At 45.2% G+C, this 72,089-nt stretch overlaps 1 protein-coding gene across 1 annotated transcript; it reads left to right on the forward strand.

The window, feature by feature from the left end:
- The first annotated feature begins 43,470 nt into the window (after window positions 1-43,470).
- On the forward strand, window positions 43,471-55,459 carry LOC136621278 (speedy protein 1-A-like). The gene is made up of 8 exons (XM_066596661.1): window positions 43,471-43,674; window positions 51,231-51,362; window positions 51,990-52,052; window positions 52,731-52,879; window positions 54,085-54,143; window positions 54,581-54,663; window positions 54,773-54,941; window positions 55,028-55,459. Exons 1-8 carry the CDS (start codon window positions 43,580-43,582, stop codon window positions 55,223-55,225), a joined length of 948 nt encoding a protein of 315 aa, XP_066452758.1. The 5' UTR covers window positions 43,471-43,579; the 3' UTR covers window positions 55,226-55,459.
- The last annotated feature ends 16,630 nt before the right edge of the window (window positions 55,460-72,089 follow it).

The following is a 72,089-nucleotide window of genomic DNA, read 5'->3' on the forward strand; positions in this document are numbered from 1 at the left end:
GTGTAGTGGTTTTCTTGGATGACATTCTGTTTTTTTTCCCCAGACATTTCTACCCACTGAAAACAGGTCTGTACCGTTCTCCAGCGTCTGAGAGAGAATTGACTGTCCACCAAACTAGAAAAGTGCCTCTTCGAGCGAGACTCACTCCCTTTCCTTGGGTAAATTGTCTCCAAGCAGGATTTAAAAATGGACCCTGAGAAGGTTTCTGCGGTTTTAAATTGGCCTCATCCTTCCAGACTCAGAGCTACGAAGTGATTCCTGGGATTTGCTAATTTGTATCAACATTTCATACCACACTTTTCCTCCCTGACGGTGCCCATATCTGCTCTAACGAGAAAGTGAGCAGATGCCAATCACTGGTCTCTGGAGGCAGAATCTGCTTTTCAGGCTCTTAAGGAGGCATTTTTGTCTGTCTAGCATCGACCAGAGGAGGGGAGACAGTTTTTTCTTGATTTCGATGCATCCTTATCTGGGACCAGTGCGGTCCTACTGCAAAAAAGCCGCATCAGGGAAGAAAAGAATATGCGTGTTTTCCTCGAAATCCTTTTCCCCTGTTGAATGGAATTACTCCATCGGGGATTGGGAGTTGTTGGCCATTAAAATGGCTCTGGAATTCGGGCGATATCTATTGGAAGGAGCTGTCTATCCTGTCATAATTTATACAGACCATAAAAACCTGACTCATTTGCAGATCGCTCAGTGGCTTAACCCTCAGCAGGCTCGATGGTCCTTCTTTTTTATACGCTTCGATTTTCTGTTGTACCTCCGACCCATGGCTCAGAATGTCAAGGCAGATGCACTATCTAGAGCCTTCGATGTTGAGGACGTAGAGGAAGCTCCATAGTTCATCATCAATCCTGCTAGGTTGATAACTGTGGCACCTGTCCAGATAGGAAGTGTGCACCTGGGAAAACCTAAGTACCTTCCAACAACTGCACCATCATATGGGTAGTGGTGGACCGTTTCTCCAGAATGGCGCATTTCGAGCCTCAACCTGGGTTGCCTTCCGCAGGGCAGCTGGCTGAAAAGTTTATTGAGCACATTTTCCACCTTCATGGATTACCTAAACATATTGTTTCAGACCGAGGACTTCAATTTACATCCAGGTTCTGGAGGTCCCTCTGCAAATTGCTGGGCATAGACTTGGACTTTTCCTTGTCCTATCACCCACAATCCAACGGCCAGGTGGAGCACGTGAATCAAGTTCTATCGGGGTACCTTCTTCAATACATTAGTACCCATCAGGATGATTGGGTCAGTCTTCTGCCAGGGGCAGAGTTTTCCTATAATCAGAATATCAGTGACTTCATTAAGGCCTCTCTATTTTTTATTGTCTATGGACAGCAACCCGGGATTCACTTGCCTCTCTCTATTACCTCTGATATTCCCACAGCTGCATCCTCGGTGGAGAACTTTTCCAGGATATGTCAGGAGTCTAAGGTGAATCTTGGAAGATCGGTGGTGGCCATGAAAAGGTTTGCTGATCACAAGCGAAGGCCGCCTCGCAACTTTACACTAGGAAATAAAGTCTAGCTGTCCTCAAGGAATATCAGGTTGAAGGTACCGTTTTACAAATTTGCTCCATGTTTTTTGGGCCCATTTGAGGTGATTGAAAGAATCAATTCCCATTGTTACAGGTTGAGACTCCCTTCCGCCCTATGGATCCCTAACTCATTCCACGTTTCCTTGTTCAAGCCTCTGGTACTTAATAGGTTCTCCAAAAGACCCAGAGCGGTGTCATCCCAGATCCACGCAGAGAACACTTTCGAGGTCAAAGCTATTCTTGATGCCAAGAAAGTCAGGAGAAAGATCCACTAAATACATAACGGGAATGTCTTCACAACATTGTCACACTTCTTTGGATGCCCTGTATCACCAATAGAACATCTATTGGACCATCTGGGACGCCAACTTCCACAGCCTATAAGTTTGTACGATATAGAGGATCAGTTACAACAAATGTGGAGTGATATGCAGCAGGATGTATCTAGAATCTGCGCAGAGTCATTGATAGGCTGAACAGCTTGCTGTTCAATGGCCAACAAGTGCAAGTGTCTAAATTTTTAGAAAATGAGGTTAATTTATATCCAGAAACAGCGCCGCCCTATACATAGTCTGGGTCCATTCAAGTCAATGGAGCTGAGCTGCAATGTCTTCCTCAGCCTATTAGCAAGAATGGCGCTGTTTTTGAAAGCATGCTTCTTAGTCTTCTATCGTCTCTCTAAGAGAATTTTTACCTTGCTTCATGTTTACATTAATAGTGCAGCCATACGGTTACTATCATTAAAGGAGGCCATTTTTATTATGGATGAATAGTAAAAACACTCAGTGTTGAACACACTGGACTGAATTTACATGATCTGACTGAGAATATGCAGACTTGTTTTATAATTTTTTGGATAATGAGTATTAATATTTTTGCTTTACTTTGTGCCACTTTTACATTTTTTCATTGACTTTTCTAAACATTTTTACAGATACATTGTGCATTTCCCCAAATGGTTCACAATACTAAACGTACTGATGGTAAGTGATCGAAGAAGACACAGGTAACTTAAAGAGCTTGTTTGGTTTTAAATATCAATTTCTAAACCAAAAAACAAGGCCATGTTGAGTTGGGGTGAAATTTTGTGGATTTGATGTGCACATTTCATGGAGAAAACCTTTCGTCACAGATTTCACCACATATTTTAGGATAAAAGCTCAGAACTAAACAATCCTTATATTCTACTTACTTCAATATAAATTTCTCTATTTATTTTCTCTTTTTCAACTAAGTGTCAGCAATATCACTTGATGCAACCTATGAGTGAAGACAATTTAACCCGCAGAGCACCTACAACAGTTCCTGCAGTGCTTAATCGCACAGAAGTGACTGACCTGAAGCTGCAGGATATCACCCAGGACACTGCTGCCATGATGAAGTCTAGTCCGATGCCATCGGAGACTGAAAGTAATCATGATGTCAAGCCCCAGGATCTCGTAGAAGATACGGGAACCTAAAGCAGGTCCAATAGTGCCAAAATTACCCACAACTGATGATAGGAAGCAGGAGGATACCTACTAAGGTCCTTCGTCTAGGCCGATTTCTCATGTGTACAAGACGGAACTGATGACAAGCCACAGGAAGATGCCAATATGCTAACGTTAATTGTGTTTCGAGCTAAAAAATAGCAGCAGACTATTCTGCTTCTGTCAGGGCTAATAAGTACTCAACTGCAGGATACCACCAAGGACTTCTGCCCAGAAACATCTTACCAAGGAAAGCCAAGCAGCTCCTATTTTATCAAGGAGAAGTAATCCCAACAATGGGATGACCAGACTACCTCAAATGGCTATAGGAGCCATAAGTTGGCAGTCCAAAGAAGGCTGTCACATGAAATATCTGCCTTCCCAGACAGTGACAAGTAAGAAGAACACCACAGTTACTACAAGTGAGCTCATTGCATTGCAAAACTTGTTCTAGAAAAACATCATAAAGTTTAGTCTTGCAAAATAGAGACCAGATCACCAATTCATACAAAGAACATAGAACCTCCAAAAAGATTTTGTACAAGATTAGGCACTCAAGACACTCAAGTACTGTGTACCTATTGATCAATCCATCTGTCTGTCATTTATTTATGTGTCTCATATTTATCTATAAATCAATCTTCTTATCTATCTATCTATCTATCTATCTTAAATCCCTCTATCTCTTTATATCTTCATAATAACATATGTTGTCATCAGCATAGCATTTGTTTGAACACATCTTCAAAGTCACAAGAATCACAAGGGAAGGTCTTTGCAGAGGTGATCAGCAGACACAGACGGCTTCATAGCTCTACATCTAAAGAACGTCATTCACCTCCTCGTTAGGTTTTAAAAATGTATCAATTAATACACAGAAGGACGAGTGTTTAGTAAGAAACAGAAGGTAAGTGAGCTCTTCAGTGAGGTTCCCTTTGATCCAAAATTCATAATCCGGTCATCACACGACTCCCTGCTTATTCTGCTGCCTACTCAGTTATATACTGTGGCAGATATACAGTAGAAGAGAGGGGGACCCATTACAAAATGGGTAATGGGTAGAGTTGAGCGAGCACCAAAATGCTCGAGTGCTCGTTACTCGAGTCGAACTTTCAGTGATGCTCGAGAGTTCGTTTCGAGTAACGAACCCCATTGAAGTCAATGGGCGACTCGAGCATTTTTGTATATGACTGGTGCTTTGCTAAGGTTTTCATTTGTGAAAATCTTAGCAAATCACCAAAGTCATGTAAAAAACACAGAAATGGATAGGGCAGGCGAGGAGCAACATGCTGGGCTGCATTTCGGGCTCCGAGGTCTCACTATTAAGCCACAATAGTGGCAAGAGTGAGACCCCCCCCCCTCCCCGCACTGTCAGCATAAAGATCATTCTCCTCTGCCACAGCTGTAACAACTGGCAGAGAAGAACGATGTTAGCCCATTGAATTCAATGGAGCCGGCAATACAGCCGGCTCCATTGAAAGCAATGGGCTGCCGGCGAGCGCGGGATGAATTTTCAGGGAGGGCCTAAATATATAAGCCCTTACCTGAAAATCATCCTAAAATGTGTAAAAAAAAAAAAAAATTATACTGACCTTTCCGCTGCAGCCGGAGTTCAGCCGCGTCTGGCCGGCAGTTCTCCTGAACTGCTGTGAGTAGTATTCAGCAGCCGGGGATTTAAAATCCCCGCCTGCTGAATGAGCTGTCTCTGATTGGTCACAGCCTCACCAATCAGAGGCAGCTCTCACTCACACCCATTCATGAATTCATGAATGGGTGAGTGAGTGCTGCCTCTGATTGGCTCAACGCAGGGACCAATCAGGGGCAGCTCTCAGCTGTCATCCCTGCGCTGAGCCAATCAGATGGACCCGCCTAGGTCCATCTGATGTGAAGATGGAGTAGTGTAATTTGTCACTCCATAAAATGTTTTTCCATTGCTCATTTGTTCAATGACGATGCTCCTAGCACCATTGTAGATGGTCGATGCATTGCACGTCGTGATAGATGGCTTGTGTGCAGCCGCATAACCCGTATATCCAATAACATGCAGCTCCCGTAACAAACTATGGCTGACATCTCCAAGGGTCTCTATCATATGTAACACAGTTTGAGACATGTGACATGCTAATAAGACATCCATTCTACTAGTAAGAGTGTCCAAATACTTTGGATGGGATAGAATATAAGTCACTGCAGTACAATGAACTGTACGTCTTGTAAAACATGCAACATATTCTGCTCTGCTTCCCATCTATGACACAAAACTGAGTTATCTTTACTACAGGAATACATTTGTTTTCTTCAAGTGGGCTGGAATTAATCTGAATCACTCAATAAAGTTGTAAGCAGCATGGTAACCACTCTGAGAATGACCTCCGAGGAAAAGTCAATTATAGACCATGGAGCTTGTATGGTGAAGACCCAACCAAGAGTTAATTTTTTTCACGATCTGGACAATTTCCTCCCTACATGTAGGACAGTCTTCTAGTTTATACTTTGTATCTCAGCTTTTTTGTCCAAAAAGAAAATGATTCCTCGGTCACTTCTAGCAGCAGCTTGATAAAATCATGACCTTTCCCAGCCAGAAACTGTCATTTGTATACTCATCACTGAAGAGTTCAGAAAGATGTTCAGCCCAGAGTGTCTCTTATGATAAGACCACAAGTTAAGACTGTTTAACTTATCCTTGTGCTGACTCAATGCACTGCTTTTTTAGACTCTTGCTAGATATAGTATGCCCGCGAGGACTGTTTTTCCTTCTAAAATCTGATAATACTTAATGCCAATAAGGTTCCACATAATATTACATTTCTCCTTGCACCTTCATAGTAATCTCCTATTATAAAGGCTTCCCGTTTGATGATCTATTGATCTCATTGATATTACAGGCACTCAAATTGGTGAAAAGAGTGCCTAAGCCAAATTGTGATGCCCAGAGGCATAACTTCAAGATTTTGTGCACCAATGCAAAATTTGTAACAAGGTTCTCACTTATCACATGCCATTTATAATAAACTGCTGTCTTCTTACAGTTTGTGGTAGGTGGTCCTCTGGTGCTGCTTCAGCTACAGGGCCACGGTGCAACTTTTACTCCTGCATTACCTATAGCTACACCCCTAGTGGCTCCTACTATTAATGTATATGATGTGCAACCTTTGTAAAACTGGGGAAAACATATATGTTATAGAATCTAACCCCCAAAAATATGTTCTTATAATGTTTATAACATCCACTTGCACATCTATAATGTTTTAGATTTAAATGTGCTTAACCATTGTCTTAATGGTGATGGCTTAGGTAGAATACAGCTTAGAAACGGTTAAACAGCCCAGTATTCTAGTTGTGTGCATACCACAGCCAATCAGTATCAGGTTAGTGGAAGGAGAAAAGTCTTTATAAGTACATGCACTAATCTAGAAAGTTTTGACAGATAGTTGATAGTTTAGGATTCAGTTTTACTCACTGCAACCCCTGCTTTAACTCCTAGCCAAAGTGAAGTGGATTTTTGGAGGCCCACTATTGAGTGGTTAATTGGTGTTAATATCCTGCACCTAGACTGTATCCCGCTAACAGGGGTCAAGGGTGGGGGATCCACATTACCTGCATGACAGCTTCAGACTCTAGGGCCAAGATCAAAAATTTCAGTGTTGCATTATGATGCAGCAAAGTAGTGTGTAAAATATTAAAGCCACCACCATCAGGACTTGACAGTGATTGATTGAAAAGAATTGGGTCTTCTTCATCTTTAAGCTTTCAGAACAAGTAAACCTAAGTTCTAGCTGCTTCCTCCCCTGTTTCTCTGGACTTATTTTGGGGATACGCAGTACACATCACCATCTACACATCAGGGAGCAGAGACCAGCCCTATTGCACCTCACCATCACACTTATCCATTTTAATTGCAGGCAGCTCACTGGATTGTGGATGTGATAAAAGTGTTAGGCATACCATCCCTTGCAGTCAACCTGATCCACCATTGATTGCAACCAGCACATAGATATAGGCAAGATTGATTGCATAAAGCTTCCTATTGCTGGAGCTGATAGCTATATGGCTTATTTCTGGGGTACTGGGTCTATTTTGCCCCCGTAGTTGAGTAATAGAATAACTTAGCCAACATTATCCAACTATCGGCTTAATTACAAACTAGAAGTCATAGTAGCATTTATGGGATGGGGGCCTCTGTCAACAGGTACTGGAGTATTCTGGGACTTTTATATTGATGACCTTTCCTTTGGATAAGTCTTCAATAGCAAACTCTTCTGGGTCTAACTCCTTGTACTCCTGGCAACCAGCTGTTTGCAGGCACCACAGTGCACCAAAACTAGTACAGCTCTGTACATTGTATAAGGGCCATGAATGATACTGCAAGCTCAGTCCTATTGAAGAGAATGGGATCATCAATATAAAAGTCTAGGGTTATCCCTTTAAAGAAGTTGTTTGAGATTTTTACTGTTGACAACATTCTAAGTATAGTTCATCAATAGTTGATTGGCTGGGATTCGCCATTCAGGATTCCCACCGCTGAGCTGATCACTGGATCTGATGTCAGTGTGGCGTAGAGGGGTGGTGCTTGGGGTTGCACAGCAACAACGGAAAAATCAGGATTGATGATATTGTTAATGATGATGACAGGTGGGACTTATGACAAATATGGATTTACTGTTATTTTAGGGCTGATTATTAAAGTGCTGTTGCTGTACCTTATGTTATTGTAATTTTTTGATTGGTAACAGACAGCACGTGACGGGTGTAGCAGGAACTGGAAGGGGCTGGACTCAAGGAGTGTAGCAGAAGCTACAAGAGCAAGCAGACATGCTTGAGGGTAGGAGAATGAGTGGGCATTGTACCAGTGTTTCTGTCTCAGACGTGAGTTCAGGGATTCTTACATGGGGAATCTCGATAGAGTGCCTTTGATAGAGGAGGAATTTAGGTCATATTGAGACTAATAGATGAACATGTGCTCCGGTACTGCCACATGCTCTCTGCTTGCCGTATCTGCTGCCCTGAATATATTAGCCACATCCTGGACAGAGGAGAGTCTCCTTTCAGTGTTGCTAGTCACTGGAGTTGGCAAAAGAATAAATACCTTACCCCCCACCCCCCCACCCCTCTGAAGAGTCCCTATTGCCTGTTATACTGAAGTGTCCCCACTCCCCCTTGGGTAACCCTCTGCGTTGGGAGCCGCTACCCTCATGTGGGCCCTCCCAATGTTGGAGACAGATAGCGTTGTCCGTATTGTAGCAGCCTGCCTTGGTACTGAAGACAGTCTATGGTACCAACCCAGGTACAATTCTTTTAAGGTGCAGTTGGTGGTTTCCATGGATGATATAGCGAAAGGATAAAAGGAGCAGTGGAAATTTGAATACATAGCCTTAGTAGACCATTTACAGTAGTAATAACACCATGGTCAGTCTGGAGACCAAATGCATTGTGTTAGGTGCACTGTTCAGACACATTCGTCTGCTTTTGTGTCTGGCAAACGGGTGTCGTCCCATTCTATCTGTTCCCTGAGCTTATATTCACTCTCTTCCAGCACTCCTAGGGTTAATAGCTTCAGGCTTCCTGTTCAGCTGACACATCTTTTCCAATCACCGCCCTATATAGCTGCCCTGGGCCTTTCAGACCTTGCTGCAATGTTGTTGAGGGTTTGTTCCCATCACTTCATGTTCAGCCGCTGCTTCAGCAGTATCCTTGCTACCTTGCGTTCTGCTTGTGATCTGTGTTCTTCGTTCGTGTACTCTGTGGTCTGTTATTCCCGTTGTCCGCTTCTCTGTTTATCCTTGTCAGCTTGTTCCTCCTTTGTTTCTGTACTCCCCGGTGTTGCTCTATCTATGTCCTATAGGCGGTCTGGCCCGTCAGGGTAAGTCAGCGCCTAGAGGAAGACAATGGGGTCGTCCTTATTGGGATGAGTGCTCCGCTTAAAGGCAGGGGTCTCCCTCTCCTGGTTATAAGTTCAGGGCAAGATACCTTCCCTAGTTTCCATCCATATACAGGGCTGTTCATCTGGTATCTTACCTCCCATGCTGGGGTTGGCTGTCAGCTGTGCTGGATCCGATCTTCACCTACCCGGTAGGTTGACACAGTGGTTCCCCATCCACAGCCCTTATACGTTGTAAGCTTTTCAAGTCCTCAATGTACTTGCTGCTGAATATAGTCATGACGGATTGATGCCCCATTCTATAGGCTGCTACGGGGTCCCATAGCTACTTTTTACACCTGTGTCACCAACACTGTACTCTAGAGAAATCCATGTTTTTCTCAGTATAGAAATTAGTTAGTTAAATATATCTAGAAACATATGCAACAAAATCCTTTTATACATTTGGATACATTTATATGTTGTGTATACAATTTAATTTATTACTTTAATTACAAGGTGCAGCCAATTCTATGCCTGACCTGTGATGTGGAAAGCATAACTCATGAAATGAAAACAATCCAGTGATCTTTTCGGCACACATCCTACTCACAAAAATAAATATATCATTAAAGGCAATTCTCATGGAAGGTCCTTGTTTTATACTAATACAGTGTTTTTGCCATGTATTCAGACCTACACTTCAGTTTTTGCCGTGTTCTGAGGATATTTGTAAAGGTTACCACCATCTCTACCATTCCAAAAGCATGTATTAGGGTGAAGACTTGAGGATGTTGAACTATAGACTTACTAATCATCTACAAAGTGGTTGGTGTTATGTAGGGAAGAAGAAATAAAAAATTGTCCTGACTGACCTAGAGGAAAAAGCTTAAAACTTTGCAAAATATAAAAAAAAATAAAGTTATTAATACGTTAACACATTATGTGATGCTCTTAAAGCATATTACATTGGATATAAAAGCCCTCTTTACTGATAACATGCTCCCTGTCCTACTGATTGCAATTCCTGCTAGCCGCAATCAACCGCCCCCTGCAGTTGTACCGATTCAGCCACTATGCAGCTCAATTTGACTATTGTCTGTGTGCATCGCATCCCTCACTCTCCACCTCACCATACCGTGCTCATCTCCAGCCCCCTTACCTTCTGTATCATCCCATTACTTGTAGTATATAAGCTAGTTGGAGCAGGACCCTCACCACTTCTGTCTCCATCAACTGATTACTACATGTAACTGTGGTTTTATTTCTATTCCCCCTGTCTTGTAAGTGCTGCAGAATATGTTTGCGCTAAGGTGAAAGCCCTAACTGAGTCATTCACTGAATCACCACTAATTCTCTAACTAACCAGTGCCGTACAAACATGAAATTTGGCAGGAGCATTCTTTAGGTCCTAAATAGGAAAATTAAAGGGTTGACTACTCAATTATTCAATGCTAAGTGCAAAAGTAAGTGCACCCCTATGTCATGTACCTTCCCGGTGTCGTACAAGCGTGAAATTTGGCACAACAATCTAATTGACCTCTGTGTGTATATACTGAGGAGAATCTACCTCACCTCTATGTGTATATACTTAGGAGAATCCAACTGACCTCTGTGTGTATATACTGAGGAGAATCCAACTGACCTCTGTGTGTATATACTGAGGAGAATCTACCTCACCTCTAAGTGTATATACTGAGAAGACTCTACCTCACCTCTATGTGTATATACTGAGGAGAATCTACCTTACCTCTATGTGTATATACTGAGGAGAATCTACCTCACATCTAGGTGTATATACTGTGGAGAATGTACCTCACCTCTATGTGTATATACCGAGGAGAATCTACCTCACCTCTAAGTGTATATACTGAGCAGAGTCTACCTCACCTCTAAGTGTATATACTGAGCAGAGTCTACCTCACCTCTATGTGTATATACTGAGGAGAATCTACCTCACCTGTATGTGTATATACTGAGGAGAATCTACCTCACCTCTATGTGTATGTACTGAGGAGAATCTACCTCACCTCTATGTGTATATACTGAGGAGAATCTACCTCACCTCTATGTGTATATACTGAGAAGACTCTACCTCACCTCTATGTGTATATACTGAGGAGGGTATAACTTACCTCTATGTGTATATACTGAAGAGAATCTACCTTATCTCTGTGTGTATATACTGAGGAGAATCTACCTCACCTCTATGTGTATATACTGAGGAGGGTATAACTTATCTCTATGTGTATATACTGAGGAGAATATAACGGACCTCTATGTGCATATACTGAAAGGCTGTAAAGCACATAAGGAAGCACCCCGTAGAATTTAGAAATAGATTTTATTGGTAAGTGATTGTCTCCAAACTCATCTGGTAGTATGACAAGTCATCCCGACCTTGTATAAATGTGCGTGGTTGGATTGGTTGAGCTTAGAGTTACCAACCAGAATGTGTTGTTCTCCTGGACAACATATAAACAGTGAATATATGAATTATTTTGAATTGCATTACTGCTATATTCACTATACTAATACATTTGAGGGTCTTAGCGCACATTTTGATCAAATTGTAAAGGCCCATCTGTTAACAACAAGGGGACCTCTTCAGATAGGACTAAGGTTGCCACGTTTTTCACCAGAAAATTTTGGTCAAGGTAATAAGGGGGAGTGGTTTGGGGGTGTGGCCTTGCACTGCATGTGATTTTATGGGTAGTGTTTCCTTTACAAATGGAGTTGTCTGTTTTAGTTTTACTTCACTATCTCAGTCCAGACCACCATGACTAATCTCTGAGCACTCTCACTATCTTTCTGCTACAACTAATGCCTCTTTTAGTCATGGTAGAAGTGCCCCCTCTGTGATCCCATAAAGTAATACTGCCCCAACTGTAGCCCCACAAAAAACAATGCACTTTCTGTGGCCTCAAAGAAATAGGGCCTAGAGATGAGCGAACGTACTAGTCAGAGCTTGATACTCGTTCGAGTATTAGCGTGTTCGAGATGCTCGTTACTCGAGACGAGTACCACGCGATGTTCGAGTTACTTTCACTTTCATCTCTGAGACGTTAGCGCACTTTTCTGACCAATAGAAAGACAGGGAAGGCATTACAACTTCCCCCTGTGACGTTCAAACCCTATACCACCCCCTGCAGTGAGTGGCTGGCGAGATCAGGTGTCACCCGAGTATATAAATCGGCCCCTCCCGCGGCTCGCCACAGATGCATTCTGACAGAGATCAGGGAAAGTGCTGCTGGTGCTGGAGCTGCTATAGGGAGAGCGTTAGGAGTTATTTTAGGCTTCAAGAACCCCAACGGTCCTTCTTAGGGCCACATCTGACCGTGTGCAGTACTGTTGAGGCTGCTTTCAGCAGTGTTGCACAATTTTTTTTTCGTATATCGGGCGTGCAGAGCATTGTAGCCGCAGTCTGCAGTCATTGTACAGAGTATAGGGCCAGTACTGGTGAGGCAGGGAAAGAGATATTCAGGCTATATAGGCAGTGGGCTTTTTCCAAAAATTGGGGAAAAATACTATATTTGGGCTGCCTGTGACCGTCTTCAGTTTACTGCGTGTCTGCTGGGGGTAGTAGTCCTAATTAATACGCAGCTAAGCGTTACAGCAGGCTTGCGCTAAATTGTTTCCTGGATCTGCTGTCTCTGTTACATGATCGCCGTCATCCCGCCAGAGGGAAAGCGTATACATAATATTATACGCTGCCTGCAGTATCTATCTGCTGGGGGTAGTAGTCCTAATTAATACGCAGCTAAGCGTTACAGCAGGCTTGCGCAAAATTGTTTCCTGGATCTGCTGTCTCTGTTACATCAGCGCCGTCATCCCGCCAGAGGGAAAGAATATACATAATATTATACTCTGCCTACAGTATCTATCTGCTGGGGGTAGTAGTCCTAATTAGTACGCAGCTAAGCGTTAGAGCAGGCTTGCGCAAAATTGTTTCCTGGATCTGCTGTCTCTGTTACATCAGCACTATCATCCCGCCAGAGGGAAAGAGTATACATAATATTATACGCTGCCTACAGTATCTATCTGCTGGGGGTAGTAGTCCTAATTAATACGTAGCTAAGCGTTACAGCAGGCTTGCGCAAAATTGTTTCCTGGATCTGCTGTCTCTGTTACATGATCGCCGTCATCCCGCCAGAGGGAAAGAGTATACATAATATTATACGCTGCCTACAGTATCTATCTGCTGGGGGTAGTAGTCCTAATTAATACGCAGCTAAGCGTAACAGCAGGCTTGCGCAAAATTGTTTCCTGGATCTGCTGTCTCTGTTACATGATCGCCGTCATCCCGCCAGAGGGAAAGAGTATACATAATATTATACTCTGCCTACAGTATCTATCTGCTGGGGGTAGTAGTCCTAATTAATACGCAGCTAAGCGTTAGAGCAGGCTTGCGCAAAATTGTTTCCTGGATCTGCTGTCTCTGTTACATCAGCACTATCATCCCGCCAGAGGGAAAGAGTATACATAATATTATACGCTGCCTACAGTATCTATCTGCTGGGGGTAGTAGTCCTAATTAATACGCAGCTAAGCGTTACAGCAGGCTTGCGCAAAATTGTTTCCTGGATCTGCTGTCTCTGTTACATGATCGCCGTCATCCCGCCAGAGGGAAAGAGTATACATAATATTATACGCTACCTACAGTATCTATCTCCTGGGGGTAGTAGTCCTAATTAATACGCAGCTAAGCGTTACAGCAGGCTTGCGCAAAATTGTTTCCTGGATCTGCTGTCTCTGTTACATGATCGCCGTCATCCCGCCAGAGGGAAAGAGTATACATAATATTATACGCTGCCTACAGTATCTATCTGCTGGGGGTAGTAGTCCTAATTAATACGCAGCTAAGCGTTACAGCAGGCTTGCGCAAAATTGTTTCCTGGATCTTCTGTCTCTGTTAAATCAGCGCTGTCATCCCGCCAGAGGGAAAGAGTATACATAATATTATACGCTGCCTACAGTATCTATCTGCTGGGGGTAGTAGTCCTAATTAATACGCAGCTAGGCGTTACAGCAGGCTTGCGCAAAATCGTTTCCTGGATCTGCTGTCTCTGTTACTTCAGCGCTGTCATCCCGCCAGAGGGAAAGAGTATACATAATATTATACGCTGCCTACAGTATCTATCTGCTGGGGGTAGTAGTCCTAATTAATACGCAGCTAAGCGTTACAGCAGGCTTGCGCAAAATCGTTTCCTGGATCTGCTTTCTCTGTTAATTCAGCGCTGTCATCCCGCCAGAGGGAAACAGTATACATAATATTATACGCTGCCTACAGTATCTATCTGCTGGGGGTAGTAGTCCTAATTAATACGCAGCTAAGCGTTACAGCAGGCTTGCGCAAAATTGTTTCCTGGATCTTCTGTCTCTGTTAAATCAGCGCTGTCATCCCGCCAGAGGGAAAGAGTATACATAATATTATACGCTGCCTACAGTATCTATCTGCTGGGGGTAGTAGTCCTAATTAATACGCAGCTAAGCGTTACAGCAGGCTTGCGCAAAATCGTTTCCTGGATCTGCTGTCTCTGTTACTTCAGCACTGTCATCCCGCCAGAGGGAAAGAGTATACATAATATTATACGCTGCCTACAGTATCTATCTGCTGGGGGTAGTAGTCCTAATTAATACGCAGCTAAGCGTTACAGCAGGCTTGCGCTAAATTGTTTCCTGGATCTGCTGTCTCTGTTACATGATCGCCGTCATCCCGCCAGAGGGAAAGCGTATACATAATATTATACGCTGCCTGCAGTATCTATCTGCTGGGGGTAGTAGTCCTAATTAATACGCAGCTAAGCGTTACAGCAGGCTTGCGCAAAATTGTTTCCTGGATCTGCTGTCTCTGTTACATCAGCGCCGTCATCCCGCCAGAGGGAAAGAATATACATAATATTATACTCTGCCTACAGTATCTATCTGCTGGGGGTAGTAGTCCTAATTAATACGCAGCTAAGCGTTAGAGCAGGCTTGCGCAAAATTGTTTCCTGGATCTGCTGTCTCTGTTACATCAGCACTATCATCCCGCCAGGGGGAAAGAGTATACATAATATTATACGCTGCCTACAGTATCTATCTGCTGGGGGTAGTAGTCCTAATTAATACGCAGCTAAGCGTTACAGCAGGCTTGCGCAAAATTGTTTCCTGGATCTGCTGTCTCTGTTAATTCAGCGCCTGTCATCCCGCCAGAGGGAAAGAGTATACATAATATTATACGCTGCCTACAGTATCTATCTGCTGGGGGTAGTAGTCCTAATTAATACGCAGCTAAGCGTTACAGCAGGCTTGCGCAAAATTGTTTCCTGGATTTTCTGTCTCTGTTACATCAGCGCTGTTATCCCGCCAGAGGGAAAGAGTATACATAATATTATACGCTGCCTACAGTATCTATCTGCTGGGGGTAGTAGTCCTAATTAATACGCAGCTAAGCGTTACAGCAGGCTTGCGCAAAATCGTTTCCTGGATCTGCTGTCTCTGTTACTTCAGCGCTGTCATCCCGCCAGAGGGAAAGAGTATACATAATATTATACGCTGCCTACAGTATCTATCTGCTGGGGGTAGTAGTCCTAATTAATACGCAGCTAAGCGTTACAGCAGGCTTGCGCAAAATTCTTTCCTGGATCTTCTGTCTCTGTTAAATCAGCGCTGTCATCCCGCCAGAGGGAAAGAGTATACATAATATTATACGCTGCCTACAGTATCTATCTGCTGGGGGTAGTAGTCCTAATTAATACGCAGCTAAGCGTTACAGCAGGCTTGCGCAAAATCGTTTCCTGGATCTGCTCTCTCTGTTACTTCAGCGCTGTCATCCCGCCAGAGGGAAAGAGTATACATAATATTATATGCTGCCTACAGTATCTATCTGCTGGGGGTAGTAGTCCTAATTAATACGCAGCTAAGCGTTACAGCAGGCTTGCGCAAAATCGTTTCCTGGATCTGCTGTCTCTGTTAATTCAGCGCTGTCATCCCGCCAGAGGGAAACAGTATACATAATATTATACGCTGCCTACAGTATCTATCTGCTGGGGGTAGTAGTCCTAATTAATACGCAGCTAAGCGTTACAGCAGGCTTGCGCAAAATTGTTTCCTGGATCTGCTGTCTCTGTTACATGATTGCCGTCATCCCGCCAGAGGGAAAGAGTATACATAATATTATACGCTGCCTACAGTATCTATCTGCTGGGGGTAGTAGTCCTAATTAATACGCAGCTAAGCGTTACAGCAGGCTTGCGCAAAATCGTTTCCTGGATCTGCTGTCTCTGTTACTTCAGCGCTGTCATCCCGCCAGAGGGAAAGAGTATACATAATATTATACGCTGCCTACAGTATCTATCTGCTGGGGGTAGTAGTCCTAATTAATACGCAGCTAAGCGTTACAGCAGGCTTGCGCTAAATTGTTTCCTGGATCTGCTGTCTCTGTTAATTCAGCGCTGTCATCCCGCCAGAGGGAAACAGTATACATAATATTATACGCTGCCTACAGTATCTATCTGCTGGGGGTAGTAGTCCTAATTAATACGCAGCTAAGCGTTACAGCAGGCTTGCGCAAAATTGTTTCCTGGATCTGCTGTCTCTGTTACATGATTGCCGTCATCCCGCCAGAGGGAAAGAGTATACATAATATTATACACTGCCTACAGTATCTGTCTGCTGTATCAGCTCAGCATTTAAAAAAAAATAGAAGCAAAATACTTAAGGCCTACTACTGACCTTTGGCTACTTGACTGCTTCTGCGCTGTTAATTCCACTAGCTCAGTCATACGCACCTACGTCTCACTACAGGCGTGCGCAAAATTGTTTCCTGGCTCTGCTGTGCGTTCCGTAAGGGAAGTCAGTCTCCAACCACAGGCCAATAAGCGGCACATTTAATTACAGCGTTCTGTTTCTGCACTACTGGTAATACAGCATGCTGAGGGGTAGGGGTAGGCCTAGAGGACGTGGACGCGGGCGAGGACGCGGAGGCCCAAGTCAGGGTGTGGGCACAGGCCGAGCTCCTGATCCAGGTGTATCGCAGCCGACTGCTGCGGGATTAGGAGAGAGGCACGTTTCTGGCGTCCCCACATTCATCTCACAATTAATGGGTCCACGCGGTAGACCTTTATTAGAAAATGAGCAGTGTGAGCAGGTCCTGTCGTGGATGGCAGAAAGTGCATCCAGTAATCTATCGACCACCCAGAATTCTGCGCCGTCCACTGCTGCAACTCAGAATCCTCTGGCTGCTGCTCCTCCTTCCTCCCAGCCTCCTCACTCCATTACAATGACACATTCTGAGGAGCAGACAGACTCCCAGGAACTGTTCTCAGGCCCCTGCCCAGAATGGGCAGCAATGGTTCCGAATCCTCTCCCACAGGAGGAGTTTGTCGTGACCGATGCCCAACCTTTGGAAAGTTCCCGGTGTCCGTGGGGTGAGGCTGGGGATTTCCAGCAACTGTCTCAAGAGCTTTCAGTGGGTGAGGAGGACGATGACGATGAGACACAGTTGTCTATCACTCAGGTAGTAGTAATTGGAGTAAGTCGAGGGAGGAGCGCACAGAGGATTCGGAGGAAGAGCAGCAGGACGATGAGGTGACTGACCCCACCTGGTTTGCTACGTCTACTGAGGACAGGTCTTCAGAGGGGGAGGCAAGTGCAGCAGCAGGGCACGTTGGAAGAGGCAGTGCGGTGGCCAGGGGTAGAGGCAGGGCCAGACCGAATAATACACCAACTGTTTCCCAAAGCGCCCCCTCGCGCCATGCCACCCTGCAGAGGCCGAGGTCCTCAAAGGTCTGGCAGTTTTTCACTGAGAGTGCAGACGACCGACGAACAGTGGTGTGCAACCTTTGTCGCGCCAAGATAAGCCGGGGAGCCACCACCACCAGCCTCACCACCACCAGCATGCGCAGACATATGATGGCCAAGCACCCCACAAGGTGGGAAGAAGGCCGTTCACCGCCTCCGGTTTGCACCGCTGCCTCTCCCCCTGTGCCCCAACCTGCCACTGAGATCCACCCCCCCTCTCAGGACACAGGCACTACCGTCTCCTGGTCTGCACCCACACCCTCACCTCCGCTGTGCTCGGCCCCATCCACCAATGTCTCTCAGCGCACCGTCCAGCCGTCGCTAGCGCAAACAATACGTAGGCTGCACCCGCGGATGGAAGTATTGTTCTCTATCACCATCAAAAACGTGGACCTTTTAGCTTCATCAATCTGTGTATAATATTCATCCTCCTCCTCCTGCTCCTCCTCCTGAAACCTGACGTAATCACGCCGAACGGGCAATTTTTCTTAGGCCCACAAGGCTCAGTCATATAATTTTTGTAAACAATTTTTATACATTTCAATGCTCATTAAAGCGTTGAAACTTGCACCTAAACCAATTTTTATTTTAACTGGGCTGCCTCCAGGCCTAGTTACAAATTAAGCCACATTAACCAAAGCGATTAATGGGTTTCACCTGCCCTCTTGGTTGGGCATGGGCAATTTTTCTGACGTACATTAGTACTGTTGGTACACCAATTTTTTGGGGCCCTCGCCTACAGTGTAATCCAATTAATTTTTGGCCCACCTGCATTAAAGCTGACATTACATCAGCTGTGCTGGGCACTGCAATAGGATATATTTATGTACCGCCGGTGGGTTCCAGGGAGCCACCCATGCTGGGTGATATACAATGGGCAATATACAAAATGCTCGAGTCGCCCATTGACTTCAATGGGGTTCGTTACTCGAAACGAACCCTCGAGCATCGGGAAAATTTCGTCCCGAGTAACGAGCACCCGAGCATTTTGGTGCTCGCTCATCTCTAATAGGGCCCCTTTTTGGGGCACAATTAGGTAATAGTGTCCCCTTCTATGACCACACTTAGGTAATAGTGCCCTTTTTTTTAGCCTACTTAGGTAATAGCGTTCCCTTCTTTGGCCCCCCGAAGACATAGTACTCCCTTATTTTGCCATACAAAGAAATACTGCCTCTTTCTTTGGCCCCAGAGAAGTAGTAGTGTCCCCTTCTGTGGCCCTACGAAGAAACAGTGTCCCCCTTTTGTGACTACATAGCTAATCCACACATGCCCCAGATAACTATAGTGCTCCCCTCTGTGGCCCCACTTCAGTATAGTTCCCCCACCCTGACTTGCCTGGCCTGCTCCCTCACTCCGGCAGCAGTAAGATGCACCCAATGTCACACAGAACCGCTGCTGCTGTTAATCGCCTGTTCTAATTGCAGCACAACTTTACATGGTACGACTGTCGGGAACATCAGCACCCAGCAGACATCCCAGTGACTATGGCTCCTTGCTTTTAGACAAGAGCGATAGTCTGTCAGAGAATAGAGGCGCCATGTGCTGAAGATGTTTTCCGGTTCAAAGATTGAGCGACTCCGATTTACACAGAGAGAGAAGTCGCTCAGTGACTCAGTGATAGCAGAGGAGCGATAGTCGCCAGGACAGCTTTTGGGTGATTTTTATGCACCCGACAATCAATCTGTGGAAAATGTACCATAATAGACATCACAAAAGTTGTGCATTTTACAATACAGTCAGCAAGTGGGCAACCTAAGTTTTATAGGAAACTGGCAAAGGCTTGGGGGACAATGGTGCATACAGAAGGTTTTCTATGGAGCACAGCCCTTTTTAGTTATTTCCCTGGAGGATCACAAGTGTTTCCGATTAATTTTAGTGGGAAACAGCACAATGCACAGCATGATGCAGATTTCGTCAAAAGGTACATATAATAATAATAATCTTTATTGATATAGCGCCAACATATTCCGCAGCGCTAACAAGAACAGGGGGATACAGAAAGACAAAAGTACAAAAATACTAAAGCCACAGTTACATAGTAATCAGTTGATGGAAACAGTAGGGGTGAGGGTCCTGCTCCAAAAAACTTACATTCTACAGATAATGGGGTGATACAGGAGGTAAAGGGGCTGGAGATGTGCATGGTATGGTGAGGTGGAGAGTGAGGGGTACTATGCACATAAACAATGGTCAGGCATTAAGCCGTGTGGTGGTTGAATCGGTGTGACTGCAGGGGGCGGTTGATGGTGGCTAGCAGGGTTTGCAGTCAGTAGGACAGGAAGCATGTTATCAGGTGGAGTACAGAGGGGTTTGGTTTAGGAGATGTGATATGCCTCCCTGAAGAGGTGCGTTTTTAGAGCGTGCCTGAAGTTTTGTGTGTCAGGGATTGCCTGGATAGTTTGGGGTAGCGCGTTCCAGAGGACTGGTGCTGCTCTGGAGAAGTCTTGGAAGCGGGAATGAGAGGTTCAAATTAAAGGGGCACCCAGACTGATTTCATTAGCGGAGAGGAGGGCGCAGTCTGGGTGGTGGATTGAGATGAAGGAAGCAATATAAGTGGGGCGGTGCTATGGAGAGCTTTATGGATGAAGGTAGTGAGTTTAAATTGAATTCTCTATTTGACGGGCAGCCAGGGCAGTAACCGGCGCACGGCAGAGGAGTCCAAGTAGCTGCTGGACAGGAAGATGAGCCTGGATGTCACATTCAGGATAGAATAGTGAGGTGCAGTAATCGAGCCGAGGGTGGCTGAGGGCAACAGTGAGCATTTTTAGCATGTCCACAGTGAGAAAAGGGCAGAGTCTTGTGACGTTCTTGAGGTTTAGCTGACATGTTTGGGCCAGAGATTGGATATATGAGGTAAAGGAGTGATCAGGGTCGAATATGACCCCAACGCAGTGGGCTTGCTGGGAGTTATGGTGGTGCCATACACTGAGATGAAGATGTCAGGATGAGGTCGGTTAGTAAAGGGTGGAAACACTAGTGGGTTAGTTTTTGAGAGGTTCAGTTTAGGTAGAGAGAAGACATAGTGTTAGAGACAGCGGACAGACAATCGGTGATGGAAAGGTGCAGAGATGTCACGGGAAGAGGTGTATAACTGGGCGTTGTCAGCGTAGAGGTGGTATTGGAGGCCAAATCTTCTGATGGCTTGTCCAATTGGGGCTGTGTAGATGGAGAAAAGAAGGGGGCCTAGGCCTGACGCCTGGAGGACCCCAATAGAAAGGGAAATAGGAGGAGAGGTAGAGCCAGCAAAGGAAACACTGAATGAGCAGTCAGATAGGTAGGAGGAGAACCAGGAGAGGGCAGTGTCCTTGAGCGAAGCATACTGAGAAGGAGTTTGTGGTCAACAGTGTCAAAATGCTGCCTAGAGGTCAAGGAGGATCAGTAGGGAGTAGTCACCCTTCGATTTGGCTGTCAGGTGGTCGTTTGACACCTTTGTATGGTTTCTGTCTTGTAAGGGGCAGAAGCTGGACTGTAGTGGGTCGAGTAGAGAGTTTTTTGAGAAATAGCGTATAAGGCGGGAGTAAATCAGGCATTCTAGTAGTTTGGAGATGAAGGGGAGGTTGGAGATGGGTCGGTAGTTGGCAGCATCAGTCGAGTCCAGAGTCGGTTTCTTTCGCAGTGGGGATATGATGGCATGTTTGAAAGAGGGAGAAATGCCAGAGGTCAGAGAGAGGTTGAATATAGAGGTCAGATGGAAGATGACCACCGGGGAGAGGTGTACATATCTTGTAGCTTTTTAAGAACACCTTTGCAAGATGCTCACCGCAGCATATTTGCACATGAACAAGGTTTGAAGTGGTACATAATATGTGTGTTGCGTGTCTTTATGCGCATAGTACTGTACTTTTTGAAATCACATCTATTGTATATTAGAAATGCGCAACAACAATTCAGAAAGACGTCTTTAACTCTGTAGCAAAAAGCTTTTCTGCTGCGGAAATTAACCCTGCGGTTTTGAAGTAAAGACACACGGATTTTAACAGCTGCGGAATTCAAGCCCCATAGGGATAGCATAGTGATACATAAATGTCCGTGTGGACTAGTTCTGTCCTGTGTGAAAGATCCCTAAGTTCTCTTCTTGCTGTAAGAACAGTTCAGGCTCAATCAGATGACTGGATCATGTGGACTGGCTTAGAAAAGATTCATTATCTTTCGGCCTGTCAGCTCCAGCTTTGTAGGTGGTCAAATAGTCTTCCCTGTATCTTTATTCTATAGTCAGAAAGTTTCCTTTTAAGTCCTAGCTCTGTGTCTGCTGACCAATCCGGCGGCGGTTCTGCTTTTGTGCCCCAGAAAATTAATGATGTGTACGATGTCTCTGCTATTCCCGTATGAAGATACTAGATTTACAACCAATTTCCTGGAATCATTTGATAATAGCCGCAGTGATGCATGTTCAGAGAGTCTTGTAGAAACCAAATTGCGAGATTTTTATCTAGTAGCAACTTGATGCTCCTGGTCCCAATACAAAATATACAACAGCCCCACTCCACGTGTTATTTACAATGAAAGGCCATTTTATTAGACACAACCATCTACCGTAGTAGCGTGTTGGACCTCTTTTGGCCTTCAGAACTAGACCATTTCATTGTACCATAGACTCCATAAGGTTTTGAAATCATTCTGCAGGAATATTGGCTCATGCGGAAAGGAAGTTTCCTTTAGGCATTTTTCATTTGTCCGAAAAAATTGCACAAGATTGGTGTGTTTTTGGCACGAATATGAACCTCATTCTTTGGGCATGCCCTCGCATCTCCCATTGTTTTCAATGGGGCCAGTGGCAGCATCGCATCATGTGCTAAGTGCACGTGGTGCAATGTGAGGTTTCCCTGTTGAAAATATTGGGAGAAATTCTGTGATCTTCTGCCGCGGCTTACAGGAAATCGCATCTTCAAATAGGCAAATAGGTGCAGTAGCACTCCACTGGAATGCACCATTAGGTGCAAGGTGTGGGTCTAGTGTGCAAAGCTCAGCAGGTCCTGACTCCAAGGACTAACAACGTCATCCAAATAGAAAATGTATTGAGCAGTACAACCAGTGATCAAAGATAGTACTTCTTTATTGATCCATAAGGCCTCATGTCCACTAGCAAAATTGAATTGCGGATTCCGCATGCAGATTCCGCGGGTGACATTTTGCCCATAGGAATATCATTGGCCATCTGCAGTCAATTAAATTAAAATTTTGCACCCGCAAATGGCATTTTAATCGATTTGTGTTTTTCACTGGCGGAAAAAAAAAAAAGCAGCATTCTCCATTTTAGTGCGGATTCCGCGTGGATATGCCACATTGCTATCTATAGGTGGGGATATCCGCAGGCAAGAAAAAATACAATTTAAAGCAAATCCGCACAGAATCTGCTGCAGAAATCTGCGGGGATTGTATTTTTCTAGTGAACATGAGGCCTAAAGGGCAGAGCAGCTGCTCTGCCCTTTATGGATCAATGAAGAAGTACTATCTGGGATCACTGGTTGTGCTGCTCAATACATTTTCTATTAAGAAATGGCATGTTGGCGAGCGCAATATGGGGCAGTGATGGGCACCCTGATTTAAAAAAGGCATAGACAAACTGGAGCAAGTTCACAAATTAGATATTAGAAAAAACTTTCTGACAGTGAGGGTGATCAATGAGTTGAACAGGTTACCACAGGAGGTGGTGAGTTCTCTTTCAATAGAACTGCTCAAACAGAGGCTGGACAAATATCTGTCTGGGATGATTTAGTGAATCCTGCACTGACCGGGGGGTTGGACCCGATGACCCTGGAGGTCCCTTCCAACTCTACCATTCTATGACTGACGGCCTGATATCGCACTCGCCCGTGGGACATTAGCCTTAGTTGTTGCAGATTAGATGGAGGTACTGACGTTCTAAACAGCGAACAGGAAGAGTTCATCGATTCATGCTGCTTGCACACAATTCTGACCTCCCATCAGCACGGTGAAACAGAAACCTGGATTCATCTGAACAGGTGATGTTTTTCCACTGCTCAGTATTCCAAATTTTTGGTCTTTTGGCAACTGCAGTCAGCAGGGAGGTTGTTCCAGACATGTTGGAGAACTAAGCACAGATCTTCTGTAGATGTAGCCTGCTCAAATCCTTCTGTCTCTTCATGTAATCGCTATATGTGAATGAACAAAAGAGACACTAATTGTGTAACCAACTCGTTGAAAGGGGTCATATATATATATATATATATATATATATATATATATATATATATATATATATATATATATATATATACACACAGTATATATCTTTCAGGTCATGTTAATTGTACCACCAGTGTTGTATTTTGCTGCTATTTGCTTGACTGTGCAGTGCCTTTTCAGCAGAACGATTCTTAACACCCTCCTCTGATCCCTTTCGACGAGTTGGTTACACAATTGGTGTCTCCGAGTGATGTTTCGCAGTCCTTCCGACTGTTCTTATTTTAAATCTTAAGCCCCTTTAGAAGGTAAGAATGTCGGGCAAATGATGATCGACACTCGTCCCCACACATACATGCTCCTGTGCTCCTGCACAGGAGCTTGTATTGCTGGCTCACAGCAGGGCAGCAGGAACAGATTTCAGTTCTTCCTCCCCCTGCCCCTCTCCATTCAGTTAACATAGTGGTCGTTCAATACTGAACGGCTGCTATTTACACTGCACTGTCATAGTTAAACTCATCGTTCATCGTTTATGCAGCATGTGCTGTGGATTTTCAGCACTAGATTTTACCCTGTGCAGTCCATTTTTGCACTAAAATTTTTAAAATAAGCACACAATTTGATGACCCTTTTAGCCAGCGTGGAAAGTCCACAGAGGATCGACATAATGGCCCAGTTAACGGATAATAATGGACAGTTTCATTCTTTTTGCCTACATTTATACTGGCCAATAATCTACATGTTTGTTCTCAAACTTTACCTGCATAGATAACATAATGGGGTATCTTGACGTATTGCGCCAAATGACATACTCCGCTCTGCCATGTTGTGGAACCTAGTACTGCTACATCTACATTTTTTTTCTGCTGCAGAATTGAAAAGGGGACAAAATGATAATAATATCTTGTTTGTTCTTCGCAGCCAGAATTATCACAGTTATGCCATTATCTTATTGTCTAGTTATAAATGCCCAGTCATCACATTTGGCGGCTCTGTGTATGCTTAGACTGCAGCACGCTGTTTATTTCCCCCTAGTTATCAGTTTTCAGGCACTTAATGAGTTCTGCTAGATACATGCTGGCAGTGTGTCCATAAATGAAATACTTACCTTGGCATAATATGTATTTTTAGAGAAGAATGGAAATAATCATAGTAATGATAATGATAAAAAAATGACCATTAAAGGAGCACTGCACAAAATAAGCTCATATTAGGCATGCATATTTATGTAAAAAGTGTCTAGAGTTCCTGAAAGCTGCAAAAAAATGTGAAATAAAGTAACAACATGGGGGTGCAAATATTTTTTTGAACTTTTAAACGAGCCAGAATAAAGCATAGAGAAAATCAGGAAAGCTAGTTGGTTCAGAAACGGGGCAATTACCAGGAGGTCAGATGGGAAACAACTAGTACCCTTGTACAGTAGAGACTAAACTAAGTTATGGTGCTTATAGAGTAGGTTCCATGGGGTGTGGGGATGTATTTTTTATACTTACCGAGTTCCTTGTTCCCGCACTGTCACCCGTGGAAGTTAGCGTGTGGACAGATCAATGGACTCAAATCTGGAGGCTCTAGGTGTGCACTCCCATAGAAATGTAGAGATGAGTCCACTGTACTGTCTGCACACCGACTTCCATGTATTAGAACAGGGAGCCTGGCAAGTATAAAAAAAATACATCCCCAAACTCCATAGAACCTGCCCTATGAACACTTAGTTCATAGGTGGTAAAAGGTTCCTTATAATGGCTAACTGTATCAAGCAGCTTGTATTTTATTGTAATATTAAATATGCAAGCTTCAGAAGAAAGAATATTTAATTAAAACCAATAGTAAATATGTTAGATTTATTAAAATACATACAATGCACTAGGAAACACTGATTAGATATTTGAAAAAACTTTCTGACAGTGAGGGTGATCAATGAGTGGAACAGGTTGCCATAGGAGGTGGTGAGTTCTCCTTCAATAGAAGTCTTGAAACAGAGGCTGGACAGATATCTTTCTAGGATGAATTAGTGAATCCTACATTGAGCAGGGGGTTGGAACTGATGACCTTGGAAGTCCCTTCCAACTGTACGATTCTATGATCATTAAACACATAGAACATATCATCATTAAGATCTAATAAGGGGTAAGACCTGATGACCCTGGAAGTCCCTTCCAACTCTATGATTCTATGATCATTAAACACACAGGACATATCGTCATTAAGATCTAATAGGGGGTTAGACCTGATGACCCTGGAAGTCCCTTCCAACTCTACGATTCTATGATTCTACGATTATTGTATATACAGGACATATCATTAGAGATGAGCGAACGTACTCGTCCGAGCTTGATATTCGTGCGAATATTAGGGTGTTCGGGATGCTCGTTACTCGTAACAAGCACCACGCGGTGTTCTGGTTACTTTCAGTTTCCTCTCTGAGACGTTAGCGCGCTTTTCTGGCCAATTGAAAGACAGGGAAGGCATTACAACTTCCCCCTGTGACGTTCAAGCCCTATACCACCCCCCTGCAGTGAGTGGCTGGGAAGATCAGATGTCACCCGAGTATAAAAGTCGGCCCCTCCCGCGGCTCGCCACACATGCCTTGTGAGTTAGCTGAGGGAAAGTACTATCGTGCTGGTGCTGCTGTAGGGAGAGCGTTAGGAGTCAGTGTAGGCTTCAAGAACCCCAAAGGTCCTTCTTAGGGCCACATCTACCTGTGTGCAGGCTGCTGCTAGCAGTGTTTTTTTTTTTTTCCTCAAAATCGGCAGTGCAGAGCATTGCACCCGGCATTAGGGACAGAAGTGGTGCATAGGCAGGGAGAGTGTTAGGAGTAAGTGTAGCCTTCAAGAACCTCAACGGTCCTTTCTAGGGCCAAATTTAAACGTGTGCAGTACTGTGCTGGCTGCTGTTAGCAGTGTTGCATTTTTTTTTTTTTCTAAAAATCATCTGTGCAGAGCATTGCACCCTCCATTGATACTACAGGGACAGAATTGTGTAGGCAGGGCCACAACACAGTTATTGTTCATTGAATATACGCAGTGGGTCCTTCCCTTTGCAAAAAAGGAAAAGAAATTATATTTGGCCTGCCTGTGTCAGTCCTAAGGTCTCCGTGTACGCGTGTGCTGTGTGGACAACGTACAAAAATCAGACGCAACCAGCTACGGTTTACTGCAGGCTTGCGCCATTGTCTTTCCTGACTGGCAAATACCTGCTCTGCTAGAGTTAATAACTCTGCTACACTAAAGTTGTGTGTCACTTTTTCAGGGCCACACTACAGTTCTAAAAGTTATTGTTCATTGAATATACGCAGTGGGTCCTTCCCTTTGCAAAAAAGCGAAAACATTATATTTGGCCTGCAGGCTTGCGCCAATTTATTTCCTGCCTGGGAAATCGAATCACTGGTAATACAGCATGCTGAGGGGTAGGGGTAAGCCTAGAGGACGTGGACGTGGACGTGGCCGAGGACGCGTAGGCCCAAGTGAGGGTGTGGGCACAGGCCGAGCTCCTGATCCAGGTGTGTCGCAGCCGACTGCTGCGCGATTAGGAGAGAGGCACGTTTCTGGCGTCCCCACATTCATCGCCCAATTAATGGGTTTCGTTGCGGGAGACGTTTATTAGAAAATGAGCAGTGTGAGCAGGTCCTGTCCTGGATGGCAGAAAGTGCTTCGAGCAACCTATCGTCCAGCCACAGTTCTGCGCCGTCCACTGCTGCAAATCCGAATCCTCTGTCTGCTGCTCCTCCTTCCTCCCAGCCTCCTCACTCCACTACAATGACACATGCTCAGGAGCGGGAACACTCCCAGGAACTGTTCTCGGGCCCCTGCTCAGATTGGGCAGCAGTGGTTCCTCTCCCACCAGAGGAGTTTATCGTCACTGATGCCCAACCATTCGAAAGTTCCCGGGGTCCGGGGGAAGAGGCTGGGGACTTCCGCCAACTGTCTCAAGAAGTTTCTGTGGGTGAGGAGGACGATGACGATGAGACACAGTTGTCTTGCAGTGAGGTAGTAGTAAGGGCAGTAAGTCCAAGGGAGCAGCGCACAGAGGATTCGGAGGAAGAGCAGCAGGACGATGAGGTGACTGACCCCACCTGGTGTGCAACGCCTACTCAGGACAGGTCTTCAGAGGGGGAGGCAAGGGCATCAGCAGGGCAGGTTGCAAGAGGCAGTGCGGTGGCCAGGGGTAGAGGCAGGGCCAGACCGAATAATCCACCAAGTGTTTCCCAAAGCACACCCTCGCGCCATGCCACCCTGCAGAGGCCGAGGTGCTCTAAGGTCTGGCAGTTTTTCACAGAGACGCCTGACGACCGACGAACAGTGGTGTGCAACCTTTGTCGCGCCAAGATCAGCCGGGGAGCCACCACCAACAGCCTCACCACCACCAGTATGCGCAGACATATGATGGCCAAGCACCCCACAAGGTGGGACGAAGGCCGTTCACCGCCTCCGGTTTGCACCGCTGCCTCTCCCCCTGTGCCCCAACCTGCCACTGAGATCCAACCTCCCTCTCAGGACACAGGCACAACCGTCTCATGGCCTGCACCCACACCCTCACCTCCGCTGTCCTCGGCCCCATCCAGCAATGTCTCGCACCGCACAGTCCAGCCGTCGCTAGCGCAAGTGTTGGAGCGCAAGCGCAAGTACGCCGCCACGCACCCGCACGCTCAATCGTTAACCGTCCACATAGCCAAATTTATCAGCCTTGAGATGCTGCCGTATAGGGTTGTGGAAACGGAGTCCTTCAAAGCTATGATGGCGGCGGCGGCCCCGCGCTACTCAGTTCCCAGTCGCCACTACTTTTCCCGATGTGCCGTCCCAGCCCTGCACGACCACGTCTCCCGCAACATTGTACGCGCCCTCACCAATGCGGTTAGTGGCAAGGTCCACTTAACTACGGACACGTGGACAAGCACAGGCGGGCAGGGCCACTACATCTCCCTGACGGCACATTGGGTGAATTTAGTGGAGGCTGGGACAGAGTCAGAGCTTGGGACCGCTCACGTCCTACCCACCCCCAGAATTGCGGGCCCCAGCTCGGTGGTGGTATGGTCGGCGGTGTATGCTTCCTCCACTAAAGCACACTCCTCCTCCTCCTCCTCCTCAACCTCTGTCTCGCAATCTAGATGTGTCAGCAGCAGCAGGACGTCGCCAGCAGTCGGTGTCGCGCGGCGTGGCAGCACAGCGGTGGGCAAGCGTCAGCAGGCCATGCTGAAACTACTCAGCTTAGGAGATAGGAGGCACACCGCCCACGAACTGCTGCAGGGTCTGACACAGCAGACCGACCGTTGGCTTGCGCCGCTGAGCCTCCAACCGGGCATGGTCGTGTGTGACAACGGCCGTAACCTGGTGGCGGCTCTGCAGCTCGGCAGCCTCACGCACGTGCCATGCCTGGCCCACGTCTTTAATTTGGTGGTTCAGCGCTTTCTGAAAAGCTACCCACGCTTGTCAGACCTGCTCGTAAAGGTGCGCCGGCTCTGCGTACATTTCCGCAAGTCCCACACGGACGCTGCCACCCTGCGCACCCTGCAACATCGGTTTAATCTGCCAGTGCACCGACTGCTGTGCGACGTGCCCACACGGTGGAACTCTACGCTCCACATGTTGGCTAGGCTCTATGAGCAGCGTAGAGCTATAGTGGAATACCAACTCCAACATGGGCGGCGCAGTGGGAGTCAGCCTCCTCAATTCTTTTCAGAAGAGTGGGCCTGGTTGGCAGACATCTGCCAGGTCCTTCGAAACTTTGAGCAGTCTACCCAGGTGGTGAGCGGCGATGCTGCAATCATTAGCGTCACCATTCCTCTGCTATGCATCTTGAGAAGTTCCCTGCAAACCATAAAGGCAGCCGCTTTGCGCTCGGAAACAGAGCCGGGGGAAGACAGTATGTCGCTGGATAGTCAGAGCACCGTCCTGTCTATATCTCAGCGCGTTCAGGAGGAGGAGGAGGAGGAGGAGGAGGAGGAGGAGGATGAGGAGGAGGGGGAAGAGACAGCTTGGCCCACTGCTGACGGTACCCATGCTGCTTGCCTGTCATCATTTCAGCGTGTATGGCCTGAGGAGGAGGAGGAGGAGGAGGAGGATCCTGAAAGTGATCTTCCTAGTGCGGACAGCCATGTGTTGCGTACAGGTACCCTGGCACACATGGCTGACTTCATGTTAGGATGCCTTTCTCGTGACCCTCGCATTCAACGCATTCTGGTCACTACGGATTACTGGGTGTACACACTGCTCGACCCATGCTATAAGGAGAACCTTCCCAGTCTCATCCCCGAAGAGGAAAGGGGTTCGAGAGTGTTGCTATACCACAGGACCCTGGCGGACAAGCTGATGGTAAAATTCCCATCCGACAGCGCTAGTGGCAGAAGGCGCAGTTCCAAGGGCCAGGTAGCAGGGGAGGTGCGTAGATCGAGCAGCATGTACAGCCCAGACAGTGCAACAGTCTTTAAGGGCCTGGCCAGCTTTATGGCTCCCCAGCAAGACTGTGTCACCGCTCCCCAGTCAAGGCTGAGTCGGCGGGAGCACTGTAAAAGGATGGTGAGGGAGTACGTAGCCGATCGCACGACCATCCTCAGTGACGCCTCTGCCCCCTACAACTACTGGGTGTCGAAGCTGGACACGTGGCCTGAACTAGCGCTGTATGCCCTGGAGGTGCTTGCTTGTCCTGCGGCTAGCGTCTTGTCGGAGAGGGTGTTTAGTGCGGCTGGGGGAATCATCACAGATAAGCGTACCCGCCTGTCAACCGACAGTGCCGACAGGCTAACACTCATCAAGATGAACAAAGCCTGGATTTCCCCAGACTTCTCTTCTCCACCAGCGGACAGCAGCGATACGTAAGCAATACGTAGGCTGCACCCGCGGATGGAAGCTACGTTCTCTCTCACCATCCAAAACGGGGACATTTCTGCTTCATCAATCTGTGTCTAATATTCCTCCTCCTCCTCCTGCTCCTCCTCCTGAAACCTCACGTAATCACGCTGAACGGGCAATTTTTCTTAGGGCCACAAGGCTCACTCATCTAATTTTTCGAAACAATTTTTATATGTTTCAATGCTCTTAAAAGCGTTGAAACTTTAACTTGAACCAATTTTTCGTTAAACTGGGCTGCCTCCAGGCCTAGTTACCACTTAAGCCACATTAACCAAAGCGATTAATGGGTTTCACCTGCCATCTTGGTTGGGCATGGCCAATTTTTACTGAGGTACATTAGTACTGTTGGTACACCAATTTTTTGGGGCCCTCACCTACAGTGTAATCATAGCAATTTGTATGTTCTTCGCCTGCACTCATGGTACAGAAGTGTGTGTGGGGTTGGCCTACACTTTAGCTACATAAATGTAACTTGGGCCTTGGCTATACTGCAGCTACTGAAATGGAACTAAGACTGCGCTCCCACTATACTGCTGCTTCGGAATTGTTACTGGGGCCTGTCTTGAGTGCTACTATTGCTGACATAGAACGAAGACTGCGCTCCCGCTATAATGCTGCTAGTGATATGTTAGTGGGGCCTGTCCTAATGCTACGGCTGAAATGTTACGAATTCTGGGCTCTGCCTATACCGCTGCTAATGGTATGTCTCTGGGGTGTGGAAACAGAGGCTTCCCAAAGACATGATGGCGGCGAGGCCATTTCCCACCAACGCGGTTACTGTTAAGGTGCATATAACCACGGACACGTGGAGAGGACACGTAGTGCCTCAAAAACATCCCCCTCCTCCTCCAACAGGGAAAACATTCTTGGCAAATGCCTTTGCATTGGTTCGTCTGGTGGCAGTCCAAGAATTTCACCTTTACCGACACTACAAGAGAGCCCCCCCACCATCCCCCCGCCACGGCCCACTTAATCCTGGCCACATTCCGAAAACCAACAAAATAAAACCGCGCTACTAGGTCCGCAGTCACCACCACATTACCACCAACGCGGTTACTGTTAAGGTACATATTACCAGTCTGACTGGGGCATGCAGAGACACCTTGACAGAATGAATAGTGTGTGGCACATAGGTTCCCCATTGCTATGCCCACGTGTGCAGCTCCTGATGGCGGTGGCACAGTATTCTATTTCTCATTGCTTCTGTACAGCATTGTGGGCTATCGCCCCACCACTTTTAAAGAGGGTCGCTGCCTAGCCGTGCCAACCCCTCTGCAGTGTGTGCCTGCGGTTCCTCCTCATGGCAGACGCACTTCTAAATAGACATGAGGGTGGTGTGGCATGAGGGCAGCTGAAGACTGCGCAGGGACACTTTGGTGTGCGCTGTGGGGGGGAGGGGGGGGCGGTTGGTCAGCATGTAACCCAGGAGAAGTGGCAGTGGAGTGTCATGCAGGCAGTGATTGTGCTTTGTTGGAGGTAGTGTGGTGCTTAGCTAAGGTATGCATTGCTAATGAGGGCTTTTCAGAAGTAAAAGTTGTTGGGAGGGGGGGGGGGCCCACTCTTGCCGCTATTGTGGCTTAATAGTGGGACCTGTGAACTTGAGATGCAGCCCAACACGTAGCCCCTCGCCTGCCCTATCCGTTGCTGTGTCGTTCCCATCACTTTCTTGAATTGCCCAGATTTTCACACATGAAAACCTTAGCGAGCATCGGCGAAATACAAAAATGCTCGGGTCGCCCATTGACTTCAATGGGGTTCGTTATTCGAAACGAACCCTCGAGCATCGCGAAAAGTTCATTCCGAGTAACGAGCACCCGAGCATTTTGGTGCTCGCTCATCTCTACATATCATCAATAACATCTAATAGGTTATTTGTGAATCATCCCATAAGAAATAGACCCTAGTGGTAAGTGATTATCTCCAAATTCATCTTCAAATGGGGTTGTCTTCTGCTGGACCTTTAGGGCTGACTATTGTGGCAGAATCTGGGCCCACCAAGGAATCCTCTCGTGCTTTGTTAGGCCTTAGTATTTTTTCACTTCACAATGTCAGTTCTAAATGGATTCAATAAAAGTTTTACTACAACAATAAAAGTTTCTTTAGCACCTTCCAACAAAGATCTCAGAACGGTTGTTTTTCGAAAGCAGAGAAATAAATAACAATAAGGTTTCTTTTCTTAGTTGTGAAAGTACCCTTCCAAGATTTCGAAGGAAAAAACAACAACAAAATAGAACATAAAAGTGTTTCATCTTCAAAAGACTTACGATAACAAAAACACCACAGTAAACTTCTATTTCAAACTTTTTTTTTGTAAAGAGAAGACCCTGATCTCAGTGTTCTGCAATTCTTTGAAGGCAAAATTACTGTTTGGTACAACAATTTCCAATTGATTTATAGTGGGATGTAAGATGTGAAATGCTTTAATAAAAACCTGCCTCATTCATAGGACACATTGAGACTCTCAGTGTTTGACTCTTTTTGATGGCACTTCATGACTTGTTCTACTGCACTGCATCTAGGATATGTATATGGAAATTAAAGGGATCCTCCAATTCATGTAATACTGTATAGATGTTTGATTGTGTTCTGACTGGACCACTCAAGGACATTCACAGAGTTGTCCCTAAGCCACTATTGTGATCTCTAGGCTATGTGCTTAGGGTCATTGTCTTGTGGGAAGGTGAACCTTCTGTCCAGTCTGAGGTCCCTTGTACTCTGGATCAGGTTTTCATTAAGAATTTCTCTGTACTTTGCTCCATTCAGCTTTCCATCAAGCCTGACCAGTCTACCTGTTCCAGTTACTGAAAAACACCCCATAACATAATGACACCACTGCCATGCTTCACTGTAGGGATGGTATTGGGCAGGTGAAGAGCAGTGTCCAGTTTTCTCAAGACATATCACTTAGAACCAAGGCCAAAAAGTTCAATCTTGGTTTCATCAGACCAGAGAATCTTGTTTCTCACAGAGTCCTTGTGAGACCACAACCAAACTTTTATCATCTGTCCTTGGCACAACTTCTTTAGGCCACCTGCAGACAGCCGGGTCAGATCCTGCTGCGAGAATTCTCGCAGCGGGCCCCAACCCTTGCCCCCGCAGGGACTAGTGCGGCTCTCACCTGCTCCCGTAGCTCCGGCTCTGTGATGTGCCATCTGCTGTCCAGCCGGTGAATGCGCAGAGCGGAGCCGGCAGCCCGGGAGTGACATTTCTGTGCAGGCCTCTGCAAGACTCACACAGAAATAGAACATGCCCCGATTTGTTTTCTGCGCGTGATTTCATGCGGACAAATTGCGGCCGTCTGCCTAGGATTGTGTTTTTTAATACAATCCTATGGCAGCGTCCACGGGCGGAAATTCTGCGGGAAATCCCGCTGCAGAATTTTTGCCCATGTGCAGGGGGCTATAATATAGGGGAATCGTCATTTCTTAAAGTGATCAAACACATTAGACTTATATTGACCAAACACAATAATTTCAGTGGGACCATCTGACCTCTCGGCTCTCCCCAACAACAAATATCGGAGGAGACAAGGATCAGGCTGGGCTGTTAGATTTCAACATGCCGATTCTTTTATACATGGGGAGTTCAGAGATGTCTGGCAGCAGCTTTCTTCCATCCTCTGTTAAGAACTCTGTAGCTACAAAAGCATCAAAAACAAAAAAAAACCACAACAACATTTCAATGCCTTAATAGTCTGTAGATAATAGTAGATGACATTACATTGTGCAGTGCTGTTCCCTGTCTCTATATACATCCATTATCTGCTAATAGCCAGTCTGCTAAGTATTGTTCTCTAACGACAAGCTATTTATTACATGAAAATTCCACTCGCTAAATGCAACTTTTTGCATTTGAGAAAAAAAGAAGCACAAAGAGATATATTGCACTGAATGTGAAGCTGGGTTCATTTTTAGGGTTCTGCTCAGATTATCCCTGGTTATCAGATTTCAGCGTGGGGTTATTTTAAAGGTAAAAAAAAAAACCTCCAACAGGTTAATGAAAAAAAGCTGAAAGAAATGAACTGGCCGGAGTCGCTTCAGGTGCTACGTGCGTGGTGCCTAAGGATAAAGAAAGGAGACTTTGTTTAACACCTGTCAACATGTCATACAGTTAATTCATATGAGTAGGTTGCAGGTATTACAGGCTAATGTAATCACGTAAAAAGAAATACAAGAAAGTAGGGAGGATTCTAAAGCCTAAACAGATTTTTTATTTGTTTTGTGGGTTAATTTGTTTTGTGGGTTTTGTGGGTTAATTTGTTTTGTGGGTTGTTTTGTGGGTTAAATAATCCAACCAAACAAAAAATGTTGAAAATGGCTGACCATTAGAGATGAGCGAGTATACTCGCTAAGGCACATTACTCAAGCGAGTAGTGCCTTATCCGTGTATCTCCCCGCTCGTCTCTAAAGATTTGGGGGCCGGCGGGGGGCAGGGAGCGGAAGGGGAGAGCGGGGAGGAATGGAGGGGAGATCGCCCTTTCCCTCTCTCCCGCCCGCTCCCCGCCGCAACTCACCTGTCACCCGCGCTCCCCCAAATCTTCAGAGACAAGTGGGGAGATACTCGGCTAAGGCACTACTCGCTCGAGTAATGTGCCTTAGCGAGTATACTCGCTCATCTCTACTGACCACACCTTATAAACACAAAAAAAGACCAAATTCCCTGCCAAGTTCATGATGCCGGGTCTTCTGTCACTCTCTACGTCCTGCTGCAGCTGTCATGAGTGCATGATATCGCAACACAGCTTTAAGAAATAATGCAGATGATGGAGTTACAAAAATTAATAATATTTATTTATGAACCATCCAGAGAAAATAAGAATGGTGGGAGGCAACATTCAGCTGTACTTGTTATGATAAATGTCCCAACACAGTCTCTTAGGCAAGCCAGTTACTGAATACTCAGGCAAAGTTCCTTTAAATATTACAGTCCTTCAAGTGATTGCAAGTGCCGTAACCTGCAACAAGTTCAGTTTCCATAATGCTAACACTATCTCCAATGGCAGGCCTGCTATAACCATCCCTTGAAATGTGCATGCGTTGGCTTTTATTGAGGCTGGCCTCACTTACGACCTAATGCAGATAAACTCATAGGTATTCTCTTTTGGCTCTGGTCCAGTTGTTCCACAGTGCCATCCTACATTCTTCCTGTCCCCTTAACAGTTTTCTGCTTTTAATTCCAGCAGTCTTCCAAGGAGTGAAGATGGTGGTGCAGTCTTGCTCTGCAGTCCTTATCCCTCTTGCAGATATTCGTTTTCCGGCATTGCAGGCAGCTGACAGGCAACCACGCTCCTCTGTTACTCAGTTCCTGTACTCTCCTGATGACACAGCATACAATACCCCTTTTTATACAAAGAATCTCAGCCTATCAGAGTATAGTTCTTCAGGCATGCTCAGTTCTAGAACACCAAATTATGCACAATTTCTGGTGCACCCAACATTTTGGCACACTTTTGGCTGCATCTCTCTCCATTGCCATAGCAATCCTTTTAACCCTTCAGGGCAGCCGCTTCAGGGCAGCCGCTTCAGGGCAGGGACATGTGACTGCTGCAACCAATCGCTGGCTCACTTTGGTCGTTGATTACTGCAGCAGCCACATGTTCCTTTGTCAGGACATCATAGCTACTGAAGAAAAAAGTAGAGAACAGTGGAGAACTGAACATTGTCAGAACGGGGTGGGTAATATTCTTAAAGAATGGTCAGCTGCTTTAAATTTTTTTTATTGTTTAGTGAGATGCAATTATTGTCCATTATTTGAGTATTGGAGCTGAGTTTTTGGTCACCCACTCACCACCTGCATACATCTTTGCTGAAACATTTCTCTTCCTTTTCTATCTCCACTTTTCTGCTCCAAAGACGTGTGCATGAACCTTCTACAGGGGAACTGGTAGGCACTACCATATGGTACCTTCAGGAGACACCACCTTGCCCATTAGATACATTGCTTCCAGTGTAAGGTCCAATGTCCACGGGCAGATCAGATTCCGCATGCAGGTGCCCGCAGCGGAAACCGACCCTGCCCGTGGCTGAGGACACTGCTTACCCATCCGGGTCTTCTATTTTCTTTACTGCGAATGTGTACAGATGTGCGCGGCACAAGCCCAGTGGAGTTTTTTTTTTTTTTTTTTTTAAACTCCTACTTTACTGCGGAATCCGTGGCCTGTTTGCAGTTGAATTGCAGACAGGCTGCAGATTGGATGGCTTCCTTGACTTCAATGGAAGCCATCCGTGCGAAAACCACACTAAAATGGAGCATGCTGCTATTTGTTTTCCGGACCAAAAGGTCCACAAAACAAATCCGCATGCTTTAATTCATGTGCGAACGCCCATGTTTCCCTATGGGTGGCTTGAATTGTGGATTTTCCGCGCAAGTAACCAGCACAGATTCCGCCTGTGGACATTGGGCCTATGACAGCATGCAATGGAGAATGCCACCATTGCATCACTGTTAGAGATGAGCGAGCACCAAAATGGTCGAGTGCTCGTTACTCGAGTCGAACTTCCCGCGATGCTCGAGGGTTCGTTTCGAGTAACGAACCCCATTAAAGTCAATGGGCGACTCGAGCATTTTTGTATATCGCCGATGCTCGCTAAGATTTTTATTTGTGAAAATCTGGGAAATTCACAAAAGTGATGGGAACGACACAGAAACGGATAGGGCAGGCGAGGGGCTACATGTTGGGCTGCATCTCAAGTTCCCAGGTCCCACTATTAAGCCACAATAGCGGCAAGAGTGCTCCCCCCCCCCCCCCCCCCGCACTGTCAGCATAAAGATCGTTCTCCTCTGCCACAGCTGTAACAGCTGTGGCAGAGAAGAACGATGTTAGCCCATTGAATTCAATGGAGCCGGCAATACAGCCGGCTCCATTGAAAGCAATGCGCTGTGGGCGATCGCGTGATGAATTGTCGGGAAGGGGTTAAATATATAAGCCCTTCCCTGCAATTCATCCTGAAATGTGTAAAAATAAAAAATATATATATACTCACCTTTCCGCTGCAGCCGGAGTTCAGCTGTGGCCGCCGGCAGTTCTCCTGAACTGTTTTTCTATACTATTCAGCAGCCGGGGCTTTAAAATCCCCGCCTGCTGAATGAGCTGCCTCTAATTGGTCACAGCCTGACCAATCAGAGGCAGGTCTCACTCACACACCGATTCATGGATTCATGAATGGGTGAGTGACTGCTGCCTCTCATTGGCTCAGCGGGACCAATCAGATTGCACAGATCGCACGCACGGGAGACCCGCGCAGATTTTTAACTTCCATTTTCCCCGTGAACATGAAGCCTTAACATAGAAAGTACATGCATATCAATGAATGAATTACTAGTTTACTGAATCTCTTCCTTGCAGCCTCCAAGGCATCTTCCATTCCAGCACATAACCACTCGCACTATAAACACTGCATACAACATGGTAGTGACTAATACATAATATTGTTTGGGGCCCACTGTAGTTTTCATTTTGCTATTTAGCAAGTCTTGTTGCTCCATAGTCTCAATATGTGTATACGCCCATTATTGGATGATAGCCCTAGCCCAAGAAATCCTCTGGTGGGCCAGTCCAACCCTACGGCCAATCCACCTTTTCGATTCCAATTACACCATTTCATGTTCTGCTGCTCTTTAAGGCATATTGCCCGAAAAACCACATTGAATAAATATGTCAATTTGCAGTAAAACCTTATGCGGATTCGCTGCACGATTTTTGTCCACTCAGCAGAAAACACTATGTGTATGGGCACCAGCAATAACTCATTTTAATGATTAGTAATTAAGACTTTAGAGAAGTGAATGCATCTATGGAATTAGATGTAATTAGCTAATGTCGTTGATCTTTTTTTTTTAACCAAATTAGAAGAGGACAGGGAGCCTCAGTTTACAAGTGTCAGCATTATATAATGTGTACAAGAACAGTGAAAACTAATGACAGGGTGACATTAATAATTACCTGAGCTGAGAGCAGTAGAGTCCCACTTACGAAAGGGATTCTTTTGTGAATGACAGGAAAGGAGAAAGAATAATGTTATCTTCAAAGCAAAAAACCTCTGAGTATAAAGGGAGAGGAAACATCCAACGCAGTCTCTTGGTTCTTTATTGTATCGCTTGTTCGCAAACACTTGACCAACTTCGAAGTCATAGTGGTTAATTAGTAGATGCATAAAAGAAGTCTAATACATTATAAGCATCAGCAAAACCACCCTATGGCTGCTATAGGGCCTGGAATATGAAGACAGGGGGAGTTTGGGCCCTTTGACATTGGCTATGGAGGGACATTGGGAGTACAATGGTTGGTACAGTTGGCATTGTATACTCATGCGTCTTATTTTCATTAGTAGAACCAGTATACTAAATGTATCGTATATTAGCAGAAAAATACAGATTTCCGTGAGTTCAGCTGATCATCTAATTAGTATAGGGGCTTCCTGACTTTTCCCCAACTGCGGATGTAGGGTGAGATAAGAATCAGGCAGTTGGATTTCAATAGGCCCAATCTTTTTGTTCTTGAGGAGATAAGCAGCTGCCAGAGGTGTCTATGAGCCGCAGCTTATTCACATCTATACATTCAGAACATGTAGGCTGCCTGTCCACGGGCGATGCAATATCCCGCGGCGAAACTCTGCCGGGGAGCAGGAGCCAGCAGACGGATCTCCGCAGTGAGCCTATCTGACAGGCTCACCGCGGAGAATCGCAGCAATTTGCAGCATGCTGCGATTTGCCGGCCGCAAGTAGAGAATCGCTATGATTCTCCGCTTGTGGACAGGGGGTTGTGCAGTCACTGCGTTCCCCGCAGCCGGATTATCGCCACGGGGAACGCAGTGAAAATTAGCCCATGGACAGGAGCCCGTACACTCTTAGCCAGGCATCCATGTGTATACAGCTGATGGGTGAGATAGTGGTCTGTCGAATGAGCTTTCGGCACACAAATATCTAATGTGTTTGGTCAATCTAAATTTTAAATAGCTGTAACCAATCCTTTGAAGAAGTTGTCCAGTTATATAACGATTGATGGCCTATCATCAGGACAGATCATCAGTTGTAGATTGGCAGGTTCAGTCACCCAGGACCCTTGCTGATCAGCTATTTGCCAAAGCCAGCAAGCTTTAATTTCTGTAGGAAGCAGACAGCTCCATTCTTACTGTAGCGGCCAGACTTGGTATTGCAGGTTAAGCTCCCATTAAAATGAAGGGGAACTTTGTCTGAAATACCAAACCTGGCCACTATAGTAAGAATAGTGCTGTCTATTTTCTGTAGAAATCAACTTACTGCTTAAGTGCACTGGCCTGGCAAACAGCTGATCGGTAGGGATCTTGAGCGAGAGACCCTCACCTATCTACTATTGATAAACTATCCTTTGGATAGGCCATCAATAGTTTATAACTGGACAATGCCTTTAATGAACATAGCTGACAGCTGAGTTAAAAACAATATGACTGCTATTTCTGTGGCCAAGGTTCCAACACCTTTAAATGGCTCATTTGTCAAATCATTCAGTTATACTTCCCACACATATTTCTGCCTAGCTAGGTGGATTTGCCATGTATGTCTTTAGGAAGATTGACTACCCCCTATGTAAGCTGTAATGGAGCCAATATTGTTTTTTTCCAAGTCAAACCATAAACTAAAATGAGCCAAACAGAAGTAGTATGCATGGCCAGCCTCAGCTATGTATGACCCATGTGGTCACATAGGGTGCCAGCCACCAGCTAGTACTGTTGGTAGGGCACTAGGCAGATATAGGCTGGGTATGACCACTCCTTGAGGTCTGTCCATACAGATGATCTTCTTCCCCTGTGCAACAGCCTCTTGAGGAACTAAAAAAATCATCCGCTTCCTGGCTATGTCTCTTCTCCTCTGATGTTCTGAAGCACTGCTATCAGCACCCCTGCAATACAATTGCTAAGGCCGCCTGCACACGGGGGGAAATCCCGTGGCGGGATTATCCGCGGGATTTCCGCCACTGAAAGCCTGCATAGGAGTGCATTACAATACGCACTCCTATGCAGACCGCCGCGGTTTGGCCGCGCGAAATGTCGCGCGGTAAACAAACCGCGGCATGTTCTATTTCTGTGCGGGGCTCGCAGAGCCTCACACAGAAACGTCACTCACCCGGCCGCCGGCTCCGGTCTGCGCATGCACCGGCTGCCCGGCAGCCGGCGCATGAAAGAGCCGGGGCCGCCAGGCGCGGGTGAGTACGCGCTCCTCCCTGCAGGCACTGGGGTCGGGTCCCGCGGCGAGAATTCTTGCCGCCGGATCCGACCCGCCCGTCTGCAGGCGACCTTAGTTGTGCTACTGTATTTATGTTATGAGCTTGGTTTTGGTGCTGTATTTATGTTATGAGCTTGGTTTTGCTAGAAAATATCTTCTTTGAGCTGTTCTGGTGTAGGTATGCTGCTATCTTGCTGATTTATACACAAACAGAATACAGGCAGACTGCTTTTTTTCTCATGATGAGGAAAGGAAAGGGTCCAAAAAAAATTTTAAATTGCACATGATGCTATCTAAACTTGGGGCGGCACTGGTAATATGTTAGAAAACATTATTATTGCTGGCTGTCTGATTTAGAAGGGAAGGACCTTTTAAAGGTGTTGTGCAAGCTTAGAAGAGCATAGATGCTTTCTTCCAAACATAGTGCCACCCTTGACCATAGAGTTGTGTATGGTATTGCAGCTCAGCTCCGCTGAAGTAAATGGGACAAGGGTGATGCTGTGTCTTGAAGAAAACAGTCCTGTTTTTCTAACCTTGGATAACCCCTTTAAAAGAGCTACCTTTCTCATACACCTACCCTGTGGGTATTTAGGGAATTCATGAATAGAAAAAAGTTCTCCATTCAGGATCCTCACCTATTATCCAGCATAGAGATCAGCTTTAAGGCTGGGTTCACACAGGGCGGATTTGCTGCGGTTTTGCCGCAGCAGATCCGCCCGCGGTAAAACCGCCCGCGGCCGCTAATCTTGGGATTAGCCAGCCATGTGGATGAGATTTCTCAGAAATCTCGTCCACACGGGATGGCTAATCCGCTGCGGTAAATCCGGTTGCAACCACAGCTGCGGCCGCCGCAGCCGCGGTTTCGGAAGAAGCAGCATGTCTGTTTACAGTCGGTTTTTTGTTTATTTATGTTATGGCCGCACTCTCCTCTATGGGAGAGCCGGCTGCAACGGAAAAGCATGCGGCCGGACCGCTTCAAAGCCGCCGCGGCGGTTCTCCCGGCGGAAATCTCGCGGTTTTTGCTGCGGCCAAACCGCGAGATTTCCGACAAAAATACGCCCCGTGTGAACACTGCCTAAAGAACATTTCTCATTCTTGAGAAACTGGTGTGTCCATGCATTACACAGTAATCTCATTGATCTAAAAAAATAACCTTGCAATAATTAATTTCTCCTGTGGGGGTGCTGTAGAACAATTGAATATTTCCTGATAAGTTATCCCACATAAGGGGGTACTGGTGTATCTTGACGCCACCACAGCAATGGGTGGAGACATAGTCTGGCCTGCTGGAGCTAGAGGGAACGCCCACAGCTCTGGATTGGCCGGTGGGTACACATACACGCACACACACTTGCACCAGAGGAGGCCACTGCCATAAGTGTGCCGCTGGCATCTACCTGCTGCTAATGTGAGTGTTCGGAGTTTGCTGTCTGGCGGGCTCTCTCAGCTGCCCTGCCAGGTCCGCTCTCGCATCTTTGCTAGCGGCGGCCTCTCCACTGTCACAGTCCCCGGTGGGGAGGAAGGGGGTTCAGGTGTCTGCCCACAGCCCAGCGCACAGGCTCCCCACCAGCGGACTTCGCTCACCACCGGCTCACACCTCTGTGCAGCCCTGCCGGATAACTGCCACCACTCCTGCTGCTGGTTTGTTCTGCCTGGCAAATGCTCAGTGTTGCCGTCCACCTCGCAGCCCCTAGTCACTACTTTGAGTCGGGATACACAGTGTCCTGCTTGCTCCTCCCCTGCCTATTACTCCTGTATCTTGTCAGCCAATCCGAAGCTAGGGGAGTGACAGGGGTGTTCACTCCTGGTGACACCTGTCACCCCCTAGCTTCCGGTGGTGTCAAGATACACCAGTACCTACTAGGGGTTCACGTAATCGGGCATCCTGTGATCAGCTCATCATTAGCGGCTCTTTAGAACAAAAGAAATTTGCTATATCGGAGCACCCCTTTAAATAGCCGAGCAGTAGCAAAAATGATTACAATTTCAAACTATTGCAGTGAGCTTGTAAAATATGGTAAATTTTCCCAAGTGAAAACATTTTGCACAGAACTCAGTAACAGTTTGTGATTAATGAGTACATTTCTCAGCTCTGAAGAATCACCCATCCATATATATTTAGCTTGGGGAATAGAAATGTATGCAAGTGCGTAATGTATGATTGTGTTTTATAATTATTTGCCTCAAATCTCCAAATTATTACATTATTTCTTGTAATTTTTACAACATATGTTAGCACATCCATCACGTAGCACTAAAGAACATCGTACCCTGTCACGGTGAAGGATGCTTGTACGTCTGGCATATTTTTACTATAAACAATTTTCTCAACCACCATCTGTGTACCCAGAATTCTCCGGCACGTTTTTCTTTTTTTCGTTAGTCGCTTTCGTCAGTATTACTACTCTCTGTCCGTCCTACGTCTGTGTCAGAACCCTAAGCCCTCGGCTTGTGTAGGGCTGTCTGGGAACATCCCATATGACGTCCGAAAATCTTGCTTGTTTAGTAACAGTGGCCTAACTAGGTTGAGGAATTCACGGGGCCTGGCTAACTGATCCAACCCTCTCTTCTGCCTCATGTAACAATAAGGGTGTCAGTAGGTCATATTGTTCACCAACTGCCAGTTTGCATTACTAAGCTATACCTGGATGGGTATTAAACTTGCTTAACGCCACAGTTGCCCTGGAATGTTCCGAATTCATTGCCAGGAGTCGTCAGCGAAGGGGTTAAAGCTTTGATGTCAAACGCATTCCTTTGCAGCAGATATAAATATTCACATGAGGACAAGACCAGGAACTGTGGAACGGAGATGGGGAGATGTATTTCTCACGGGTAAAATAAACTGTCATCGGCGAGTTGTGTAACTGAAATGTCGGGAAACGCAAATGTTGTAGGTTGAAATGCAGGAGCAAGAAATGACTAGATAGTTGCTAATGCAATTGTTTTGTGCATCAGTGAGGATTCCTCTTGGCTAGAATTGGAATCGATAAATAGAATGCCAGAACTGCAGTTAAGACTGACACATAAAGCACAAACCAATACAGAAAAACCAAAAACACAATACAGGGTCTGGTGGAAGTTTGGTTATGTATTAGATGATATTAGTGATTAATTGCAAAGACATAGAAGCCAATATAACCAGCTGCATAGAATATTAAAGAGACCCTCCGGGTTTGGGACACGATTCTGTCCCAGGACTGGGGGGTAGAGGAGGTACATTTGCTGTAGTTGATTGTGTTGACCATCGTTCAATTCCGCTGGTTCTCGGTACCATTTTTTTGGGATAATTCAGAGATTATGCCCAGGTACTTCTTTACAGAAAATACCCTTCAGGGCACTAGCATAACTATAGGGGATGCGGTTGCACTCGGGCCCAGGAGCCTTAGGGGGCCTATTAGGCCTCTCTTCTCCATATAGGGAGCCCAGTACTATGAATAAAGCATTCTAGTTGGGGGCCCTGTTACAGGTTTTGCATTGGGGCCCAGGAGCTTCAAGTTACGCCTCTGCGTGAAGAGGATAAGAGAAGTTGGGGGGGCCTCAAGATAAACTTTTGCACCCTGGCCCATGAGCCTTTAGTTACACCCCTGCTTCAGGTGTGTTCCCACAGGTCAGAATTGCTGTGGATTTTCTGCAGTGGAATTAGCTGTAGAAAATCCATAGCATTTATAGTACAAGCTTTGTGGATGGGATTCCAGGTATCATATCCACATGCTATGAAGACAATCTGCAGCATAGATTGACTTGCACAGGTTTTAAATCGAAAGCATGTCAATTTATGCTGCGGTTTTTCACAGTGGATTTCATTCTCTCAAAGATTATGACGCTCTGCAGCCACTGAGGTATATATTATGATGCTCTGCAGCAGTTGAGGTGTTTATTATGATTAGAGATGAGAGAGTATACTCGCTAAGGCACATTACTCGTTGGAGTAGTGCCCTAGCCGAGTATCTCCCCGCTCATCTCTAAAGATTCGGGGGCCGGCGGAGGGCGGGGAGCGGGGAGGAACGGAGGGGAGATCGCCCTCTCTCCCACCCGCATCCCGGCGCAACTCACCTGTCACCGGCGCCGGCCCCCGAATCTTTAGAGACGAGCGGGGAGATACTCGGCTAAGGCACTACTCGCTCGAGTAATGTGCCTTAGCGAGTATACTCGCTCATCTCTAATTATGATGTTCTGAAACTGCTGAGGTGTGTATTATGATGCTCAGTGATCGAAAGTAGAGGGTGGCTATAAATGGCACATACTCTGATTGGTTCACAGTTAGTAGTGGGGTACCACAGGAGCAGGGGCGTACCTACAGGCTTGTGGGCCCGAGTGCAAGAGTTCAGTTAGGGCTCCCCCGCCCCTCCACAGCTCCGCCCCCCAGTAATAATAGGGAAAAAGCTTACAAATATAAACTTATTTTATTTTCATTAAGAGTGAAATAATGCTGGAGAGGTCCATTTACTTGTAGTGCACACCTACACCTAGTGTAGTTAGGAGCACTATTAGTAGTATGGTAATGATATCTCTTTTTTGTCAGATACTATATATACTACTGTATATGACATGGTGTGTTAGTCATGTGTTAGTTAAGGCGTTAAGGGACCTTATTTTGATGCATGCACCATTTTACAGCACTACATCAGAAGCGTATGTACCCCAAAATTATACTATTAACCCCTTCCCTCCCCATGACGTAAGGGTACGTCATGGGAGCGGGGTACTTCCCGCAAAATGACATACCCTTACGTCACAGGAATAGCGCGAGATCAGTCATAGCCGGCCTCCCGCTGCAGCAGCGGGGGTGCATCAGAGATGCGCCCCCCGCTGTTAACCCCTTCCCTGCCGCGATCTATATAGATTGTAGAGAGCCCGGCCTGTTGCCATGGCAACAGGATGCCAGATACTGGCGTCCTTTGTTGCCAGTGCCTGGGATCGCTGTATAAGCGATGAGAGATGGCAGGACAGAAGTCCTGCCATGCCTTATCACAGTGATCATCAATGCAGTGCTTTAAGTCCCTCAGAGGGACACAGATGGTGTAAAAAAAAGCTGATCAAAACGTGCAAAAAAGAAAAAATGTTTAAAAAAGTGAAAAAAACTCTTTTTTGTGCTTTTTCTCATATTAGCATAAAAAAGGTAAAAAAAATTAAAATGGCACATATTTGGTATTGATGCGTCCATAACGATGTGTACAAAAAGTTGAACATGCGTCTTATTTTGTATGGCAAAAAGCATTTTAAAAAAGCTAAAAAACAGAGGCAAAATGATAATTTTTAGCATTTAGCCTTCCAAAAAATGCAATAAAAGTGATTAAAAAAAGTCATAAATACCCCAAAGTGGTACCAATAAAAGCTACAGCTCGTATCACAAAAAATAAGCCCTCATAGAGCCCTGAAATAAAAAAGTTACAGGACTTTGAATGCAGCGATATAGAAAAAAAAAGATTTCCAAAAAAAGGGTTTTTATTGCAGAAAAGTAGAAAAACCTAAAAAAAAATATTAAAATTTTGGTATCATTGTAACCATACTGGCGCGCAGAAAAAAATGGATTATGTCATTTATGCTGCATAATTAATGCTGGGAAAAAAAAAATCTATGCGTTTTCTCTCCCTGTTATCATAAAAAAAAATAATAAAAGTTTTACAATATAGTCTATGAACGTAAAAGTAGCACCATTAAAACTACAGTTCGCCATGCAAGAAACAGGCCCTTATATGGCTGCGGCGACACAAAAGTTAAAAAGTTATGGCTTTTGAAAAATGGAGATGAAAATCTGCTAAAAATCGTTGCCCAAAATAAGCCATGTCCTTTAGGGGTTAAAAAAATGCAACTTGTCCTGCAAAAGCAAGCCCTCATACGGCCCTCATTGGATTATGACGATGAAAAGAACTGAAAAAGTTAGTCAATAAGACGCAAAGAGGCTTTGGTACTAAGGCCGCCTGCACACGGGCGGAGATTCTGCAGCGGGATTATCCGCAGAATTTCCGCCCCTGGAAGCTGCCGTAGGATTGCGTTAACAAACGCAATCCTATGCAGACGGCCGCGATTTGGCCGCTTGAAATGTCGCACGGCAAACAAATCGCGGCAAGCTCTATTTCTGTGCGGGGCTCGTACAGAAACGTCACTCACTGGCCGCCGGCTCCGCTCTGCGCATGCGCCGGCTGCCTGGCAGTCGCCACATGAAAGATCCGGGGCCGCGGGAGCAGGTGAGTACGCGGTGCTCTCTGCAGACGCTCGGGTCAGGTCCCGCTGCGAGAATTCTTGCAGCTGGATCCGACCCCGCCGTCTGCAGGCGGCCTAAGGGGTTAAATTGACTGGCTACAGCTTCCCCTGACAATAAACATTAATAGTGGTGGGTTTCTGAAGGTGGAAAAGAAATCTTCAGCTGATTAGTGGGTCTGTTTCAATTTAAAAGGGATCCAGGACAAGTTATATAAAATTGTATGACTATATATATATATATATATATATATATATATATATATATATGTATATATAAAATGATCTAAAAAAAAGAATTGTACAAAGTTGTCCCCTTCCCCACTAGCCCACTCTGTCCAATAGCAGCATTCAGGTAGAACAGCAGAACTTTAACCCTTGCTGCCCCTCAGTCCAAAAGCCCTCCCCACTAAGCAAATGATCCACCTAAAAGCACACATACCAGAATGAATTGTAGTTCGTTACCCCTGTCACTTCTCAGCATCAGCAGGGCACATATGGAGCCAACGTGCACTGTGTTAGCAGGGGGATGACGACATCATCCTGTTACACAGTGCTGTGCCGTGCATCCCCCCGGGGCCCCTCCTTCTCCTCACCCCTCCCCGGCTTCCTCTCTGGCTCATCCTGTCAGCTGGACTGCACGGCTGACAGCGCAAGATGAATGTATGTTTGTTAATGGTGGGCAGGGCGACCTCTGGGCCCCCTTAAGCTCAAGGGCCGGGTCGCCATTGCGACCCCAGCACCCACTGACGCTCCGCCCATGGGTCTATTAGTATACCCAAGTCTGTTTTACAGGTGCAGCTGCTTAGACCAATTCATCCCATTCTGTATGTGATTTTTTCATTTTTCTTGCCCACATGTAGGACTTTGCATTTCTCCTTGTTAAATACCATTCTATCAGTTGCCGCCCACTTTTCAAGATTTTTTAGATCTTTTTGAATCCTCTCTCTTCCCTAGTTTTAGCTATCCCGCTTAGGTTTGTGTCATCGGCAAATTTGATGTTTCCCATCATTTCCCTTCTCCAGATCATTTTTAAAAATGTTGGACAACACTGGGCTGAGCACAGAGCCTTGTGGTACGCCACTTGATACATTCTTCCACTTGAACGTGCAGCCATTTATGACCACTCTTTGAGTACGATGAGCCTAGCAGCCTCTAGCAGAGGAGCTGGTATGTAGGAGCAGCAGACTAGTGCTGATTGGTTGGCTGGAGAAATTCACACCTAGCTAGCTTAATCAACCCCACCTGTGGGGCTGCGCTCCTGGAAACCCATGTAGAACAACAGATCTCAGCAGCACAACCTAACAAGACCTTTTTAAAGATTATATGTAATGTCCTTATGTCAGTGGGGCCAAATGTATAGCTTTGTAGCTGCAGCCCCACTGTGGGTGCACAAAGACTTCCCATAGAGGTGTTTTACCTGTCTAGCACAAATACACTGACTGACCAGGGTAGAAATGTGGGCCGAGGTCCTTGGTGGGTTGAAACTCTGCCGTGTTTGGGCGCTCTAATTTCTTTATGTGTAATACCATCTTTAAGTTCCTTCTGCTCACCTATGCTGTGGGTGCACAAAGACTTCCCATTGCGGTGTTTTACCGGTCTGGCACAAATACACTGACTGACTAGGGTAGAAATGTGGGCCGAGGTCCTTGGCGGGGTGAAACTCTGCCATAGGTGAGCCCAAGGAACTTAAAGACTTCCCATTGCGGTGTTGAGCTATCTGACACCTACACAGAATGAAGTGTGTGGGGACACATGGATTTCCCATTGCAACGTAACTCGCGGCACCTTGGGTCACATAAGGTGGAGGCTGGGCCCGAGCCTGACCCTGGCACCGCTCACGTGCTTCCCACACAGAGTATTGCTGCACTGTGGAGATGTGTAGAAGTGCTGGCACCTGAGTCCCCTTTATGCCAACGTTTGCGGCTCCTGACAATTTTGTGACGGAGGTGGCATGGGAGTGGAATGATGATCGTACGTCAATTTATCATCAATTCTCAACAGCATTGTGGGATATTGCCCACACTTTTAAAGAGGGTCGCTGCCTGGCCCTGCCAACCCTCTGCAGTGTGTGCCTCCGGTTCCTCCTCATCCAGTACACACTTATAAATAGACATGAGGGTGGTGTGGCTATGAAGCGAGCGTGTGGCATGAGGGCAGCTGCACGCTGCGCAGGGAAACTTTTGTGTGCGCTGTGGACGCAGGGTCGTGCAGGGGGGTTGGACAGCAATGCCAGCATGTAACCCAGGAGAAGAGGCAGCGGTGTCACCCGCAGGCAGTGATTGTCCTTGGTTGTAGGTAGCGTGGTGCTTAGCTAAGATGTGCCAGCGCGTGTGCCTTGCTAATGAGGGTTTGTCCGAAATAAATTGTTAGGGGGGGTGACACCAGACTCTTGACCTCATTTTGGCTTAATACTGGGACCTGGGAGCCTCAGATGCAGCCATGCATGCTGCCCCTGCCATTCCTTATCTGTTTCTGTGGTGTTCCCATGACTTTCTGATGTTTTCTGGTGTTTGACAAGTCATCACCTATGCGGAGCATTGATTCCATACAAAAATGCTCCAGTCGCCCATTGACTTCAATGGGTTCGTTACTCGAAATGAACTCTCGAACATTACGAAAAGTTCGACTCGAGCAACGAGCACCCGAGCATTTTGGTGCTCACTCATCTCTAAGTATTACGCAAGTCCCATAAAAAGGACAAAAATGGAAAAAAATAAAAATGCCCAAACCCCACCTTTCTCCTTTTACTTTGTAAAAGATTAAAAATTAAAAACACATTACACATGCGGTATCCCTCCGTTCGTAATGAACCAGAGAAGGAAGTTAGCACATTATTTAATCTGCAGGGTGCACGGCATGGAAAAAATAATATTAACATGTGGCAAAAATAGTTAATTTAGCCTATCTCACCATACAAAAACCGGAATAGAAAGTGATCAAAATGCTGCTCGGATCAACAAATGGTACTAATAAAAAGTACAACTCATCCCGCAAAATAAAAACCCTTACATAGCTCTGTTGATAACAAAAAATAAAATGCTAGGGGTCTTTGAATGCAGCGATAAAAAAAATAATCTTTTTTTTAAAATGTGTGAAAAGTAACGAAAATGAAAAAAACTATTACAATTTGGTATTGGCATAATCGTACTGGCCTGTAGAATTATGTTAATATATTATTTATACTGCTCAGAGAATGCAGTGAAAAATAAGAAAAACATGCCAGAAGTCCAGATTTTGTTCATCTTGACCCTAAAAAAAAGGATCAAAATTTTACATGTTCCCAAAAATTAGATAAATAAAGACTAGAGTTCATCCCGTAAAACACAAGGCCTTCTAGAGCTCTGGTAATGGGAAAAGAAAATTAGTACGGCTGAATGTGGCGACACAACAACAAACCTTGAAGAAAAAAAAAGTTTAAAATGTACAAAAATAGCAAAACATTAAAAAACTGTATAAACTTTGTATCGCCGGAATCATGTTGACTCAGAGAATAATGTTATCACACTATTTATTCTGCACGCTGAAAGCCTAAAAATGAAATCCAAAAAACAAAGGGCAGAATTTCTTTTTTTCCCCCAATCTCCCTACATTTTTTTTTACAAAAGTTATGCAATACATGATATATACCCCAAAATGATGCCATCAAAAAATACAACTTGTCCCGCAAATGGCTGTGTCAATGGAAAAATGAAAAAGTTATGGCTCTTGGAAAGCGACTGGAAAATTAGGTGAAATTAAATGACTAGCCCATTTAAAAAACCTGCCCTGGTAGGTCTGACAGGGTGGTAAGAAACCCGGCACTGAAGGGGTTAAAGCACCCTGACTGTAAGTATCACAAAGCTCCAAGGTACTTAGAAGTAGCTGCATGGAGGGAGAGATGTTATATGAGAAAGTGAACCTGCCATGTCAGAGCCATCCCTTTAATACTGCTGGCCTGGCGCCACCAATGGGCACATAGTGACAAATCTGGACCACCCAAAAAACACATTTGTGACCATGTAAGGTGAGATAAGAGTGCAGCTTCCCTTTACATCACCTGCGGTCTGAGCCATCATGGTACATGCCAACAGCAGCAGCCAATAGAATCGCAGGATTTGGATTCAAACCGCAAAGGAAAACGTCAGTTGGTGCCAGTCAGCGATTGCTCTTTATAGAGAATAGACCGGCTCCCTTTGTTCTCACAGCGATTTGCAAAACTTGTGTTTTCGATTGAGACGCGGATTATCATCAGCAAGAAGGAGGCTTTACCACCAACAAGAAGGAGGATTTACCACCAACAAGAAGGAGGATTTACCACCAACTGACAACCAAGAAAGGTAAGAGGCCAAAATGTGACCAATGTTATTACTGCTTTATGTATTTGTAGTAGTGAGAGTTTGTCCACCTGTGTTAGTGGGAAACTGTAAATGATCCATATGATTAACCAGAAGAGGGGGAAACTAAAATGTATAAATATGGGCAGTTTAGGGGATTGTGAATAATAATAGGGATTTGGGGCTGAATGATAAATATGAAGATATTTAGGTAATAATAAATAAATATGGAGGTTTTTATATATTTCTGAATCAATCTGAAGATATTTGGGTGACTGTATGAATATAGCTGTGAAGTTTATTATGGTGGTCAGTTATTATACAGGGAGGGACAGGACATATACTAATGCAGTGACAGGGCCTATAGGGACCCACACTGTAGTTATGGTGGACATGTAAGGGCAGATTTAGAAAACTGTCCAAAAGAAAGACTGTCTTAGTTGCCCCTAGCAACCAATCACAGAGCAGCTTTCATTATGTATTCTGCTATGGTAAGATGGAAGCTGATCTTTGGTTGGTTGCTAGGGGCAACTAAGACAGTTTTTCTTTCAGACAATTTCAGAAATCTGCCCTTTTATCTGTGAATAGTTGGTGCTAACAGAATAATTTATTTTCATTTCCGCTGTTAAGGATTATGGACGCCATCATCAAGTTCCTGCGATACCTGTTTGGGAGAGACGACGTGGGATCCAGGTAAGCTATGACGTTTATTATAGTGTCTGGGCAGCAGGCGGCAGAGGTCCAGTGCCTATTTTTTTTATTTTTTTTATTTGGGGGGGGGGGGGGGGGGGTCGACTCCAAGAGCAGAAAAAGGTATTTCTGTATTTTTCATTTTTTCCCACTCACTCCCTCTGAAGTGTTTGTCCTTACAGAATATTCCCTTTCCTCTTCCCCCCGGTAAGGATTAGAGACGCCATACAAGAGTCAGCATGATAGAATAGACACTAATTCATCGTTATTTCAGTTTTAGCCCCGTAATGATCCCCATGTAGTGAAATGTATAATACATTTAGTGTAAGTTAGGGCGCCTTTCCACTTGCGCTTTTTTGCGCTGCGTTAATGTTGCATTTTTTTAATGTGAATGTCAATGGGACTTTATAATGTTAAAAACGCATCACATGAAAATCACAAAGTACAAACTTGCGGTTTTTGTGCGATGCGTTTTTAACATTAAAAAATCCCATTGACATTCGAATTAAAAAAGCGCAGTCTTATCGCAGCATTAAAAAAACGTGGAAAGGCCCCCTTACCCGGCAGAGGAATGGGGATTCAGTATCATATAGTGTCGGCCTCTAGTATGATAAATGTATATAAATCTGCAGGAGGAGCCGCAGCCCTACATCTTCATGATAATATTTCCTCCTCTTTCAGCTTCCCAGGAAGAGGAGGAGACAGCGGCTGGACGAGGAAGAGAGAGCGCAGTCCGTGCGACGAAGAGGTTCAAGAGCGCCCGCAGAAGAGGAGGAAGGAGGACCGTTCCCTACAGCATGAGGAGATGGCCGCATTCTTCAGCGTGCTTGGTAAAACACATTACTCCTTCCAATGCTTCTAGTGTTGGACAAGGTCTACAGAACACCATCATATACAGTAGTGCCTTGACATACCAGTTTAATCCGTTCCAGGACGGAGCTCTTAAGCCAAAAAACACGTATGTCAAAGCACTTTTCCCCAATGAAATGTATTTTTTTTTTTTTTTTTTTTTATAAATCAGGTTTTTATTGGTTTTGTAAGAAATAAACAGGGTAAAACATTTTGAACAGTTTGTCTCCTCGCAGGGAGAGATCCCGTACCACTCTCATTCCCCACATATTTGTCTCAAATAATTAAACTCTAAAATTATTGCTACTGGTATAGTCTATGGCAGATGAGGGGCAATGAAATGTATTTAAACGCCATTAATGGGTTCCTCATTGATGACATTCCAATTAAATATTCTTTTCTGTGTTGTGATAATTTTATGTTTCAGCTATATCATATAGATATTTTATTATGCTGATTTTTCAATTACATGAGATCATATATTCAATCTTATATCTAAGCTTTTTATCCTGATTTAATTATTAATTGTTGTCATTATGCACTCGTTTCTGATGGTGTTATATAGTCAGGAATTTATTTATTACAATTTGAGTAACCATTATTACAGCTATTTATGTGTATTTCTGTATCTGATATCCCCTTTGTTCCTACCCCCCAGGTGATTTATACTGCATCATATTGTATAACATCTTAGTCATAATACATCGGCGCAGTGAGAGTTAAATGTCAGCTGTCTCTCTATGTTTTTAATTGCACATGGTTTTTAATGAAGTGATGCCTATTGCAAAAGTTAGCTGACCAAGGTCCACTTCGGGCCGAAACGCGTCCTGCGGTTTGGTTCTGATACACAGGCACTAAATTAATAAAGGTCTAGATTGTCTCACACAAGCCGCTTTTTTCTATTTTTGAATTTACCTTATGAGTATTAGACATCGTAACCCAAGTTTTCGCTCTTAAATCAGAGCAAAAATTCAGGAGAGAGCCTGCTCGCAAGTCAAAAAACTCACAAGCTGAGGCACTTGCATCCCCAGGTACCACTGCATAGATATATTCTAGAGACAGACAGAAACTGAACAGACCCCATTATATTCAATGAGGTCCATTTGTTGGCTCTTTCATAAAATGGATCCGTTCAGCCAGTGGATTCCATTTTCCCATAATATTGATATTTGTCCTGTTTTCCTAGAGGATCCAAACATCCGGACATTTCTTACCTTAGACAGCTGTATGAGGATTTCCGACAAGGTAATATGAGTTTGAGTATATTTGTTTTCTGTCAGTTCCCATTCCTGTTTTATGGTTTGCCCCTGTCCTTTCCTGCATCTGCATGCATGTCTGTCTGCTGCCAGTCACTGCAATCAATACCCCATCAGAGATAGACCTGAGGTTCCAGTGCAGGGCTGCCCTTATTGGGGAAATCACCTTGCTTGTAGGTAGGGGTCTTCCCATTCCCTTTGCAGCCCAGGGTCAGACTCTTATTTCCTGGTAGCAGTCACTCTTACTGCAGGAGCTAGCTGCCAACCACACCAGGACTGGTCTAGGCCAGGCTGGTTGGTTGGTCCAATGGGTCTACACTTTTAATCAGTAACACATTTATGGAGGTAGACAGGATACAGAAAGGCTCTTCAATACGAAAAACAGGTGGCACTAAAAAGTTCTAACTGTCCTCCTCATCCCACTAGTATCTCCTGGCGATGGTCTTCGTTTATTTCATCAGAGCCGGACTGCAGACCCAAGAATATCATAAGAACTTCTTTGCAGCTCTGTGAGTTTCTTTTATAACAGTTATGTATATACATGCTGATGAAAAGATCTAAAATGAATAATGAAATAAGTAGCAGTTCGTCATTTTGTTTAACTTTTTTTTCTACTAGATTCCTAGCCAACCAGATGGAAGAGGAAGTCAGCTTTCGTCATGAAATCTACCAATGGGCCTTCGGATACACCTGGATGGAGAAGAGACAACAAATACTCCACGATCGCAACCTGTTGCTCCTCCGGATTGGATTCAGAGCTTTGGTGGACCAGGACACCTGTGAACAGGTTAGTACAAATGATTCAAAGCACTTCAGTCTGTGATGAAGGTTCTGCAGTGATAATAATGTTATCCATGTATTGTTTGATTCTAGGTCATGGCAGTAGAGCCTCTACACTGGGCATGGAGAAGAGAGAGGCCCATCCATCACAGCCGCGCTTTTCCCATGTTGAGGAGGAATGTGCAGCAGGTCAACACCTACGGCCCATGGAGCAGCCTTCCACCATGCATGCTTTGTAGGACCATGCATCTCTCACTCCATGCAAGGGGTAAGTGTGAAGATCAACCATAAAGGAAGAGGAATGACCACTAGGAACCAGAAAGAAGATCCAGAAGGTACATATACACAACACACACACACACTGTTCTTGTGTCTTGCACACATCTTATAGTGTTACCCTCCCTTAGTATGCCCGGAGGAAGGGCAGTACAGCGGCCATGGTTTCCCTACAGGTTTCCTCCACTGGGGGTTTTTCCTGTCCTGCGTGTTGCTGTACCCTCTCCGTGAGTGATAGGAGGTAACAACCATAACATATTTATAATAAATTTCATATTATTTAACTTACTATACTTGTCCGAGTCATTCTTATTGTGTATGAAAGTAAAATGTCATTTTCTGTGTAATAGAGACCAGTGTTAGTTGCATGTGTGACTGCATTCCCATGCTGGGAAGCGGTCCGGGGCTAGTAGTGACTGGTGAGGGCTAGGAAGATAATTGCCCAGAGTCAGGTGGGTCCAAGTAAAATATAAAGGCCAGAATGGTTCAAGCTCAAAAGTCTCTAAAGGTGAAGGAGGAAGACCAGCACATGGGAGTAAGGGTCCCTGCAGACTAGCGTTTTTCCTGTACATTTTTTTTTCATGAAATATCGCAGCGTTTTTTTAAGCGAATGTCAATGGGACTTTCTAATGTTAAAAACGCATCACAAGTTCGTACTTTGTGATTTTTTGTTCGATGCGTTTTTAATAGAGATGAGCGAGCACCAAAATGCTCGGGTGCTCATTGCTCGATTCGCACTTTTCGTAATGCACGAGAGCTCGTTTAGAATAACGAGCCCCATTGAAGTCAATGGGCGACTCGAGCATTTTTGTATGGGACCGATGCTCCGCATAGCTGATGACTTATCAAACACCAGAAAACATCAGAAAGTCATGAAAACACCACAGTAACGGATAGGGAAGGGCAGGGGCAGCATGCATGGCTGCATCTGAGGCTCCCAGGTCCCACTATTAAGCCAAAATGGGGGCAAGAGTCTGGCGTCACCCCCCTAACAATTTACTTTGGACAAACTCTCATTAGCAAGGCACACGCGCTGGCACATCTTAGCTAAGTACCACGCTACCTACAACCAAGGACAATCACTGCCTGCGGGTGACACCGCTGCCTCTTCTCCTGGGTTACATGCTGGCATTGCTGTCCAACCCTCCCGCACGACCCTGCATCCACAGTGCACACAAAATTTTCCCTGCGCAGCGTTCAGCTGGCCTCATACCACACGCTCGCTTCATAGCCACACCACCCTCAAGTCTATTTATAGGTGCGTAATGGATGAGGAGGAACCAGAGGCACACACTGCAGAGGGCTGGCAGGGCTAGACAGTGACCCTCTTTGAAAGTGTGGGCGATAGCCACAATGCTGTTGTGAATTGATAATAAATTGACGTACGATCATCATTCCAATCCCGTGCCACCTCCATCACAAAATTGTCAGGAGCCACAAACATGGGCATAAAGGGGACTCAGGTGCCAGCACTTCTACACATCTCCACAATGCAGCAATACTCTATGTGGGAAGCACGTGAACGGGCCCAGGGTGAGGCTCGGTCCCAGCCTCCACCTTGTGTGTCCAAAGGTGTCGCGAGTTACATAGCAATGGGAAATCCATGTGTCCCCACACAATTCATTCTGTGTAGGTGTCAGATAGCTCAACAGCACAATGGGAAGTCTTTGAGTAAATTGGGCTTGCCTATGTTGTCGGTGCACAAAGATGGTATTACACAGGAAGAAATCAGAGTGCCCAAACATGGCAGAGTTTCACCCCGCCAAGGACTTCGGCCTCGGCCCACATTTCTGCCCTAGTCAGTCAGTGTATTTGTGCCAGACAGGTAAAACAATGCAATTTTAAGTCTTTGTGCACCCACAGCATAGGCGAGCTCAAGGAACTCAAGCATGGTATTACACATGAAGAAATCAGAGTGCTCAAACATGGCAGAGTTTCACCCTGCTAAGGGTCTCGGCCTCGGCCCACATTTCTGCCCTAGTCAGTGTATTTGTTCCAGACTGGTAAAACAACATATTGGGAAGTCTTTGTGCACCCACAGCATAGGCGAGCCCCTGAAACGCAAGGAAAGTATTACACATAAAGAAATCAGAGCGGCAAACAAGGCAGTTTCACCCTGCCAAGGACCTCAACCTCGGCACACACCCTCAGTAATCGTGGGCATAAAGCGGACTAAGATGCTAGTGCAGCTGTAAATGTCTCATTAATGCAGTAATGCTCCTTTTGTTTGGCCCAAACCAGTGTCTCAGACAACTGTGGTAACATAAGAGAAAATACATGTTGCCCAGCACTGATTCCCAGACGCCAAGCAGGAGGAGGAGGTGGCTTAATAAGGCCGAGAAACCATGACCGTGGTAGGACCCGCAACACTCTGTGTGGGAAGTACGTGAGCGGGCCCTGGGTCAGGCTCGGTCCCAGCCTTCACCTTGTGTGACCCAAGGTGCCGCAAGTTACATAGCAATGGGAAATCCATGTGTTCCCACACAATTCATTCTGTGTAGGTGTCAGATAGCTCAACACTACAATGGGAAGTCTTTGAGTTCCTTGGGCTCGCCTATGCTGTCGGTGCACAAAGATGGTATTACACAGAAAGAAATCAGAGCGCCCAAACATGGCAGAGTTTCACCCCACCAAGGACTTCGGCCTCGGCCCACATTTCTGCCCTAGTCAGTCAGTGTATTTGTGCCAGATAGGTAAAACACCGCAATAGGAAGTCTTTGTGTACCCACAGCATAGGCAGACCCCTGTAATATTTCTGTAGCAAGGGTATAGGCTGACCCCAGTAACATTTCTGTAGCAAGAGTATAGGCGAAGCCCAGTAACATTTCTGTAGCAGAAGTATAGGCAGACCCCAGTAACATTTCTGTAGCAAAAGTATAGGCAGACCCCAGTAACATTTCTGTAGCAAAAGTATAGGCGAACCCCTGTAACATTTCTGTAGCAAGGGTATAGGCTGACCCCAGTAACATTTCTGTAGCAAGAGTATAGGCGAACCCCAGTAACATTTCTGTAGCAGAAGCATAGGCAGACCCCTGTAACATTTCTGTAGCAAGGGTATAGGCTGACCCCTGTAACATTTCTGTAGCAAGGGTATAGGCTGACCCCAGTAACATTTCTGTAGCAAGAGTATAGGCGAACCCCAGTAACATTTCTGTAGCAGAAGTATAGGCAGACCCCAGTAACATTTCTGTAGCAAGAGTATAGGCAGACCTCAGTAACAGTTCTGTAGCAAAAGTATAGGCGAACCCCTGTAACATTTCTGTAGCAAGGGTATAGGCTGACCCCAGTAACATTTCTGTAGCAAGAGTATAGGCAGACCCCAGTAACATTTCTGTAGCAAGAGTATAGGCGAACCCCAGTAACATTTCTGTAGCAGAAGTATAGGCAGACCCCAGTAACATTTCTGTAGCAAGAGTATAGGCAGACCCCAGTAACATTTCTGTAGCAAAAGTATAGGCGAACCCCTGTAACATTTCTGTAGCAAGGGTATAGGCTGACCCCAGTAACATTTCTGTAGCAAGAGTATAGGCTGACCCCAGTAACATTTCTGTACCAAAGTATAGGCGAACCCCTCAAACCATTCAGTAGAAAAGGTATAGGCAGACCCCAGTAACATTTCTGTAGCCAAAGTATAGGTGGACCCCAGTAACATTTCTGTAGCAAAAGTATAGGCGGACAGGAGGCAATATTGGAGGGGTCACCGCTACTAGAGGGGTACTAAAGGGGGCAGTATTGGGCCCTACTCTTTTTAATATATTTATTAATAACCTGGTAGAAGGTTTGTAAAGTAAAATAGCTATTTTTGCAGATGATACAAAACAATGTAAAGAAATTAACACAAGAGAATACAGAATGTGGTTGCAAGTGGATCTGGATAAGTTGGGGGCAGTAAAATGGCAAATGAGTTTAACACTGATAAATGTAAGGTAATGCATATGTGCAGACGAAATGCATGCCACCATTACACATTAAATGGGAAACCACTGGGCAAAGCTGACATGGAAAAGGACTTGGGGGTTTTGGTTAACTCTAAGCTTAACTGGAGCAACCAGTGTCAGGCAGCTACTGCCAAGGCAGACAGGATCATAGGCGCATCAAAAGAGGTCTAGGGGCACATGATGAGAACATTGTGCTTCCTCTTTACAAGGCACTGGTCAGACCACACATGGAGTATTGTATACAGTTTTAGGCACCAGTACTCAGGAAGAACATATCAGAGCTAGAGCGGGTACAAAGACCGGCAACTAAACTAATAAATGGAATGGGCGGACTACAATACCCAGATAGGTTATCAAAATTGGGGTTATTTAGCTTAGAAAAAAGACATCTGAGGGGTGACCTAATAACTATGTATAAATATATCCGGGGACAATACAGATATCTCTCCCATCATCTATTATACCCAGAACTGTAACAAGGGTGCGCCCTCTAGGTATAGAGGAAAGAATGTTTCTACATCGACATAGAAGAGGGTTCTTTACTGTAAGAGCAGTGAGACTGTGGAACTCTCTGCCTGAGGACATGGTGATGGCGAACTCATTAGAAGAGTACAAGAGGGGCCTGGAGGCCTTTATTGAGCGATACAATATTATATGTTACAGTCTCTGATAACTTCTGATGTGTCGGTGATTCAGGAATTATTCTGATTACCAGATTGAAGTGGGGAAGTAATTTTTCCTTTAACCTTTTAGTGACCATCAATACGCCTTTTTACTGACCTCACAAATGGATTTTAAATCTGCACATACAGCTTTTTAAGGCAGTGGCTTGGCTGACTACCGACAGCCGGGATCCTGCTCTAACAGCCAGGAATGGAGAAAACGTAGATTCTGGCAGTTTAACCCCTTCCATGCCATAATAAATAGCAACTGCAGTGTGTAAGCAGATAATAGGGGAAGGTGTTCATTCTGTCACCCATTAGCACCCTGCAGTGCAATCGCAAGGTACCAATGGGTTCCCATGGCACCTGGAAACCTGACAAATGTGTGCAATCTAGCTCAGGCTATTAGGCCCTGTCTCCCACAGAGTCTAGTTGGCTGTTGTTATAGGCATAGCAGAATGCACAAAATAAGTAATGTAGAGTATTATCAAAGTGATTGAATGATCACACCTTCAAGTCCCCTTAGCAACAAAAAAGTTCAACAAAGTTTAATTTACAGGCAAAAAAATCCAGTTAAAAAAAATACATATTTTTCCCTGCAAAATTCCGATTTAAATAAAATTTAGACAAAATACTCCTCAATTTTTTTAAAAGCCAACACATAATACAGTGATTCCCAACTGGGGTGCCACAGCTCTCTGGCTGGAAATCACATTGGTATTATTGTATCTTGTCACCACCAGGAAGTCCTGATGGAGACAAGATTGACAAGGGGTTGACGCCCCCTGATGCTGACTGGCCGCCAGCTTCCTGCTCGTCATCAGGCTCACAGGTCCTGGCAGTCAGTCAGAAACTTGTTTGTCTGGGCGTTAGGGAAAGCAGTGGCGGCATTGAGAGAGGTGCAGCTGCTACAGAAGCCAGTGAGCAGAACAACACACCGGCCTCACTCCCGGCGGCAGTCCTGTCCCACCTCCGCTCCCTGCTGTCACATGGCATTTTACTGGGGCCGCCATCACCAGTTGTCTTCCAACTCCATTCCCCCTCTCACTACCCCCTTTACTGGGGCCGCTGCCACTGTCCTCGTGTCCCCTGTAGTGGGTCTGCAATAGGTTTCGCTATTACTACTGGGGCTGCAATTGGGTTCGCTATCACTGCTGGGGTCACCTATTACTACTGGGGCCGCAATAGGGGGTCACTAATACTACCAGGGCTGCAATAGGGGTCACCTATTGCTGTCGGAGCTGCAATAGGGGTCATCTATTGCTGCCGGGGCCGCAATAATTACTACCAAGGCCACTGTGAGGGTCACCATTACTACCAGGGCCACCAATATAGGGGGTCACCATTACTACCGGGGCTACCAATATAGGGGTTGCCATTACTACCGAGGCTACCAATATAGGGGGGCGCTTTTACTAGTGGGGCCACCAATATAGGGGGTCGCTATTACTAGTGGGGCCACCAATATAGGGGGTCACTATTACTACCGGGGCCACCAATATAGAGGGTCGCCATTACTACCGGGGCCACCAATATAGAGGATCGCTTTTACTAGTGGAGCCACCAATATAAGTGGGGGTCACTATTACTAGTGGGGCCACCAATATAGGGGGGGGTCGCTATTACTAGTGGGGCCACCAATATAGGGGATCGCTATTACTAGTGGGGCCACCAACATGGGGGGGGCACTATTATTACACGGGGCGGATTAGTTGTGGAATTTATAGTAGCTGTAATAGCAAAGGGGATGAGATTTTGAAAATCATCCCCATGGTGTGGAAACAATCTGTACAAAACCCGTGTGGACACTGACATGAGGTGCGGGATTTAATTCCACAACACGTTAATTTTATATATAATGTATATCAATAGCCCATCCAGCGTTCTTCCTTGTGTGTTTTTTAAACAGACCCATCCTTTTTATAAAGATGGAGGTAAAAATCATATGTTGTAATAAGCCATACCCTGGCCACGCCCCTGACCACACAACTGCCACACCTCTTTGGGATGCCGTGCCCTAAAAATTTTTTCCCAGTGGTGCCCCAAGGCTGAAAAGGTTGGTGAACACTTACATAATAGGTATTACTGAGTTCTTAATAACTCCAACAATGAAAATATTTTAATATCTATCTCACATGGTGAAGGCCGTAAAAATAATTTAAAAAAATTATGCTAGAATTGTTATTTTTATGTTGTTCGCCTCCCAGAAATGTAATAAAAAGTAATCTAAAAGTCACATGTACCTCCCATAAAAACTACAACTCTTCCCACAAAAATCAAACCTCACAGAGCCAGAAAAATAAAAATGTTAAGAGGCTTAGAATGCGGTGAAGCAGATTCAATTGTTTTACTTTAAAAACAGGTTTTTATTGTGCAAAAGTAGTAAAAAATAGAAAACTCTTTATAAACTTGGTATCACAGTAATTGTGCTGATCCACCCGGCTTAGTATGATTTTCCCTTGTGCACGGTGCGCTGAATGCATAAATGGGCGCACACTTCTTTTGTATCCAGTGCATCCCCTACACCTCATTGCACCTTCATAAAAATGTATGCCTGGTGCTGACCAGGTGTACATTTCCGGCATAATTTGCGCTAGTTTCAGGCATAAATTATACATAAATCGGTTGGTTCAGCCACTCCCCCTCCCGACAAGCCCTGCCCATTTCTTTAAAAAGTGGCAAGGCCGGCGCGAGAGGAAGAAAAGTCACAACATTTTTGTACAAGCGAGCCTTGCTCAAAAATTTGCGACTTTTCGATGCCAGTATTCTGACGTAGAATACATAGCAAATGTCCCCCTAGGTTATGTAGTATAAGAAATTAAAGCTGCACTGTGATTGGTTGCTATGGACAACAAAGACAGGTTTTCTTACAGACAGCTTTCATAAGAGTGCAGTGCTAGGCTACTTTTCCGTGACCCATCCGATACAACTATTATTGAGAGACATGTCTATTGGACATTTCCATTTGCAGGCTGCTATTAAGGCACTGAACAAAGTTGTTCTTCATAATGAGTGTTTAATATTAATCAGCGACCACCCAACTCCAAGCCAAGACATTTACCATCATCGGTTAAGAGTTGCACAAGGGGCTTGAGTCTACCAAGGGAACTAGCTGTGATTTTATTTTGCCATCAGCCGCCGTCTTGTTCCCTCATTTGATCTTTTCCTCTTATAAATAATGTATAGGACATGCAGGTTATTGCCCTCATGCTGAAATCTATGGCTACTGTTACATAAATTGAGACCTAATTAACAGAATCTGAATGTGCGGTAATCTGTAAGACATTCTTCTGTATCTGGTACTGGGATGCCAAGATCTTGTAGCTTGGAGAGTCAAGGTTAAGTGTCGTGGGAGCAGTCTTCACCATCTGGAAGTTGTGATATTCAATACCGAGCCTTCGCCCTACGACCCCCATCATCTTTTGTTACCTGTCATTGGGATTTACAGTAATGGTTAATGGTCCGACTTCCTCAAATTCCAAGACGGCTCATGGCTCCACAATATGTCCACTTTCAGACTAAGCTAAACAGCTATCAAACCAAGGGACAACTGATGCATTACAGCCTCCTGTTCATTCCTTTCATCACTGAATCATTGACCTACTTATGGTGATAAAGGGTCTGCTTGTTTTTGAGGACATAGTGCCACTTTTGTCCATGTGGTTGTGTCCAGTATTGCAGTTAATCTACATGACAAAGGGATTGCGGATAAAGTAACCTCAGAACACATTTATAAAAAGACCTACACTGCATGAAATTGCTTGAATGGTCAAAGTAGCCATTTTATTGGTTATAGCAAATGGGAAAAACTATTCAGAACATCACTCTACCCTCAGCGTAAATACCACTTTGAGGGTGCCCAAGTACCAGGACCTCAGCCATAATTAGCTGACTGCCCCTGAGAACCTAGGACCCATACATCCACAGGCTCTGCATATGTTAGCTACCAGCCCACAGGTGCTCTCCACACACCTTTTGGGTGCTCTCCTTAAGGAAAGACGACACCCCTTCCAACTCATGAAGAAGAGTGGCACCGTTTTTGGAAGGAAAAAAAAAACAGCCATGGTTTACTAATTCTAAATAACCGTCTTTATGAAATTGCATTGGTATGCTCTGAGAGGCAAAGGGAATGCCATATTGTTGGCACCTTCTCCCATGACTGTAGTGTTGTGTGGGAGCTGTATAAGGGGCTCTATATGGGCAGTGTTAGCTTAACGTATGGGCCTGATGGGGATTTGCCCATGGGCCCCACAAGCATAGGGGCCCCCATACTGATCTATGTATGTTTATATTTCAATACACCTAGTAACATATATGATAATGTTATGTGGCGGGATATGAACTTGGCTCCAATCTGTCTATGCCATGTGTGAAGACTTTAATTTTGTCATTTTCTGCTTCACTTTCAAATTACCCACAATTCCTTTTGTAAATTACCCATAATTCCTATTGTAAACTATCTATAATTTCTATAATAAAAAGAGAGGTTTCCTACCGACTGGTTGTGTCATCTTCTCATTACTTTCTAGTGTAAAGTAGCCTGGCACTATGAACAAAGAGACGTCTACAGTGCAAGAGGAAAATGGACCCTAGAGACTTGGACTTTCGATTCTCTGGTCTAGGTCGCTCGTTACTAACTCGCTTGTCCTCCCGAGTTTTCTCAACAGCGTCCCGTGCCTGCCGCATCCTCATATAATATATATTTCCAAATGAGTAACCTTTTCGGCAGAAATCAAATGTAACTTTTTGAGCGGAGCACAGAATAGAAAGAGATCTGCAGAGGAGAAGGAGAGAAGTGGAAAACTTTCAAAATTAACAACGTGGTTGAACACAGGTGCCATGTCAACCACTAATACTGTTCCTGCTACCAATCATCCAGTATCAACAGCCATAATACCAATAGTACCATTACCTGTTGCTGCTGCTGGTGACATTTCACAAGAGGACATACCCAAATCTGTAACAGTAAAGGAGTTTCCAGTCTAAGAGACAGATCTGGGGCTGTAGAACATTAATGGTACTATAACAGTAGATTACTGGATTCGTAGTGGTCCCTCCTCATGTCAGAATCATGATAGCAACCTTTCAAACTCACACAGCATGTATGAAACAGCTGGAGTAGAGAGTATGAAGACCAGGTATTTATCAAATAATGTGTTCAAATGTGAACTGTGTAATGGCGAGTGTGTAAAAGGTAAATGGCTACTCTGTCCCCCATCCCAAGGTCGTTTGTACTGCTTTGTATGTCAGTTATTGTCCAAGAAAGAATCTCCATTTGCTACATTGGGGTTCAATGACTAGAAGCATAAATATACGTTTAATTTTATTGACAATTTACATTTGTATTCCCGTGAGTAGTTGCTGTAGGGGCCCCAGTACACTGCTTTGACTGGGGGCCCATAATGCTGTTAATAGAGCACTGTATATGGGTGATATCTAAGTACCATGTGGGTGAATCTTGGTATATGTGGGTACCATATGTCAGTATTGGGTGGAGAATCAAGTAAAAATAAAAATCTTATTTGTATAACGCCAACATATTCTGCAGCGCTTTCAAGTAATTTATTAATTACACCCCACCAAGCTAGGTACTCATTTTACTGACCTCAGAAGGATGAGTGGACCTTGAGCTAGCTACCTGAACCATGTGGGGAATGAACTCGCAACCTTCAGGTCATGAGCAAGAGCTTAGGACTACATTTCTGCTGCCTTAACACTCTACTCCACACGAGGCTCTAAGTACTTTTTCATATCTCCCAACTATCCCACATCCAGCAGGACTATTCCAATTTTCAACTGCTGTTCTACTGTCCCAGCAGGTGTGCTGTATGTCCATATGAGTCATCATTCAGTACCCAGAGTGTTCACATCACGGTCGGAGCCGCAGTAGATGTATTTCTTTGGTCTTGTCTTCTCGCCCTCCTCCATTCTGTAGCAGTCAGTCCCGAGGTCTGTCAGTGGGGTAAAACCTTGTCTATCTGGAAGTTAGACTGATCCTGAATAAGGGCGAGCACCCACTGGCGTTTGCGTTTTCCGCGGGAAAAAAACGCAGCGTTTTCCGCGATTTTTCCGCGCGTTTTTCGCGGCGTTTTCGCGGCTTTTTCATGGGTGCATTAGGAGAAAAATAAGGACACATATGCAACTGACAGTTCCTATGTTAAAAACGCAAACGCAACGCAAAAAAAACGCCAGTGGACAGGAACACATGTTATCTCTATGCCTGTGCAGGAAAAACGCAAAACGCAAAACGCAGGTAAAAAAACGCCAGTGGGTGCTCGCCCTTAAGGAGAAGAGACAAGGCAGTGGATAAAACCGCTAAAGCATGTCTCACTGTATAATGAAGCTAATTAGGTAAAGGGAATCACTAAGAGCACTTTTTCAGTGCCTATAGGCACTAACGAGCAATCTTTACTGGGGGCATCACGCTGTATGAGGGAGTACCTCTGACGGCACCACTACTGTGTGAGAGGGGCACTTTTCTGTGTGGGCATCTTTACTGTGTGAGGGGGACACTACTAGAGGCAGTTTGGAAACTCTATTACTGTGTACCACACAAAGAGGGCACTATGAAAGTGTGTGGGGCTCTAATGGGCACTATTACTGTGTCCAGTAATAAGAGGTCACCAATATCATGTGGGTGAACAAAGGGGAATGGACAAAATTGTGTTATACTAATGGGGGCATCCTTACTGTGTGGTAGAAGCACTACTGGAGGAATCTTCACTCTGCGCAGACACTATTACTGTGTTCCACACAAAGAGGGCACTGTGAAAATGTGTGGAGCACTAATGGAACACTACTACTATGTAGGAACACATAGGCGAATGAACAGAATTGGGTGGGGTTAAAGGCATGATCTAATATTTAAAAAAGTACTGTGGTGCGTGTAGTGAAATTGTCCTTCTTTTGGTACAAGGTGCCATATAGAATAAGGTCATCCCTATAATACAAGATTAAACACTGGGTTGTCTGTGTCTCTTAGCAGGAATGGAACTACAAAAGGGTTAACACATTGCATTTAAGCAGTATGTATCTAATTCTTAGCACTATGCTAGGAATTGCTATGCATGTGTTTGTTATATATATTCAGTGTCTCCAAAGGTAGGTAAAAAAGTAATTCAAGTACAAAACGTAACGATCCTTATTTTCTAAATCTCTGATGTCCCTTGTCTTGGCAGATGATTAATGGATGAGTAACGGCGCATCGTGCTTGAAACAACCAAATCAGGATAAACCGCCTGAAAACATGCTCAGCGCTGATCCTATACTGCCGGGCAGATGTGTGCTTAACAAACATTGAAATGCAGAACTGGTGGTCTTAATAGCCGGTGGACAAGTACCATGTGAGGTATGTATCCAGCTGTCCGTGTGCGCGGAGAATCCAATGGTCTGAACGCCAGTTATCTTGCAGCTGTGACAAAGTGAGATGTCAGGACAGAACTGGAACTGATGCTTTGCATAATCGCAGATACACAACACTATTCACGGCTGTGACATAATTTGGCAGCAGCAAAACAAGATTTGCAGCTGTATATAAATGTACAGAGTCAAGCCAAGCTGGGCCAGCGAAGAAGACACAAACGTGAGAGAAAATGCAGAACAGAAGGGTAACTTCAATCACTCGAAACAAAGTAACTATTCTTAAAGGGACATAGAGTCGAGTCACATTATTATGACCAACTCGTATGTGCGACATTGCCAGTGTGTAGCTTATGAAGGAAGTGATGTGTCATGAGCTGGCTTTTGGTTATATAAGGCATGCGATAGGCTGTCTGCTCACATGTCACTCATTGTTGTCATGGGTAAAAGGGGAGAATTATCAGAGTTGCAAAAAAAGGATTTCAGGTCGAGGGTGGCTGTTCAGCAAATCCTACTGTATATGGAGCTGTAGTGTCTTACCGGCGCTGGGTAGGAGCCGCGGGTGTAGTAGCCGTGAAGGTCTAGAGAGGTAATCAGGGACGAGCCAGGAGTCAGCAACAGGTGGTCTCGGTATGCAGTACAGAAGGATGAAGCAGGCAATGTAGTCAGATGAAAAGCCAGAAGTCAGCAGCGCATAGTATCGGAATGCAGCACAGAAGGATGAGGCAGGTAGCGTAGTCCAATAGCAAGCCAGAAGTCAGCAACGGGTGGTCTGGGTATGCAGTACAGAAGAATGAGGCAGGTAACATAGTCTGATGGAAAGCCAGAATTCAGCAATGGGTGGTCTTTTTATGCAGTACAGAGGGATGAGGCGGGTAACATAGTCCGATGGAAAGCCAGAATTCGGTATCAGGAGGTCTTTGTCAAAATGGCAGAGAAAAAGGTAGAAGTGAAACTATACAATGCTGTGGAGCAAAATAATCATGTATGGAGTGGGGCAGGGTCAGGACAGAAAGACAGGAACTAGATCAGGAGCAAGGACAATGCCAGGATCAGCTTAGGAAGTTGTCCAGCAGGCTCACTGAGGAGAGAACCTGTATGGAGCACAGGCTGTCCCAGGTTCGATCCCTGACAGGCGCTCTGAAAGTGATGGATGGTCACTACACTATGTGGCATTATGGATGATCACTATACTATGTTAACAAACGGGCATTAGAAAAAAAGGCTCCAATTTGTGCTGCAGTAATGGAATTGGACCTTCTCTCATAAGTCATGTTTTCTGCTTCATCATTGGAGTGTCAGGCAAGATCAGAGAACAAATACCCTCCAACCATTGCTGGTTATGTTTTGGTGGCATTCTCTGGGCCCATTCATCCATGTGGAAGGCACTCTGAATCGATTTGGTTATGAATACATCTTTGCAGAACACATACACCCATACATTCAGTTTGTCTTCCCTGGGGCAGATGGGATCTTCCAGCAAGACAATGCAACATGTCACACAGCTAGAAATTTCTGACAGTGGTTGGAAGAGAACAACCAAGACTTCCAAGTACTTCCCTGGCCCCCTAATTTCCCAGATTAAACATCTGTTGGACCACCTTTATCATCATGTTCACTCTATCGGTCCTCCCCCACGCACCCTCCAGCAACTATGGGATTTGCTGCAGTCACCAGAGACAACTTACCAGCATCTTAGTAAGTCACTTCCAGCTCCTTTAGCTGCTGTTCATGCAGCACACAGTGTTTACTCTGGTTATTAGCGGGTGGTCATAATAATGTGACTGGACTTTGTAACCATACTCTTAACATGGCATGATGTAAGATTTTAGAGGATATTTAAGGGGCTACCCCGAAGGGTTAAAGTGTTAAGGCCCATTTACACGTAACGATTATTGCTCAAAATTCATTCAAACGACCGAAAATGAGCGATAATCGTTAAATGTAAACATGGGCATTGTGCAGTTTTCGCTTGAGCGATAATTTTAAGGTGAACTTAAAATCCATCATTTAGCTAGTAAGACCCTCAGAGGCAGCAGATAACATTGTACCTTTGCTGGCAGCCACAAAGAGAACAATGCAGCTGTGTGCACAGCTGGGCGTCTGATTAATCACACACTAGGCTCTCAAAGTCTGCATGGAAATTCCGCCTTGTGTAAGCCCAGCCTTATAGTGCAGGTTGCGCTGCTGTTTGGTGCTTTGTAATGCTCTGTTTTCCCTATAGTGGTGCTACAGGGAAAGAGAATTGAACACTTGCTGCCAGGTTGCTCCACATATTACAATTGATTGTTTGGAGTTTCCAAATGCCCTGCGATTAATTTATCAACAGTGGATCGTTAAGATAAAAAGGAGTTGTCCAAGATGGTCAAAATGTTTTAGATATTGTCATGGTCTATTGGCAGCCGTAGACGGACTGGCTGCACTGTTCCAGTCTGTCAGACAGGTTGATGTTTATGTTTTTGTGGTTTATTTCTTGAGTTGGGTATAACGGAGTCGTTTCCAGCTGTAGCCTTCCACTTTTAACACTACCAAGTCTCCAACTCCCATGTCCGATCAAGACAGACACCCTTTTTCTTTGGATAATTTTGGCCACAGCAGACATTTTATTAAAACACACTTTTTTACAATTAACAATAACGTTTCCCCACAGAATAGGGGAAATCCTTAGAGACTTGAAAAATCTGTTGCCTCGCCATTTAAGGGCTCAGTCAGACGGGCGTTTTTATGTGCGCATGTTACTTGTGTTTGCGATCTGCATCTATTAAGAACCAATGCTTTTCAATGGCAGTGGTCACATGTCCGATTTTTACATGCAGATAAAATTCGCCCCTACAAAAGATAGAACATATGAGTGGCAATGGATGTGGTCATGCATTTTTTTTACATGCACAGGGCGATCATTTTTACGCGCAAATAAATGCATGGACAAATGCCAGTCTGACTGAGGCCTAAGGGAAATATCCAAAATGCTTCCTGCCACACAACAACTGACTCAGGAGACCCAATTTCCCAATTGCCTCCAGCCGCTCACCTCCCAACTTGAAGACTTCACCATCTCTGAAGGGCCTCCGCCATGTCAAAGCCAAGAGGTGACAGACCCACCAGTAACCCTTAATCACAGGGGAAGGGTGAGGGGATGGAGGTGGCCATCTTCCCCCTGCCATCCCTCAACCCACTTTTATGCCCACTACAAGGACCACTACATCTGGCACAGCCAGCACGACTTAACACCCTCAAGTTTGCGACACACCCCAAAAAACAACCGCCCTCTTGATTCCCTCTTGGATAGCCACTGAACAAATGTCAATGCCTACATCATTCAAGTGCATCCCTCCAAAAATTCCCATGCCCAGATTCCAGATCCAAATGCTGCACAGCCAGAGGAGTCCCATTATAAGCCACAAATCTAGAAACCTCCCGATTCAACTTCACCCAAGCCCTGTTCAAACTTCCCACCAACCTTGCATTGCGCCACACCTTACGCATCACAATCTCCGACCACACAACTATCAACCCCAGTGTATGATGTCAATAGTCGCAAAATATTGTACTGAATGTCCCGCGACAGATCCCTAAAAGGCCTCCTACCTAAATCATTTCCTCCCACGTACAATACTAAAATATCAGGAGCCCTGTCAAAATGAACAAAATTTTGAAAATTTGGCAACACCCTACACCACACCATCCCGGGCAACCCTGTCGACCTTATCACCGCCGTACTTCCAACAAAACCTAGCTGTCTATTATTAGGACAAATATCTGCCTTTTCTGCACTGCAATAAACTACGGCCCGACGATGACCTGTAAAAGGGGCGGATTACTCCAACATTATATATACAGTGTATCCTATTTCTCCCCATCCCCACCCCTATACTAAATGTGCTCGTATATATGACCTATACCACTTGGACTCCCATCTCCCAATCTTTTTTGCCGCTTCGTCCTGCAGGCCCAAGCTAGCTGCCTCTGTTGCCGCCCCCACACGGAATGAATGAGACCCAAAAAAGGAACTATTTAGTCCCAACCTCTTCAAAGCCTTACGAAATGCCGCGGTAAGCTGGAATCTTGACAAAAAAGCCCCATCCACGTGACACAACAACGGCCCCGTTCTCACCCCTGATACTTTCTTGTAAATGTCCCAACACTTAACCGGACACATCTGCGCCCCTGAAACTTGACCAACAACAATTCTTTTTCCCCTTCCCACCTGTTCCGTCATAGACCGCCGAATGCAAATCTCCAAACGCCCCTCGATGAGCCTAATATTCTATGTGTATATACTGAAAATAATCTAACTGACCTCTGTGTGCATATACTGAAAGGCTATAAAGTACATAAGGAAGCAGCCATGGACTGCTGAGAAGGAGCATGCCTTTAAGGCTAAGAAGAGGCTGCAATCTCTAGTCTGGGGTTAAATTTGAATAAAATGGTGTGTTACTTTTAAGGTTAAAAAGTGAGGAGAGTGGGAGGGGTGGCACATTCTGCAGAGGGACATCGGTACATGCAGTCTAAGGAGAATATACCACTCCTTTATGTGTATACATATTTTATTCCTTGGTTCCTCTAAAGCAGTGGTTCCCAAAGTGATCTATATGGACCCCAGGGGTCCATAATGACTTGCTTGGGGTCTATGTCAGCAATAAAAAAATGTGGTGGTGCACGAGATGTAAATGGGGATCCACATGAGCAGACTCCATTTACAGTTAGGGCCAGAAATATTTGGACAGCGACACAAGTTTTGTTATTTTAGCTGTTTACAAAAACATGTTCAGAAATACAATTTTATATATAATATGGGCTGAAAGTGCACACTCCCAGCTGCAATATGAGAGTTTCCACATCCAAATCGGAGAAAGGGTTTAGGAATCATACCTCTGTAATGCATAGCCTCCTCTTTTTCAAGGGACCAAAAGTAATTGG

The sequence above is a fragment of the Eleutherodactylus coqui genome, chromosome 3 (assembly GCF_035609145.1).
Source record: "Eleutherodactylus coqui strain aEleCoq1 chromosome 3, aEleCoq1.hap1, whole genome shotgun sequence".
NCBI lineage: Eukaryota > Metazoa > Chordata > Amphibia > Anura > Eleutherodactylidae > Eleutherodactylus > Eleutherodactylus coqui.

Coding starts and splice junctions, on each gene's coding strand:
- LOC136621278 (XM_066596661.1), top strand. CDS start 43,580: ATGTCAAACGCATTCCTTTGCAGCAGATATAAATATTCACATGAGGAC. Junction 54,144..54,580: donor GTATGAGGATTTCCGACAAG/GTAATATGAGTT, acceptor TCATCCCACTAG/TATCTCCTGGCGATGGTCTT. Junction 54,942..55,027: donor ACCAGGACACCTGTGAACAG/GTTAGTACAAAT, acceptor GTTTGATTCTAG/GTCATGGCAGTAGAGCCTCT.